Here is a 72089-nt window from a genome sequence, read left to right on the forward strand (position 1 = left end):
GAACTCACTTGGATTAAGGAACCTACCAAGAATAAGAGCTAGGAGAACTGCCAGAAGGAGTACTGCCCCTTTGCTGTGTTGTTGCTATGCTGGGTTGACCTGCACTTGCTGCTTCTGTCTTGGGCAGTGAAAGGGCTGGACTGAACTTTCTTCACTTGCTGCTGAGTATCTCCAAGGGCTTGAAATAGAGCTTGCCTCTTGTTCAAGAAGTCTCAGGGACAGCAAAGACTTCACTTACCTCTGCGTACCCCCTCAGGAACCATGGATATGAGTTGCCACAGAGGGGGAAAGCAGCAGACACCATCACCAACACTGCTGCTGGCTCCGTGTCCTGAAGGCACCACAGTAGGCAGTGCCGCACTTCGCTCTGCAACCCTGGTCTCACTGATGATGACAATTGCTGCAGCCACCGAGCTGCTGCTTGCAATATGGCCCTTGGGCACCACACAACCTCACCTCACTCCGCTGCCTTTGTCTCACCAACAATGTTGATGCACCCTTACCTTGACACCCATAACTGTACTGTGGTTTGGGGGCACAGCTCGTAAGTCACACGACGCACTGCCCCGTCCCACACCGCAGCCTGGGTTGACTGACAACAGCTCCCATCAACCGGCACTGCCGCTTGCACCGTGACCTGTTAGCACTTCAACGAGCATGGCCCCACTTTGCACAGCAGCCCTGGTCTCACCAACGCCTCTGGACGGCCATCACTAAGCCGCTGCCTGCACCGCAACTTGAGGGCACCCCATGCCGCACCATTATGCTTCAAATTGCAACTGCAACGGTTTCTGTAACCAGCCTGCACCCCGTCAGTCACCCGGAATCAAAGGTACTGTTTACAAGTCTACTGACACTAACGCCGGTCCACACAGACCCAGTCAGCCAAAACTGTTGTTGTTTTTAGCACCGCGGTAGCCCCGTACAGAGCTACAGGCTGTAAGAAACTGCATTTTAACGTCATTCTTGCAAAGTGAATATTTTTGATTACTGTATGTTGGTCTTGTATCGTTTTGGTCTTGTTTGTACAGATAAATATTGATTATTTTTCTAAAACTGATGAGTTGTCCATTTGTAGTTCTTTCACTGTATTTCTGTGTGATATGTGCAAACGCTTTACACATTGCCTCTGAGATAAGCCTGACTGCTCGTGCCAAGCTACAAATGGGGTGAGCATGGGTTATTTTAGATGTGTATCTCCCTTTTTCTGACTAAAAGGAAGGTCCTCTATTTGGACAAAGGTGGAAACCATTGCCAACCAGAGACCCCATTTCTAACATCATTGTTTTCCTGTGTGGTGTAGTCTTGAGATGAGGGTGTAAGGAAAGACAGTGTTGAAGAAAGCACAGCGATCAAGCAGGATGAGGACTGCAGTATCTCTGTGATTGGAGAAGATCCATATGACATTGATGTCTGCAATAAGGGTGGTTTCTGTGATGTGATTGCTGTTGAAGCCTTGTAAAGGTGTGGCACATGGGGGTGTTGGTGATGTGACAGCATGAGCAAGGGAGAGGTCCTATCGTGATGTGAGGTGCAGCATGAAAGCAGTGGTCATGGTGTTGAGGTTTGAGCATGTGGAAGTTATTGACGTAGCTGCGGTGGTCTGTCAGACATGGGGTCATGGAGATGTGCATGGCCCAGGGGCAGACAAACTTGCCTTTGGCATGTCTTTGGTGTGCTAGCAGTAAGCCTGCTGCGCAGCCATGCAGTGGCCACCATTAAGTAGATTCTGGGAGAGGGGAGGAGTGTAGAGGGGTGGTGGGCCAAGCTAACAGGATGCAGGAAGAAGATGAGGGAGAGCAGGTAAGTAGTGGTGAAAGCGGGGGATAAAAGCACAGAGGGGGTTAAGGCACAAGGGATAAGCAGGGAGGGGCAAAGACTGAGGCACACATTGAACAGTGGCATGAAGCAGAAAATAATAAAAAAGCGGCACAAAGCAGTAAAGAGGCACAAATCAGTAACGAAAAGTGGCAAAAAGAGTGAAAGCGGCAAAAGTGAAGGCAGAGGGTGAGAGAAAAGAGTGCAAGAGAGCAGTCAGTGGGAACAGAGGCACAGGAGAGCAGTGGCAGTGGGGAGAGGGAAGCATTGCCTTGAGGATTTAAAGTTGTCATAGACTTTTTGGAGAACCAGTCACTGGTTAAGTGGGGGAGAATGGACCTGGGAACCGGCTCAATGGGGTTGCACAGAGGCCTCCAAGAAGTAGGTCCTGGGAGGAGGGAGGAGTGCAGTATGGTGGTGGGTAGGGCTAATGGGAGAAGCAGGGGAAGGTTGGAGAGAAAGATGTGGGTGGGGTTGGGGGACTGGGGAAAAGCAGAGAGGTACAAACGCAGAGGCACAAATTTAAAAAAAATCACATAGAAGAAAAGAATGAAAATGAATAAGGAAGCGGCACAAATAATAATCTTTGGCTTACATACCCAGATACTAGGTCCAGCCAGACTCTTTCTATTTTACTCAATTCTACTGGCAAGGAGACAAATATGCAAACATTGGGTTGATTCTGCCCCCTCCCCTCACCCGGGCTGGTTGACTTCTCTCTATGAAACATCCAAAACAAACATGGCCAGAGTATGAAGCAGGAAAAATATTGCATACTGGGACTTGTTATTGCAGTGGAGATGAGTTTTTTTTGGGTTGGTCCTATTATTATGCCAACTGGATGCTCCCTGGACCAAATCAGAAATGCCTATGGCTTATGAGGCATTGAGAGGGTCCATAGGATCTTTTGATCAATCTGGAGTGGTACCTAACCTCGCCAAATCAATCGATGGGTAGTGCCCTTCTGTCTGAAAACATATCCTTTCGGACTTTGGGCTGACAGCATCGAGAGAATCTGAGAGAAGAGCCCACGTAATTCTAGCCCATTGAGAAAGGGTAATGTGCAGCTGGTCAGCACGTTATAGGTATTGACGAATGAGGACGAAAAAAAAAAAAAGAAAGCGACACAAAGCAGTTAAAGCATAGGATTAAAATAGTGCACTTCCCACTCAGACACCCAACCTCATAGCCCAAGTTTTGTGTGGCCGGATCCCATCTTGAAAATGTCATGGCAAATTGCATTTTTTGCCTGTTTGCATTTCCCCCTGTCCAAAAGCAATTCTGTTCCGCTTTCAGCAAGCAAGAGCATTTTCTATGCACTGGCTTGTTGAAAGTGGAGCAGCATTTGTTATGGCAGGGGTGGGTTGAATCCACGGATCCCACCAAATTGACTTTCAAAATGTTTTTTTTTGCCTCTGCCGGGTCCCAATGGGACCCCCCTTAGAGCCCTAGGGTTTGAAGTGTTTGTACCCTGCCCCCTTTAAATTTTTATTTACATTTTCTGTGTGACTCTGCTTCAAATGAAGTCTGAAATGGCTGCCAACACTTCCTGGTTGAAGTGTTAACAGCCAATCAATTTGCAGTTGGCCTTTGGGCTCCCAGATATCTATATTTTGGAAACTTTAATATCTCGGAAACTACTGAATGGATTTACACTTTGTGGACCAACATGTAGCTTTCTTCTAAATTTGGTGTAATTCCGTTCAGCAGTTCGGGCTGTAGTCATGTTCAAAGAATTATATACCTCCAGAGACAAAACATGGGGAAAAGGCATTTTGGAACCCTCCTTTTTTCTCAGTCCATGCTTGAGATGTTCAACACGGCAGCTGTACCCTAAATTGGAAGTTTATCTATCTATCTATCTATCTATCTATCTATCTATCTATCTATCTATCTATCTATCTATCTATCTATCTATCTATCTATCTATCTATCTCCTGGAACGTCGTTCGCCATCTTCCCCGCTCTCTTCACAGCGGGTGCAGCAGCCACGAGGGCGATATGTTTGAAACAGTTCAAGAAATTCTGCGCACTCTGGCAGTAATTTTGATGAATATTAATTTAATAAATGCAACTTTGGGCATACTGACAAATGCGTTTCAGCCTCCTGGCTTTCGTCAATGTCAGTGAGTTTGTACAAAAAGCTGCCTTATAATAACAATTTATTTAATTGGTTAGCACCTGAAAAGAAACATCAAAGAGGGGACTTCATCTTTAAACCACCCTCCAAGGATAAAAGAGTGTTGGCCATTTTAACAATGATGCATTAAAGAGGTAAACATAATTTAAACAGGATGGAATTGGAATTGTAAAAATACTATATGTAATTTATATAAAATAAATATATCGCCCACAAATATTAGGTCATTGCAATAATTAATAAGCAGTACATTATTACCTCATACAGCATCAAGAATACAATCCAGCTCCGAATGAGCCTAGTTCACCATTTAAACTTAAACCTACATTAATTCTGTTAGTATCTTACTGTCTATATACATTGCATCAGTGAGGAAGTACATTGTAAAATTGATTACATTTCCTTAGCTAAAGGGGATGGTTCGCAGACTTTATCAGCCTAGCCGATGTATGACCACAACTCTTTTTCTCTATTCAACCCCAAAGGGACACAGGTACGTAAATCAATAATGTATTTGGCCTCCAGCTGCCTCAGGAATATTGCCATGTCTCCTCCTCTTTTTTGTATTGGAATATGGTTGATGCAATAGTAGAGCAGTTTCTGAGTCCTGACCTCATGCATCACGGAGAAATGTCTCGCCACATGTAGGATTTGCCCTGGTTAGTTATTTTCGTTTTATGTTCAAGGATTAGCTTTTTTACCGGGAGTGTTCTACTGCAGTCGCATGGACATAGTAAACAATACATCACAAAACTGGAGTTGCAATTGAGCAGCTTATTGCTGGTCCTTTTCACTTTTCCCCCAGTACTGCATAGTCCTTCACCTTTATGTTGTTCTTACAGGCTTTGTATGTGGTGCACAGGAAAAACCCTTAATGGTGGACTTGTTTTGGGGTTTATCTTCAAAGTGGCTCTGTACTAGAATAGCCTTCAAGAGGCACTTCTCCTGAATGTGACATCAGGTCTAACAGGTACCATTTGGCATATTATACCATCTGTTTGAAGGATATTCCAGTTCTCCTGGACCGGATCCCTGATCCTCTTGGATTCCGCAGAGAAAATCAGAATCAGCCTGACTTTTGATTGTTCATCCTCTGGGGCTTTGTCTATGGAGGATCTGCCTACTAGCAGCTCCTGTCTGTCCTTAGTTTTGACCTAATTGACTGCCCCACGTAGAATACTATTTCCATTGCCCTTTTTAGAAAATCTTGTCAGGGACTCTAGGCCTCGTGATAGTCCTCTGGGCGGGAACAGTTATACTTTAATCTTAACAACTCCCCGTAAGGTATACTATTGATTAAATTGCACGGGTGCTGACTCCATGAGTGTAAGACTGTGTTCCCTGCCATTGGTTTATGGTAGAGCCTAGTAAAAGCTTTTTATCTTCCACAAATACTAGAAGATCTAGAAACGTGTTTTCTAATATTGTGAACTTGAGGTTTTATTCATTTTCATTGAGAATCTTAGTGTACTCCTCTGTCTCTGTACGGGTCCCCTTTCAGACAATAAATAGGTCATCTATTTAAATGGTCCACAGGGCTTTCTTGTCTACCTAGAATTTGTTGTCCTCCGCCCAGGCCACGTACTTCTCCCACCAGCCCACGAAAATATTTGCAAAACTGGGGGTGAAGCACATGCCCATGGTGGTCCCCTGTGTCTGTAAATACAATTGTCTGAAAATAGGAAGATGTTATTATGCAGGCAAAATTAAACAATTTGTGATAACATCCTGTTATGTTCTTGGAATTTTTAAAATCCGTTTTTTAGAAAAAATTCCAATGCGAATGGGCTCCTAGAATATACAATGCTCATGTAGAGGCTTGAAATGTCAAGAGTAATCAGTAGTAGGTCATGGTCTCAGGTGATATTTTGGATTAAACAGACCAAGTGGGCAGACGCTAAACGTGTGTGGTGTACAACACGCCAATTGCCACATGATGCCAAAAAGTGATGACGACATATCGCTAAAGAGCCATTATGTATACATCATGCCCCGAAGGGTTTGAATATGATGCGGATTTTGAGCAATAGGCGCTGTAACATCTTCATGCTATGCCCACTTGGGCAAACAAGAACAGTATGACAGTATTTTGTGACAAGAATAATGCCAATTAAAAATTGTAACATCCATCAGCCGTTTATATTTACAAATCTCAGCAATATGCGTAGCATTACCCGCATGCCATGCCCACTTGGGCGAAATATAACAGTATGACTGTATTTTCTGACGAAAATGATGTTAATTTCAATTGCAATGTCGAATAGCTGCATATATTTAATAATCATATTTAAACCCTTCGGGTATGATGTATACATAATGGCTCTTTAGCGATATGTCCTCATCACTTTTTGGCATCATGTGGCAATTGGCGTGTTGTACACCACACACGTTTAGCGCCTGCTCACTTGGGCGTGATTCTTGGGTTCTTGTATGCGCTGTGTTAATGGATAACTTTATTTAAAAACCAACGTTAACAAACAACAAGCGATGTTATTGGCATCGTTGTGGCTTTTGGTAGCAGAAAGTACGCAAGCTCAAAAGTGGGGTTAAATATAATTTTCCGCTGCACATATACGCTCAACCATATTTTGATAAAAATGCATATAAATTTACATGATGGAATAAACTTAAGTAGTGTAATCAAATTTCAATGAAATATAAAAAAATGGTAGCGAGCAACATATATTTAATTTCAATATATAACACGAAAGCCGACAGAGACTGTTTGTAAATAACAATGCTAAGATGGCCGCCATATTACGTTCACTTTACCACTTTGATGTTATGGTCTGTTGTTTATTTTCACTCATTTTGTGTCATTAAACGTGTGCAAATGTACGCCTATCACCAAGCGTGATCAAGGCGAAAGTTGAAACGTGTTGCTTCACTTTGCTGCATTAAACAACGTTTTGCTGCATATAAACGGTGTCCGTGAAACTTTCTGGAGGGGGAAAGTTTTTTAAACTGGATATATGTATATATATATATTCAATGAAAAAACCATTGGTTTTAGGCCATATATAGTTAGGGATTTGCATTTAGAAAACCTTATTTTACTCGCATAAAACCATTGAAATTCCATATATAGTTATAAGCGCTAACTATATATCGCGCACCCGCAATCCACTGCTGATGATGTCACATATTACATCATTCATGACATGGTTAGTGACATCACTGATGACATCACTGATGACATCTCAAATGACATCACTGATGACATCACTGATAACATCTCATTTGACATGACTGATCACATCACTGATGATATCATTCATGTGATAATACCATGAACCTCTTCAGACTCTAATATAACCTTAGATACAATCAGTGTAAACAGACAATCACTCATCCATGGAGTTACTCACACACCTAGTCAGTTATGCCAAAAATCAATCACACCTCCATTTTCTCAACTATACAGTTATACACACCTTACTTATTCAAACATATACTAACACATATTTACTTTACTCTCTTATACAATCTCTGATACATGTTCACAATGATCCATACAGCCACTCACACATTCACTAGCTCTTATGCACAGTTATTTATAGATGTCAACTCTCACATGTACTGTGTTTTACATATGTACTTAATTTGACATGTAGCACTGAGATATCCATTCACTCACTAATACACTCATGCACAGTCAACCGCCCATACAGCTGTTTCCACATGCAGTTTTGAATCTATACATATAGTGAATCAACTACTCACACATCTATGTACAGAATCACACACCTTCCAGCCACCCATACACACACACTCAGTTTCCCATACAAATACTTGGACAACCAATCAACCCATACAGTTACTCATATAGCTACTGATCAACATATGCAGCAGTTTGTAGAACAACAGATATAATGATGCACAAATTAAAACAGTTTAGTCACTAACCCATGCACTCAGTGAGACACATTTAATCACTCACTCAATCAGTCAGTCATGCACCTAGTAAATCCTTCATCCAGACACTTATATATCCACACATTCATCAATATGTAAAACATATTTTAACTTTACAGAAACATACAGTCACTGGATGTTGTAATCAGTGATGTCATCAGTGATGTCATTTGAGATGTCATCAGTGATGTCATCAGTGATGTCACTAACCATGTCATGAATGATGTAATATGTGACATCATCAGCAGTGGATTGCGGGTGCGCGATATATAGTTAGCGCTTATAACTATATATGGAATTTCAATGGTTTTATGCGAGTAAAATAAGGTTTTCTAAATGCAAATCCCTAACTATATATGGCCTAAAACCAATGGTTTTTTCATTGAATTTTCAAGGTTTTGTAAATGCAAATTCCTAACTATATATGGAGTATAACCTATGGTTTTTTCTGTGAATTTCAATGGTTTTTTAATAGCAAACATCAAAAGCTGTCAAATGTCAAGTACGTGATAGGTAAAAACGTTTTCGTGTTTATGCACGCTGATGTGCTTTGAACGCTGCCCCCCCCCCACTCCCCTCTTTTCTCTTAGTAGTACTCTCTCTTTGCAGATAGTGAACGGTAGTTAACGCAGACCTTTACCCCTGTTGTAATCCGTCGTACCTGCTTGTCTCTCCATTTGATTGATTATTATCCAAGCATTTACTGTTTTACAATTGGTTCTCTTTGGATCATTCTCTATTTACAAACAAGCACAAAGTCGCAATACTCTGTTTAGTCTTTGCAGATAGTGAAAAATCGTGTAAAAAAATAAAAGTAATCGAGCAAAATCAGTAGACCACTAATTCGATCTGTTTTTAACCTCGGTAAAATACAAACATTAGGAATAACCCTTCATGAGAAATACGAAAATAGTGAAATGAATTGAGCTCCACACCATGAGGGCTGCAAAACAGCTCGACTCCGCCACCCACACCGCCAAAAATAACGGCAAACCCTATGCAAATATTATAAATATACACAACACACCACCAAAGAAACAGAATAAAACATTTTATTAAATAACTATTTACATAACTATTTTATACTTTTTATTGCCCGATCTGGCTAGCTCAATCGATCGAGCATGAAAGTCATGCACTGATAACAAGCGTTGAGAGTTTGTAGAATGATGTCTTCTGATTTTCCACATACAGTGTAGTGGCGCGAACTGGCAGGGGGCGTTTGGATTCTACCCCTTCTCCAAATAAGATTTTCATACGTGAATGTTCGTTCATGCTTTTTGTCCCTGAGTTGCTTCCATGTCACTGCCTTACATAAATGGCATAAGTCCTGGTTATTGAGTGCCATACTTCAGAGTTCTAAGCAGTTCTTGTAACACTGTTTAAACCTTATTTGCACCTGCTGCAGCTTCACTATTCAAAGTAGTGGGGTCCATTTGTGGACCTGACTGCATTGGAAAACAATGTGATACGGTGCCTCCCTAAACCGCTTGACGGAGGCTCCCGAGGGGCGGTGAGATGGCGCGGACTGAGAGGGGGCGCTTGGCTCCTGCCCCCTCCCCAAGTCGTGTTGCCCTGGTGAGGCCTGAGATCGCCCCCGGCATAGGTGGCCGGCTCCCGGGGTCCGGCGGAATTTTTTCCCTTTTGAAGAATCTTTCATTCTGGACCTTGTCCCACAATCCGTTTCACCTGAAGACACGCTGTCGTAGGGCGCCCCTTTACCGTTTTAGTTGCCATTCCGCCCGCTTTTGGTACTCTGTGCCTCTTCCGCCATTCAGCTGTTTACCGCTCGCTCTTGCGACTACAACGTCTCGCTCACCATGTAGTTGAGTTGCTCCCGCTCTTAAGATTTGACCGAACTTTTTGGACTGCTGAAAGCGGTGGAATTCTGACCGCTGGTTGGTGGAGACATTTTGACTATATTCTGCACCTGCATTGTCGCGTAATGCGTCATATGACGCGACGCGTTAGCGCACCCGGATGTGCTCCGGTGCGCAAGGCGCAGCTTCCCGGAAACGATCCAGAGCGCGCCGCGCAGCGCGTAACGTAAGCATAACAGGTCATGTGACTTGTTAATAAAACTTTTCATTGGTTCATTTTACTTTTCTTTTCCTAATTATGTAAGACTAGGTCATGTGACCTAAAAATAACACTTTTCATTGGATTAAAACATTTTTTTTCCCCAAACGATGAAAGCCCCACCTTGTTTCTGGATGTTTCAGACTGAAGCTGGCGTCACCATGAGAGCACCACCATCTCGTAGCTCCGTCGTGGCCATTCCGCAAGCAATCATGGCAGCCGCTCCCCACCGGAAGCCTGCGGGAGTCGAGGGCCCCCAAGACTTTTGTACAATCTTCAAGGCTGAGGGGACGCTTTCGAGAATGGAACCCAAGCCCTGGCAGACAAGCGTCCGAGTTCCAAGGTGTCCCAGGGCCATTTTACTGGACCAGGCCCAAATCCGAAGAGCCGGCCGCCATTTTAAGAGTCCTGTGGAAGCCGCCTACCGCTGCACCGCAAGAGTGGGAGCAACTCAACTACATGGTGAGCGAGACGCTGTAGCCGTAAGAGCGGGCGGTAAACAGCTGAATGGCAGATGAGGCACAGTGTAGCAAAAGCGGGCGGAATGGCGACTGAAACGATAAAGGGGCGCCCCACTACAGCAGACAAGCCTCCGCCATGTGCTTCAAAACTGCATATGTATCTCGTGATATCAAGGTTGGGCAACCAGTACAAAACAAGCAGTTACGAGTCCCATTTACACCGGCGCCATTTTGGGCGCGGCCGGGCAGGTCCAGGATCTACTGAAACATAAAAAATGAGGCTGACGTCTCTGAAGCAGTTCACGAACAGCAGGACATAGCAAATAAACATGAACTCTCTAAAGCTGTTAACTCACTGCAGAACAAAACAAGTGAACCTGAAACCTCTGGAATAATTGTCGCTCAGAAGAACAACACACAAAACTCTGTAGTGTCTGTGGAAAGTAAAACAGAAGGGCACTGTAGTTTCAGACACACTTAACACTAATGACTTAACAAAGATATCGTCTGTCTATGAAGCAGCTGTCACAAGGAAATCCCTAACGCATCAGCATTCTCGGAAGAGGTTGACACAGATAACATTTTAAGGAACAAAGAAAGACCTGTTCACTCTTGACACCCCAGGTGCTGTGTATATTGCACTATAGTGCTGCATCGACAAAACGGGCAACCCTATTGATGTGGATTTTTCATTATTGATTATTGTAAAGAAATGGCGACTCCCCCCTTTAGCAGATTAGCTAAATGTTTGCGTAATTTAGGCATAAAAGTTATATTATTGTTGTTGTTGTTGTTATCGTTATAGTTCTGGTTAATTTCAAAAAATTGTTAAATATATTTACAGTTTTTGTTGCGTTCGTTATATTTAAATATTAATAAAGTTTTAAAATGTAACGGTCTTGGAGTACTATATTTTTTTAAAAAATCGGGTGAATGGGGCCTTGAATCGGGTTATTGTCATGTGTGGGCTTTGCAAGTGTACTGCTACAAGATCGGACATTTCAAACTCAAATGCACGTTCATTTTCTTACCTTTCCGAAACATGGAGCGCAATAGCAGGCAGAGAAAGGGTGATGCACGTGTTGAACACTGCCTGGCCTGCAAATTGCTGCCAGTGCCCCCCCCGCCCCGAGTACTTCACAAATCTTTAAAAGACCATGCGCTTGTTCAATGGGAAGTGGATAACATGGCTAAGAGCATTTGCTGACTAATGCATGAATATCCCTGACTTTTCAGCGATATTCATGCATTGCGGCCGTTTTTTATCGCATTTGCGATAAACCTTGCTAATAGCAAGGTTTATGTGCGATAAAATTCGCCGAAGTGCGGCGATAATTATTGTCTCTAAACAAGTTAGAGTCAAAAATTACCGCTAGTTGTTGGAAATATGCCCCCGGGTTTTTCCTTGCAGGAATCGGGAAACGAAAGACTAGCACTGAAATCAGTAGTCTCACACCTGAATCGGGAGGGTTGGCATGTCTGGATACTCTACAGCTGGAGCCATACACTACATCCGCAGGGCTAGGTGATAGCCTAGGTCCGGCCTGGACAATCGGACACAGAGGAAGAGAAGTGTCAGAGGGTGCGGTAGTGAATAGGGTGAAAGGGAGGTGTCGAACGGGCACAGGGTGTGATTCTCAGAGAAGAGCAGCGCAGATGGGGGAAGTATATGGCCCATGCATGAGAGAGAGAGCGGGGGTGACCATTGCGTGGGGGAGATGCGTGCGAGGGTGGGGAGCCATGCTGAGAATCGACGGCGTGCAGAGAGTGGCCCTGGTCAAGGCATCTAAAATGGCTGCCGTGCACGACAAAATTGTGGCATTGGACAAAAACGCAAGATGGCGCAGACAATGTTTATCAATAAGGATTCATTTATAACAAAATATTTACTCGCAGTGACAAAATGGTGTTCAACACTTCCTGATTTCCATCGAATCGAACGTTAACAAACGTCACGCAGCAAAAAAAAAAAAGCTCACGCACAGAGCGGTTTTTAGCCATGTTATCCAATGGAAGGTGGATAACATGGCTAAGAGCATTTGCTGGATAATGCATGAATATCGCTGACTTTTCAGCGATATTCATGCATTGTGGCCGATGTGCGGCGATAATTTTTGTCTCTAAACAATTAAAACGAAGCACAAAATGGCGAATTCCCGTTTCGCTACCAGTTTGCGGCCCAGTTTGCGGCCCGTGAAGCGCTTCTACCGTGAAAAATAATTTTTTTTTTATTTTCCCCACGGGACCCTTTAATAACCCCAACAACATTCCTAGGGGGTCAAGAGGGGTATACCTTGCCCCCTTTCAATAAATTCCCCCTTCGTTTTTCACCTCTTCTTCTCTCTCGATCCTACCGAGAGATAAGATGGCGGCCGCTCCGGACTATTTAGAATGTTGACAGACACCGGAGAGCCAATCAGCTTTCTGTTATCCAATGGAAGGTGGATAACATGGCTAAGAGCATTTGCTGGATAATGCATGAATATCGCTGACTTTTCAACGATATTCATGCATTGTGGCCGATGTGCGGCGATAATTTTTGTCTCTAAACAATTAAAACGAAGCACAAAATGGCGAATTCCCGTTTCGCTACCAGTTTGCGGCCCAGTTCGCGGCCCGGGAAACGCTTCTACCGTGAAAAATCATTTTTTTTTATTTTCCCCACGGGACCCTTTAATAACCTCAACAACAATCCTAGGGGGTCAAGAGGGGTATACCTTGCACCCTTTCAATAAATTCCCCCTTCGTTTTTCACCTCTTCTCTCTCGATCCTACCGAGAGATAAGATGGCGGCCGCTCCGGACTGTTTAGAATGTTGACAGACACCGGAGAGCCAATCAGCTTTCTGCGCGCAAAGTTCCGTTTCGCGAAAAGTAAGCGGACCGGATCGCTGCCCAGAGCGCTGTTACAGATATATATCTTGGTTTGAACGTTAATTTCTCAAAAACTACTGGAGCACATATATTGAGACCTAGCAAAGGCACATCGGGCTAACAGTCCCTACAATTTTGCCAAGTTTCGTGCAAATCCATTCAGCCGTTCGAGCTAAAAGTGAGTCCAACCGCCCTATGGAAAAATGAATGGAAAAAACGCGTTTTGGGACCCCCCTTTTTTCTCAGCCCCCCCTTGACGAAACTCCACCAAATTTTCAGGGGCTGCTCAGAAACAAAATGTGCCATTTTCCTGAAAATTTCAGCCGATTCCGTCCTCAAACGCCAAAGTTATTAGGCATAGAATTTTCAGAAATCCCATAGGGAATTAATCCTAACTATATATACCTACTGGCGATAGCCAGTAGGTAATATATATTCACTAAAAAAAACATAGGTTTCACAATTGTTATAGTTAGGACTTAGCATTTAAAAAACCTTTGAAATTCACTGAAAAAACGATAGGTTTCACACCAGTTATAGTTAGCTGAGCATTTTACTCATACAAAACCATTGAAATTCCTACGTTATAGTTAGTTGGACTCACTATAACTCGCGCGCCCACAATCCACTGCTGATGATGTCACATATTACATCATTCATGACATGGTCAGTAACATCACTGATGACATCACTGATGACATCTCAAATGACATCACTGATGACATCACTGATGACAACATCCATGTGATAATACGATGCACCTCCTCACACTCTAATGTAACCTTTCATACACCCAGTGTTAAATACAAACTACCATTCCTGAAATTATTGACACACCAATACCAGTTACTAAATACGCACTCACTGATTCCGAGGTGTACACACACATCCACTCATTTACCCATACAATCACTCATACATACAGTCACTCATCAATACAACACTGTCATATGCACTCATACACCTATACAGACACTCACACATTGCCACTCATCCATGGAGTTACGCACACACCTACTCTGTCATTTAAAGAATCAATCACACTCCCATTTCCTCATCTATACAGTTATACACACAAAACCTTACTTATTTAAACATAGACTAACACATACTTACTCTCTTTTACAATCACTAATACAAGAACACATTCATAGAAACTGTCACTTATGCAATCACAGGCTGTCATGTTTAGTCATTTATATATCCCAACTCTCACATGCAGTTTGTTTTACATATGTACTTACTTGGACATGTAGGTTTTTTTTAAAAATCATTTTGTCTCGAAGCGCTTAGGGTGCACACACCGGTGAGCTTACCCGAGAGCGCAGCGAGAGCGCTATTCCCGCGTCCGAGAAAAAAAAGTTTGTATTTAAAGTAAAAAATAATGCAAGACATTTAGTGGTATACTTATAAAAGTAGTATTTTTGATTTTAAATACCCATATTTTAACTTTAAACGTATTTCCGAAAAGCCAGCAAAACGTCATTTAGGCGCCTACGTTCGTGCCGCGTAAACGCCCCCAGAAGTGCCTACGTTCGTGCCGCGTAAGCGCCCCCGGAAGCGCTCCGGTGCGCGCAGCGTAAGCGTGTCAGGTCATGTGACATTAATATAACACTTTTCATTGGTTCTTTACAGCTTTTTTTACAACTAATGAAAACCCCACCCATTTCCTTCACTACCTCTTTCACTTTGGAGAGAGCAAGACCTGTTCCATTTTTCTCTTCATTATTTTAGAAAGGATGGCTGCAAGACCACCTAACAGCAGTGAGGACTCTGATGGGTTTATCCAGGAGGAAACTCCTCAGCCAAAGGTGAAGGAGCACTTTATCTGGGAATTTTATACTATTCCACCAGGAGAGAAAAAGGTTAATGCTCCAAAAGTGGAGTGCAAAATTTGCCAATCTGTTCTTTCACGGGGTGACCCTAGAAGAAAATATAGTTTTGGCAACTCAACAATGATCAGGCATGTTCAAAGGAGGAACCACCAGAACTATGCCCGGAGATTGTCAGGGACCTGGCACGTAATCCCCCGAGAGATGGTGCCTCAACTTCCACCGGAGGACAAACATCATCGGGGAGAGGAAGATCAGTGGAGCTGATTCCCAACATTCAGCCTGTTTTCAGCGACATCAACATTCTTTGTAAGCAGTGTAATGAACTGCTTTGTGTTGGAGAGCAGAGTATCCTCCTGATTGTTCGCAAAAGGGAAGAACACCGCTGCCATCCCCAGCCCTAATTTTTCCCCTTTTTTTTGCTCCTGTTGAGTAGTTTGGCATTCCCTATTTTTGTTTTTGTTCTGATAAAAATACCCCAAAAAATTAAAAACGTTCGTAGAACTACCTCCATTTCTCCAAAAAGAGCTATATTCTTTACAAATTCAAAAGGAGTGAGTGAAGTGGAGTGCAGTGAGAGAGGAAAGGAAAATGAGTGAGAGAGCAAAGAAAGGGACGAGAGGGGAAGGGAAGTAAAGTAGGGGGACTGAAAGAAGGTGAGTGTGGGAGGTGAGTGAGGGGAAGGGGAGTGAACATGGGAAATGAGGATAAGTGAGGAAAGCGGAGTAAGGGAACGGGGGTGAGGAAGGGTAAGAGAAGAGCAGTGAGGTTGAGGAAAGAGTGGTGATAGAGAGTGGATAAAGGCAACTGAGTGTGAGATAAGGAGAGTGAGGGAGTGAGGAGACAGAGGAAATGAAGGAAAGACTGAGAGAAGAGGACTGAGTGAGGAAGCAAAGAAAGATAAGTGAGGGAGTGTAGGTGAGTTATACGGAGTAAGTGTGACGGAAGAGGAGTGAGAGAGTGAGGGGACGGAGGCAGTGAAGTTTAGACAGAGGGAGTGAGTAAAAGAGAATGAGGATATGACAGGACAGAGGTAGTGAGAGAAAGAGTGAGTGAAGTGGAGTAAGGTGAGTAAGGTAAGGGGAATGAGTGAGTGAGCGAAGGAAGGAAAGAGGGGGAAGAGGACTGAAGCATAGCTACTGAGAGAAAGTGAGTGGGGGATGACCTTAAACTTTGTAATTTCACTGGCTGACCAACAATATGGTGATAACTCCCTGGGGTAAGCAACAGTTGGCAGAATAATTAGTTATGGCTAGGGGGGTGGAGTAGATTGGAAGTAGTCCAAAAAGATTTAGGGGTGATTGTGTTGTTTTGAATTTTTCAGATCCAGATGTATTAACCAACATACTGCCCAACCTTCTACCGCCACAGCGAAGATCCACCGACATTATTCCACTCACTTTAGACTTTTTCTACTACTGGAGTGGGAGGGGTCCTAACCGGTGTACACTGAGGACAAAATGGAATGTGGTGTCAAACAAGGGGAGGAGGGTTGCTCAATCTACTGAGTGGGGATTAAATCTTGAGAATAGGTTCTCAGCTCTCTCTAATCTGAATGAATGCAATTGACTTTCTGGGGGTAAACGTTTCGCACTATTAGCTTCATCTGATCAGAGTATAGGCAGCTTGCCTGCCCAGAAGGGCAATTGTTGTAGAAATAAGATGGTGCCTAGGACTGGGGCCGGGTTCGGCCCGACGGATCCTCAAACGGTCACGGCCTTATCCTCTGTATGCTGTGATTTTGTAGTTGGCTTGCAGGGGGTGGGTAATAGTGATGTCATAAGCAATGTAGCCCAGGCAAGTCCTGCAGTGACAGTAGCGGGCGAGCCTAGTAACCCGAACCCTACTCCTAAATTGTTAGCTGGTTCTTCGATTGGGACGGGGAACCTAATCTCTTGGAATTTGGCCGGGCTGTGTTCTAAATTAGATTGTGGGGACTAATTTATTCGATGTATGTATTTTTCAGGAGACTTGGGCATGCAAACCTGTTTTTGTGTTGGGATATTTAAATTTTTCTGTGCCAGCAATAAAGGGCCCAAAAGGGAGACCAATGGGGGTCTCACAATTTGGGTTCGACAGTCCCTTAAATCAACAATCAAAAGTATAGTGACTAGCCATAACGATATCCAGTTAATCAGGATAACTAATGATACTTCAGGGTCACTCGATATCTATAATATATATGCCAGAAGTGCTAAGGTTGGTCGATCTGAAGTTTTAATTGCCTTGGGTAACTTTCTTGACACATATTCGCACGACAATAATATTGTTATAGCAGGTGACCTTAATCGGACTTTTGAGCCTTTGGTCACTGGTGAGGCCTTCTTTGAAGCAGAAGAGGACTCCCATTGGGGTATCCCTGTGTTAGAATTGAAGCCAGTCACACGTTAGACTGAGGACATAATAGATCTGAATGCTATGTGTCTCGAAAAAGGTCTGAGAGCTTTGAATGGAAAAACAGTATTGGATAAAAAAGGCTCTATGACATTTGATAACGGGAGACATAAAAGCAGAATAGATTATGTAATTTGTAGCATATTGTTATGGCCATCTGTCTGCGACATGGAGGTTGTTGTGAGACCCGAGAGTGACGACAATCCCCTATGTGTGGAGCACACATGGTGGCCCGCTGGGAATGATTCAACTTGCCCGAACGCTCTTGTTCCACCTTTGATCATTCCAGGAAATGACATGCGCAGGCTCCGATGGGCTAGCGTAGTGACCAACAAACAAGCCATCGACAACATTAACCTTGAAACTGATAAAGCTATACTGGCTATGGAATCGATTAGCGTTTCTCCCTCTGGCTTGGGGGATGTGGCAATATCCATGATACCCTCTTTGGCAAGATCAAAAATCACTTTTTGAAACCTGCTAAGTGTAACGGGGCCAGAGCTTGCAAAAGTGCAAAATTATACTGCCGAATGCAGGGCGGCACGACTTGCTCTGGGTCATGCCATTAAGATGAGGGAGCCCGAGACCATCCACCTAGCCAGAAAGGGTTATAAAGCCTGTATAGCAAAAGCAAAGAGAGCCTGGGACGAGCAATATTGGTGTAAATTGAAAAGAGCTAGTGACAGAAAGGATTGCAGAGTGTTCTGGAACATTGTCAAATGGGGCAGTGAGAGAGTTGAGAAACCCCCTAATAACAATGTCCCACAAGAGGACTGGGTACAATTTATGTCTGCCCTAAATACAGTGAACAGAGGGCGTGCTCCAGGTTTAGATGGCGTCCCTGCCGATATTTTCTTAAACGACAAAGAGCGATGGTGTAAATATATTTACTTACTAATCAACTTCATTGTTAAAGGTGCTGAGGTCCCGGCATCGTGGCGGGGTGCTGTGATTATCCCAGTGTTTAAAAAGGGAGATCGTGCGCAGCCAGGCAATTATAGGCCAATAAGCCTTATCGACACTGTGCAAAAAATAGTTGGCCGTGTGGTCGTAAATAGGCTCCTTGACTGGGCAGAGGACAACAACATCTTATCACCCTTTCAAGCGGGATTCCGAAGGGCAACAAGCACGGTGGACCAAGTATTCCGCTTTCAACTGCTGCAATGGAAGACTGTGGTGCTTGGAGGAGGTAGCCTATATGCGGCTTTTGTCGATTTACGGGCTGCCTTCGACCTGGTGCCACGGGTTAAATTGTGGCAAGTCTTACAGAGTTTGGGGGTCCCTGTGGAGCTATCGACTTTGATAATGCGCCTCCACGAGCTTACCTTTGCTAAAATTCAGTGGGGCGGTCATGGGATGGTCACAGCCGACTTTCCCGTTGAGCGTGGAGTTCGACAAGGGTGTTCAATGGCCCCAACCTTGTTTACTTTATACATTAATGGCGTTGTCTCCTGTATGGTATCAGCGTCAGTAGATGCTCCCTCTCTTTCAGGTCTAAAAATCCCTATTTTAATGTTTGCGGATGGCACGCTTATTCTATCTAAAACTCCCAGTGGCTTGCAGCGTGCTCTGTCCATTTTTGAAAATTTTTGTGGGGAACACGGTCTAGAGGTGAATGCGACCAAAATGAAACTCATTATTTTTAAGCCGCACCGTAGTTTTAAGTCTAAAATTGTCATGAGTGGTCGGCCTCTTGAGGTGGTAAATTCATTTACGTATTTGGGTATTCATATTGCAGATAACAACAGGTGGTGTCAGCACATAAATATTGCTACTCTGCGACACAAGCAATTGGCTGGTGCTATCAATTCGGAACACAGAAAGTCTTTGACCAAACCCGTCAAGCCAGCATTGCTGGTTTACGAAGCGAAGGCAATTGGGTCCTCACTTTATGGTACGGAGATGTGGGGATTTGAAAAGTTGAGTACCCTACAAGCCTCAGAAAACAAATTTTTACGGTTACTCACTGGTACCCTGAAAAGCACTCCATTGTTGCCTTTAAGATATGATCTTGGTAGGAAACAAATCATGGATCTAGCTAGACTACGACCAATCCTGTATTGGCGAAGGCTCTGGACTACTCCCGAACTTTCTCACTATGCTGAAGGTTTTATTGATGTCATTAAGGCAGACTGTTTTCATAAAATTAGCTGGTTCAAATCACTGAAAGCAATATTGTTTGAGCTTGGGCTAAGCTTGATATGGTTAGATCCAGCAGGTGCCTCATTTCCAACTAAGTCTGTCCTAAAAAATATATTTTGGGAAAACGTTGCTAGTAGGAGTCTGAGTAGATCTAGCAATGGGTCCATGACTGCGGGTTTTCTTGAGGTTAAACTGTATCCCGCTTTGGAGTCGTACTGGGATATTATATCTAAGCCGGGAGACAGAAAGCTCCTATTCCAACTGAGAGCTGGAGCCCTCCCCATAAGATCTCTGTCAGCAAAATGGGGAGCATGGGGGTGTGACACCCGCCCAGCCTGTGGAATGGGGAAGGAAACACTTGGACATTTTTTGTTTTCTTGTAAAGCCTACTGTGCTCCAAGACGTGTCTGGTTAGCACCTATGTGCAGGAACCTTGGGACCACCTGTAGCTCTGTTGCCCTGCGTATTATATGTTCGAGCCCACTTACATGGATATTAAAAGCCACAGCAAAATATGTTGGATGGGCATGGGCGATCAGACAGAGACTGCTAGTTAATTAACTATTCTCTGTCTGTAAAATCTGTCTCCATGAAATTGTTATTATTGTTTTTAGACCATTAATGTTTTTACAACTTTGCTATTTTTATCAATGTAATAATCTCTTCTTACCTGCTAAACAAGTACTGTGGGAAACTTTTTCAGTGAGCGTATTTTATGGATTTAATAGTGCACTGTCTCTGTGATTGACTGTAAATTTAATTATATTTTAACATTTTGTGTATGTCTTGCTTTTATGAGTAATTACTCGAATAAAGCACTATTTGACTTGACTTGTAATTTCATGGTCAAATTTTTCTGTACTTGAAATCTCTACATTCTCTTCCACATTACATTTTATTACTCTATCATTTTCTGCACTGTCCTCTTTATCACCAAAGTAACAAAACTCAATTTCTTCACAAATCTTCTTTACATCTAATTCAGTTCCATACAAAAGAGCTCTGTTTAACTGTTTTAGCTTAAGTGCTGGACTTTTTGCATAATACAACCTTCTCACTAATTTCCTCACTTTATTATGATGCACTGCTAACATCCTAAAATGGTGAAAAACACTCTGACATACTTTTCTTGAAAGACAAACCAGTGAATGCCCATGCAAAACTGTTTTTTCTCTCACTCTACAAGGATCTAACTCTTGCAAAATTTTCATTTTTTGTTTGAGACTTTTCTTAGTATATGTCCGTAAGAAACTGCGAAACAAATCAATTGAATACTGTCGCACACTATAAAAACTACTACAATTCCAAGTATACACCGGAGCCTTAGGACGTCTCCCTAAAACCTAAAACCACTTCTGTATTTGTAGGCACAATCTTTTCTTTTTCAACCGGACAACCTTCCTTCACCTCATATGCTCGACCACTGGTGTCAACTGCATGCACCAAATCATTATCCTGAAAGTAACTTTCTTCATTAAAAAATGGCTCACAACTTGAACTATGCTTCCATTCCCCAGAAAAAACATCACAAAAATTAGTCCGATTAATTACTCTTTTCCACTTACATTTTGATTTGAACACATTGATTACCTTATCTAGTGTACGAATTCTGTTGATTCCTAAACAAAATAATGTATTTTTCACTTTAAATGCTTCATCCACAATCTTCACTATGCTTTTTTTTTCTCGTAAAAAGCAGTCTTTTTTTGATACAGTTTTACGTTTTTTAATACATTTTTGACTATTCTGTTATAAAACATTTGTCTACGAATTTCTATAAATTGATTTCTCCTTCTATTGCTAAAAACAATATCAACTCCTACTACGGGTCTAACATTTTTGGAGTAGCACAGTTTTTTCTTACTACTTAGAGATGCCTTATTCTTCTTTGAAACAACATCTTTTTTTTTGACATTTCAATAACTTCTTTAAAAACTCCTTAGTTTGCTTACCAGGAGCATTGTTTTTTTCACTGAAGATTGTGTTTTGGATGAGTCTTGTTTTTCTGTTTCCTTGGACCGTAAATCTTGTTTATATTTCTTTTGACGTCTTTCCTTTGACTGCATATTTTTTTATCTTTCTATAGATGATTATAATCTAAAGTAAAGAAAAAATAACATATTATAGACCAATACAAACATACTACATAGTAATTACAATAAGTAAACGATATAAACACTAGTTTACAACATAAGTTATGTTATACCACAGTAACTGTGTCACAGTAACAGTGCAGTACAGTTTCAATATTATTCTTACTCTCTGCCAGCACCATCTCAATCTGTGCCTGTGTCTTATGTCACTCTATGCCTGTGTATCATCTCAGTCTGTGCTTGTATCTCATCTCATTCTTTGCCTGCCCCATCTCTCTCTCTTTCTGTGTGTCATTTGTCTGCGTGCGTGTGTCCCGTCTCATTCTGGTATATGTTTTATGGTAAAAAGTATGGCTTTAACATTTTTGACAAGGATCACACTGAGTCTCTATATGAAATAAGGAATTATATTTTCACATTTTTCAATAATGCCACCTGTGTCTGCTCATAGTTTGCATCTCTAAACTAAAAGGGTACTCTTTGCCTGTGTCTCACCTCACTGTGTTCCTGTGTCTCATCTCACTCTGTGCCTCCTCATCTCTCTCTCTTTCTGTGTGTCATTTGTCTGATTGCGTGTCTCTCATCTCACTCTGATAAATGTTACTTGGTAAAAAGTATGTCTATAACATTTTTGACAAGTATCACACTAAGTGTCTGTATGAAATAAGGATTTATATTTTAACATTTTTCATTAATGTCACCTATGTCTCCTCTCAGTTTCCATCTCTCTAAATCTCATCAAATTATTCACCCAGATCCATTTAAAATGAAGCATAACTCACAGTGTGATCTTAGGCACATGACCAGGATGTTACATGTAATCTACCATGTCTGTTTCTACATGCACTATGTGTGTCTCTGCTCATACTATTTCACTGTCTCTACTGGCAAAACACAGACTACATATATATAAGCAAAAAATAACATTCTGTTTTCATTTAAACAGCAAACCCTGGAACTTGATTGCACAGCTAACAGCCTATTTCTGAAGTAAGAGGCCTAACAGACATGCTGCCTAAGATTCCCTACAAGTACATATGCTAAAGCCTAACTGACTTTATCAAAATATGTATTTCCATATTTTTAAGCACATCAACTAAGCAAATTATTCACCCAGATCCATTTAAAATCGAGCTTGACTCACAGTGAGATCTTAGACACATGATTATAGATGGTGGCCGTGCACTGCACTTGTTATAAAATAGTTTAGGGCGTGTGTCGTGCTCCTTTGGATTACTCCCCGCTAGGGAGTATCAATTATGAAAAAGGATTGCGCTGGCACAACTAGTGCAAGTGTCTCCTAGGGCACTGACAGGTGTGTGCTGGACTAACCAGCAAAGCTGTAGTCAATAATTTTTTTTTTAACAAAGTCTGATTTTTTTTCAATTTTCTTAAGTATTTTATTCATACTCATAAAGATTGTCTTTTGCAAATGTTGACGATTTATTCAACCATAAATCATATATATCCAATGAACATGTTTTACATCCGACTTATTTTTCAAATGTATTCCAAATACGTTCCAAATACATTCCAATGCATTTCGGCCAAGAGGCCTTCATCGGGGAAATCTGTGAAACAAAGGGTGTATCTATCACTGTATTGCAGGTATCAATGTAGTTCAATAAAACAGAATGGTAAAAACAATGAAGGTATGTTAATGTGAAGAAAAACATGCTAGTTTCTAAAAATGACATAAACGGAAACATGAATGTGGTAACAACTAAATATTCTCATAGGTGTAAACTGCCTTTCCTTCGATCTTCTATCATGGCCCCTTATGGAGATATTACAATAAATATAACTCGTGGCTGATACATTTTGTGCGCTGAATTGTTACATTATGCCTACGGGTTATCCATCTGGTTCTGCGGACTGTATCTAATGTTACGTATGCCTAGCTGAACGTTTGCCGGAATCAGCATGTAATTAATGTTAACTTTTACCGCGCTTATACGCGAAGAACGCCCCAGTTGCTTGTCTGATATGCTCGCGCTTACAACAACATCTACCATATTCTACCATCTACCATATTCACAACTCCTTCGTGTGAAAAGAATTGTCTCAGACCCTGAAGAATCAAAGGCACAATCACAAACCATGTTAAACAAATTCAAAAAAAGAGGATATCCAAATGAGGTGCTACAAGTAGCTCTGGAAAGAGCTCAATCTAAAGATAGAAAAACACTACTTTCCTCGCCAAAAACCAAAAAAGCAAATAAAACAACATGTGTAAGTACATTTTCCACAGTTAGCCCACAGTTCAAGAAAATCATTAAAAAACATTGGCGAATACTACAGACTGAACCAGATTTTAACAACATTTTCATTGATGAACCAGTATTTGCATTCTCCAGAGCAAAAAATGTAGGAGAAATCATCAAGAAAGCCACAGCTACAAAACTCCACATAAAGTTCAAAGGCACTATCCCATGTAAAAACTGCAGCAATTGTAATAACATCATGGAAGGTAACACCATCACCCACCCCATGAGAGGGAATAATATTAAGTTACAAGTTAATGGCACGTGTGACACCAAAAACATTGTGTACATGATGAAATGCCCATGCGGTAAAGCCAATGTTGGACAGACAGAACGCAAATTCAAAACAAGGTTAACCGAACACAAAAGTAACATAAGAACCAGAGTGTTAAAATCAGCAGTTGCCACCCACTTCATTGAACACAACCACCAAATTAATCAAATCAAAGCTTGCATATTGGAAATAGTGGAAAAAAATGAAAAAACTGATAACAGAAAAACACTGTTAAAACGTGAGAACCACTGGATATACCACTTACAGACTCTACGCCCACATGGAAATAACGAACGGACAGAATTCAGTTGCTATTTATGATCCATTCTTATACCATGCATTATTCATTGTCTTGTGCTGTGCATTATACCGACATGTTATTTAAGTTAATCAAAAGTCATGATTATTAGTTACATGTATTGAGTATCAGATATCCACAATTTATTAGGTAAACTAGAGAGGCGCCCCTCACATTGGTAATATACAGCTCCTTGCATACCTCCTTTTAACTACACTAGCTGGGCCCTTTAAATCTCAGCAGCCTGGCCCTTTAATAAAGGCGCGTGTAATTTCAGTGTAAGCACATCCCATACGCGTCACACGCCGACATTGCTGCAGTGAGAGCAGCAGTTCAGACAGCGGATTTGAACTTTCAGAAAACCGTATCTCCGGTAAGCACCCGCTTAGAGTGAAAAGTCTTCAGCGTTAATGCCAATTCAAAGCGCGAGTATATCTTCACAAGTAACTTGGGCGTTTTCGCTAGTAAACGCGGAAAAAGTTAAAATAGTATATATGCCGATTCCGGCAAACGAAGCGATTGCTTCGAGTGTTAAGCCTTCAGCGTTAATGCCAATCCAAAGCGCGAGCATATCAGACAAGCAACTGGGGCGTTCTTCGCGTATAAACGCTGTAAAAGTTAACATTAATTACATGCTGATTCCGGCAAACGTTCAGCTGGGCATACGTAACATTAGAACCAGTCCACAGAACCAGATGGATAACACGTAGGCATAATGTAACAATTCAGCGCACAAAATGTATCAGCCACGAGTTACATTTATTGTAATATCTTCATAAGGGGCCATGATAGGAGATCGAAGGAAAGGCAGTTTACACCTATGAGATTATTTAGTTGTTACCACATTCATGTTTCCGTTTGTGTCATAGTTAGAAACTAGCATGTTTTTCTTCACATTAACATACCTTCATTGTTTTTACCATTCTGTTTTATTGAACTACATTGATACCTGCAAGACAGTGATAGATACACCCTTTGTTTCACAGATTTCCCCGATGAAGGTTTCTTGGCCTAAATGCATTGGAATGTATTTGGAACGTATTTGGAATACATTTGAAAAATAAGTCGGATGTAAAACATGTTCGTTGGATATATATGATTTATGGTTGAATAAATCGTCAACATTTACAAAAGACAATCTTTATGAGTATGAATAAAATACTTAAGAAAATTGAAAAAGAAATCAGACTTTGTTGAAATTTTTTTTATTGACTACAGATTTGCTGGTTAGTCCAGCACACACCTGTCAGTGCCCTAGGAGACACTTGCGCTAGTTGTGCCAGCGCAATCCTTTTTCATCTTAGACACATGACCAGGATGTTACATGTAATCTACCATGTCTGTCTTTGGATGCAGTATGTGTTTCTCTGCTCATACTATTTCACTGTCTCTACTGGCAATAAACAGACTACATATATATAAGAAAAACATAACCTTCCCTTTTCATTTAAACAGCACATTCTGGAACTTAATTGCACAGCTAACAGCCTATTTCTGAAGTAAGAGGCCAAATAGACATGCTGCCTAAGATTCCCTACTAGTACATATGCTAAAGCCTAACTGACTTTATGAAGACATGTATTTCCATGTTTTAAACACATCAACTAAGCAAAATATTCACCCAGATCCATTTAAAATCGAGCTTGACTCACAGTGTGATCTTAGGCACATGACCAATATGTTACATGTAATCTACCATGTCTGTCTCTGCATGCAGTATATGTGTTTTTGCTCATACTATTTCACTGTCTCTACTGGCAAAAAACAGACTACATATATATAAGCAAAACATAACATTCCTTTTTCATTTCAACAACACACCCTGGATCTTGATTGCACAGCTTAAAGCCTATTTGTGAAGTAAGAGGCCTAACAGACATGCTGCCTAAGATTCCCTACAAGTACATATGCTAAAGCCTAACTGACTTTATGAAAATATGTATTTCCATATTTTTAAACAAATCAACTAAGCAAATTATTCACCCAGATCCATTTAAAATCGAGCTTGACTCACAGTGTGATCTTAGGCACATGACCAATATGTTACATGTAATCTACCATGTCTGTCTCTACATGCAGTATGTGTGTTTTTGCTCATACTATTTTACTGTATCTACTGACAAAAAACAGACTACATATATATAAGCAAAATATAACCTTCCTTTTTCATTTCAACTGCACAGCCTGGAACTTGATTGCACAGCTAACAGCCTATTTGTGAAGTAAGAGGCCTAACAGACATGCTGACTAAGATTCCCTACTAGAACATATGCTAAAGCCTAACTGAATTTACGAAAATATGTATTTCCATGTTTTTACACACATCAACTAAGAAAATGATTCACCCAGATCCTTTTAGAATCGAGCTTGACTCACAGTGTGATCTTAGGCACATGACCAGGATGTTACATGTAATCTACCATTTCTGTCTCTGCATGCAGTATGTGTGTCTCTGCTCATACTATTTCACTGTCTCTACTGGCAAAAAACAGACTACATATATATAAGCAAGACATAACATTCCTTTTTCATTTCAACAGCACACCCTAGAACTTGATTGCACAGCTTAGAGCCTATTTGTGAAGTAAGAGGCCTAACAGACATGCTGCCTAAGATTCCCTACTAGTACATATGCTAAAGCCTAACTGAATTTATGAAAACATGTATTTCCATGTTTTTAAACACATCAACTAAGCAAATTATTCACCCAGATCCATTTAAAATCGAGCTTGACTCACAGTGTGATCTTAGGCACATGACCAATATGTTACATGTAATCTACCATGTCTGTCTCTGTATGCAGTATGTGTGTTTTGCTCATACTATTACACTGTCTCTACTGGTAAAAGACAGACTACATATATATAAGCAACACATAACATCCTTTTTCATTTCAACAGCACACCCTGGATCTTGATTGCACAGCTTATAGCCTATTTGTGAAGTAGGAGGCCTAACAGACATATTGCCTAAGATTCCCAACAAGTACATATGCTAAAGCCTAACTGACTTTATGAAAATATGTATTTCCATTTTTTTAAACACATCTACTAAGCAAATTATTCACCCAGATCCATTTAAAATCGAGCTTAACTCTCAGTGTGATCTTAGGCACATGACCAGTATGTTACATGTAATCTACCATTTCTGACTCTGCATGCGGTATGTGTGTCTCTGCTTATACTATTTCACTGTCTCTACTGGCAAAAAACAGACCATATATATATAAGCAAAACATAACATTCCATTTATATTTCAACAGCAAACCCTGGAACTTGATTGCACAGCTAACAGCCTATTTCTGAAGTAAGTGGCCTAACAGACATGCTGCCTAAGATTCCCTACTAGTACATATGCAAAAGGCTAACTGACTTTAAGAAAACATGTATTTCCATATTTTTAAAACACATCAACTAAGCAAATTATTCACCCAGATCCATTTAAAATCGAGCTTGACTCACAGTGTGATCTTAGGCACGTAACCAGGATGTTACATGTAATCTACCATTTCTGTCTCTGCATGCAGTATGTGTCTCTCTGCTCATACTATTAAACTGTCTCTACTGGCAAAAAACAGACAACATATATATAAGCAAAACATAACATTCCATTTTAATTTCAACAGCACACTCTGGATCTTGATTGCTTAGCTAACAGCCTATTTCTGAACTAAGAGGCCTAACAGACATGCTGCCTAAGATTCCCTACTAGTAGATATGCTAAAGCCTAACTGACTTTAAGAAAACATGTATGTACATGTTTTTCAACACATCAACTAAGCAAAATATTCACCCAGATCCATTTAAAATCGAGCTTGATTCACAGTGTGATCTTAGGCACATGACCAGGATGTTACATGCAATCTACCATATCTGTCTCTGCATGCAGTATGTGTGTCTCTGCTCATACTATTTCACTGTCTCCACTGGCAAACATTTTTCAAGAAAACATTTTCCATAGTAAATCATTTTTTACACAGAGCACAGCCCATTTAAATAACCACTACAAAACAAGGCAGAAACCTAACTCATTTCCAAAATACATTTCAAATATGCCCCATAAATTTATTAACAGCATTACAAAAAAACATGTCACACAATGCAGGAATAAAGAAGCACAATATGCTTCTTAATCTTCCCCATAGTACATACAGCAGTCTATCGTTATTAAAAGAATCATTACTTACCTTTAAAATGCTTTGGAAGATGTAGAACAGTGTCAGTCACACACACCCGATTTTCTTAAGCAGAATCTCTGAATAATGCTTCTGTCACTGCAGCCTCAGAATAATGGCACAGATTACCTCTCATTTCAGACCCATATTCTTGTACATAACCAATCTAAATTCTTCCCAAACAAATTCAAAACCAAACGGCACATTGTAATTGGTTGTACATTTCAAAACATTGAAACTCACATAATATTCACCCATCCCCCCATAGCTCATTCACCCTGTTACCACGGGAACACCCACCTAACCCAGCACACAGTTCAAAAGTTCATCATACTATGTTGCAAAAGAATCCAGCAAGGGTGTTTGACTACTCAGTGTACTAGCTATTCTTATACAATGTTTCTTTAAATGACTTTTTCTCAACCATTAAAATGACTTCTTTAAAAAAAAGCATGCACTCTAATTTTCAGTGGTGAAATTTAAGAAAGCACCAATCATTTCTTGATTCTCAACCACTTATTTTTCATAACTCCTACTTTCAAACTGCCATTTCATTTCCACAACTCATCTGAATACAAGCACATCTACCTTCAAGATGCAAAAAGTCTGGTTTGTGGGTCATAGCTTTGTTCACTGGAGTGAAAAATATGCAAGTAATAGAGGAATTTGCAACCTTGATTTACCAAATGTGGACATTGTATGGACTGGACAAAGAGGATTGAGAAGTCACCAATTGATACCATTGGTAAAATCTTTTATGCATCTACCACACCCTGACCTCATAATTGTGCACTGTTTTGGCAATGACCTGGGCACTTTGACTGGGGTAGGTCTGGAAATACTTTTAAAGGACATCTTTGGGCAATTGATGTCACTTTTTCCAAAAACTGCCTTGGTATTTTCAAATATATGCCAAAGGCAAAAATGGAACTGGTCCAACCAATTTTGTCCACAGATTGAGAAAACAAGGAAACGTGAATAAATCTGTTTCTGCTTTCCTCAGAGACTATGGTATGGGTTCCATTTACCACAACAACTTGCGTTACAACATGCAAGGCATCTATAGGAGAGATAGTGTTCATCTTACAGATGAGGGGAATAGAGTCTTCCTCAGGAATTTGAGACTCTGCATCGGTACCTACTTGTAGGTACAAAAAACATCCACATAACACAACAGCTCTTTTTAGAGCTACCCTACCTCTAAGTACTCTAAATTATTTTTTTACTCTAATTTTTTACACTATTTTTCCCCGTGGTGCGCTCAGGGTGCGCGTACCGGTGAGCGAACATGAGAACGCACCCAGCGCTTACCCCGTGGACATTTTTTAAAAAAAGAAACGTTTTTTTGCCCTTCAGGGTCCTTATAGGTTCCCCTCAGAAAACCTAGGGGGTCAAGGGTTGTGTACCCTGCCCCCTTTTAATCATTTCCACCTTATAATTTTTACTTCATGTGTCTCGATTCTACCGAGACACAAGATGGCAGACTCTCCGGACTGTTTTTAATGTTGACAGACATCCGACAGCCAATCAGCTTTCCGCTTGCGCACTCCCGTAGCGCGCCAGGTGCGCTCCCCGGTACGCGTACCGGAGAGCGCTTGAAGCGCGCCTATAGATATATATGTGTTTTTGAAGTTGCTTTTCATAAAAAGCACTGGGGCAATTTTAAACAAATATGGAAAAGGCCCTTTTACGTACCGGTCCCTACCATTTTGCCAAGTTTGGTGTAATTCCATTCAGCAGTACGAGCTGTAGCCGTGTCTAAATGTCCTATGGAAAACTGCATGGGGAAAACGCATTTGAAAATATTGAAAATTAGAACCAATCAAAATGTTACTTACATTTTGAATTTCAATGTGATGAACTATGATTGGTTATGTATATATCTTAAATGAGAGGAAAACACGGCCATTTTGAGATACTCCTGTATGAGGTACTTTTGAGAAGAATTTTGGGTGCTCAATTTCTGGAGTTTGAATTACACAGAACTAACTCTTCTCCTACTTACAAAAAGGTGAGTTGTTAATTTGTAAGAAGAACTATCTTTTACACTTTGAGATAATCTGGAAAATGTTTTCTGTTAGTTATTTACAGTCATTCTGTTATAATTATGGATTAAGATAGACTTCATCACATGCAGTGCTTTATATTTCTAGTTCCTGCCTGATACTATTCAGTACCAATTAATTTTAAAGAACTAAATACTTGAAGAAGCAACTTTTATATTATGTATTTATAAAAAAGAAAAATGAAAGTGATTACTTTTTTCTGCAATTTACAGCAAAAAATTTGAAATTAAAATGAATCAGGAGACCAAGGAAATTTCTTTTGAAATTACAACTACATTACTTGAAATTCAAAATGTCACGGATATTGGCAGCACCATTTCATCACAAGGAGGAGATGACATTAATGATTTTCTTGATGAATCTCTAGACGAAGAATTAATTGAATGTTTGGATACAATAAAATACCAACAATCATTGAACACTTTTCATGAGGAGATTGATCATATGATTGAAGAGGAAATTCCAGATGAGGACATGCTACAAGCTCTATTAAATTATGACAATTCCGAACAATAAATTATTATATACAAATTCAAAATTAGTTGACAGATTATTCATTTTTATTTCTAATTTATGAGGTAGTAGCGAAGTGATTGTAGTATATTTTGATACTTATAGTATAGAGTACAACATTTTTATGCAACATAGTAAGTTTACTCATATTTACTTCCCTTCTCCCACTATATTTTTTTCAATTGTATATTTGACATCTCTTCTTCATCTCCTGTCTCCTTTCTCTCACTATCTGTCTCTGATGCACCCTATCGCCGCCATTTTGTGTAGTTAGAGAAGAGAGTGAAATATAATACTTCAAAACGTGAAAAGGGAGCAGGATAGAGTGCCCCTCATCCCCTAGACCTTCTCAGGGGGTCCCAAAAGTATCTGTTTCTGCTTTCCTGAGAGACTATGGTATGAGTTCAATATACCACAATAACTTGCATTACAACATGCAAGATATCTACAGATGAGACGATGTACATTTCTCAGATGAGGAGAACAGAGTTTTTCTCTTGAATTTTAGACTCTGCATCGGTACCTACTTGTAGGTACTTAAATCACCCACATAACACAACAGCTCTTTTTAGTGCTACCCTACCTCTAAGCAATCCAAATTCTTATTTAAAACTATTTTCTTTCACTGTTTTACCCTGAGGTGCGCTCAGGGTGCGCGCACCGGTGAGCGTACATGGGAACGCACCCAGCGCTTACCCCGTGAAAATTACAAAAAAAAAAGTTTTTTTGTCCTTCAGGGTCCTTCTAGGCCCCCCTCAGAAAACCTAGGGGGTCAGGGGTGTGTACCCTGCCCCCTTTTAAACATTTCCCCCTTTTTATTTTCACCTCTTGTATCTCGATTCTATCGAGAAAACAAGATGGCGGACTCTCCGGACTGTTTAGAATGTTGACAGACATCCGACAGCCAATCAGCTTTCCGCTCGCGCGCTCCCGTAGCGCGCAGGGTGCGCTCCCCAGTACGCGTACCGGTGAGAGCTTGGAGCGCGCCTATAGATATATATGTGTTTTTGAAGTTAATTTTCAAAAAAAGACACTGGAGCAAATTTCACCAAATATAGCAAAGGCACATCTGCGTACCAGTCCCTACAATTTTGCAAAGTTTGGCATAATTCCGTTCAGCTGTTCGGGCTGTAGCCATGTCAGAACGTCCTATGGAAAATTGCATGGGGAAAACACGTTTTGGGGCCCCCCATTTTTCTCAGCCCCCACTTCACGAATACCCCCGAAAATTTCATGGAAGGAGCGGAGCGGAGCTGGGCAAAATTTTGGAAAATTACACTCAAATTCCTCAACCGGCGCCGAAGTTATTCCCAATAGAATGTTGAGGATTTCCTATGGTAGCTAGGTCCTAACTATAACTACCTACTGGCGAACACCAGTAGGTTATATATATATATATATATATATATTACCTACTGGCGGTCGCCAGTAGGTATATATAGTTAGGATTTTTTCTCTATGGGATTTTTGAAAATTCTATGTCTAATAACTTTGGCGTTTGTGGACGGAATTGGCTGAAATTTTCAGGAAAATGGCGCATTTTGTTTCTGAGCAGCCCCTGGAAATTTGGGGGGTGTTCGTCAAGGGGGGGCCGAGAAAAAAGGGGGGTCCCAAAACACGTTTTTCCCATGTTAATTTCCATAGGGCGGTTGGCCTCACTTTTAGCTCGAACGGCTGAATGGATTTGCATGAAACTTGGCAAAATTGTAGGGACTGTTAGCCCGATGTGCCTTTGCTAGGTCTCAATATATGTGCTCCAGTGGATTTTGATAAATTAACGTTCAAAAAAATATATATATCTGTGACAGCGCTCCGGATAGCGCTCCGGTTCGCGTACTTTTCGCGTAACGGAACTTTGCGAAGCGAAGCTGATTGGCTCTCCGGTGTCTGTCAACATTCTAAACAGTCCGGAGCGGCCGCCATCTTGTCTCTCGGTAGGATCGAGAGACAAGAGGAGGCCAAAACAAAGTGGTAAATGACCATAAGGGGGCATAGTAGATCCTCCCTGACCCCCTAGGTTTGATGTGGAGGCTTTAAAAGGGCCCAGCCCAGTTTTTTGTGCGTGGGGAGCGCCCGGTACGCTTTTGTGCAATGGGCGGTGGTAATCTAAATGATGAGGAGGGGGGGGCAGCGTTCAAAGCACATCAGCGTGCATAAACACGAAAATGTTTTTATCTACCACGTACTTGACTTATCTCTCTGAGATGCATTCCCTTGTGTTTCGGCAATGGTAGTCTGTTCATTACAAAGATCGCCCGAGGGCGGTAGTACAGACCGCGCGTAGGAAAGGGTCAAAAGCCAGGGGTATAGGAGTATGTAACAAGCGAGCCATTTAATTGAAAAAACTAAACGTGACAAATGGTTGCAGGATCAGTGAAGGTTGATTTTTTAATTGAAAGTATAACAGGATCAGTTACAATAAAATCGTCCATACGCACACCATGGGCGAGTATCATGGGTAACATTACTTTGAAGCTTTATTAATACAATAATCAATAATGAAAAATTGACATCAATAGGGTTGTCCGTATTCCCAGTCAGTACCCTTCCCCGCCCGCCATGTGCACAAAGACCGCATACATCCCCCATAACGTCAAGGCTAAGTAACTAGAACGTCATAAGGAGTTACAAGTCGCTCCCATACTGGCGCCATTTTGGTCGAGGCCAGGCAGGTTCAGAGTATAGTTCAATGTCTCCAGTAAGTAGCGGCAGGACCAGAATCCTTTTCGGCAGTTCTGGCTTCGTCATTACGAGCACTAGAAAACAAGATATTCTGGGCAATACCACCCTTGACGCAGCCCTTTATTCTACAAGATGGTGTCTTTCAAAAGCCAGGGGTATAGGAGTATGTACAGTACAAAAATTATGGTGGTAGTGTTTCTCAAAAATGAGAAAGCATCAGCACATATAAGTAATACAGTTCTCTTAGCACGTATACGTGTATTGTCACTTCTATATAGTTCCCAATATGAGGTGCACTGTCAACCTGCCAAACACCCACCACCTGGAGTGTTACACTTAGCAAAAAGAGGAATTTTTTTGCTAATGTTAAATATCAAAAGGAGAACAGGTATCAATCAAGCACCCTCACAGAATATGTAACAATTCAAGTAATAATCATTAATTAATCAAAAAAAAAAAAAAAAAACAGTTCATTCGTGATAAAGGGACTTCCAAAACACGGATCCAGAGCCAGGTGTTAGACTTCAAATCTTTTTATTTCGTAATCATTTAAAAATAGTTTCCAGCTTGTCCTGCCGACACGTGTTTCGTCTCTTTGGAGACTTTTTCAAGGCAAAGAAGACGGAAGTAAAGCACTGGTGTCAAATACAACGAATCTTATTGTCAAGAGTGGACGAAGCCAAGTTATCAGGATATATCAGTAATATCGATCCTTAGGGAGATATAACTCAAGAACACAATCTTTATCACGAATGAACTGTTTTTTTTTTTTTTTTTTTTGATTAATTAATGATTATTACTTGAATTGTTACATATTCTGTGAGGGTGCTTGATTGATACCTGTTCTCCTTTTGGTATAGGAGTATGTAACAAGCGAGCTATTTAATTGAAAAAACTAAACGTGACAAACGGTTGCAGGATCAGTGAAGGTTGATTTTTTAATTGAAAGTATAACAGGATCAGTTACAATAAAATCATCCATACGCACACCATGGGCGAGTATCATGGGTAACATTACTTCGAAGCTTTATTAATACAATAAACAGTAATGAAAAATCGACATCAATAGGGTTGTCCGTATTCCCAGTCAGTACCCTTCCCCGCCCGCCATGTGCACAAAGACCGCATACATCCCCCATAACGTCAAGGCTAAGTAACTAGAACGTCATAAGGAGTTGCAAGTCGCTCCCATACTGGCGCCATTTTGGTCGAGGCCAGGCAGGTTCAGAGTATAGTTCAATGTCTCCAATAAGTAGCGGCAGGACCAGAATCCCTTTCGGCAGTTCTGGCTTCGTCATTACGAGCAGTAGAAAACAAGACATTCTGGGCAATATTACCCTTGACGCAGCCCTTTATGCTACAAGATGGTGTCTTCCATTCAGAAAATATTGTTGGCAGCATTTTGAAAGGAAAGATAACTGGCCGTTCTCCTAGTGAGTCTCACATTGTTACATTTATGAAGAATGTTGAAGAGTAGTATGTTGAAAATCTGAAGCCATCGTTCTACAAACTCTCAACAAGCCTTGGATGGAAAAATCCTGAAGAATGTACAAACTGAAAACCAGTTTTGTCTGCATAGCATCAGCAGCAACACTTGAGTCAGCTTTGTGTGAAGCCGCCATCTTGATCCAATCAATACCGTCCCCCTGCACACATTCAGGGATCAGGCCGCATTGCGAGGGCACCGCAGGACGTGTCTTCAGGTCAAACGGATTGTGGGACAAGGTGCAGAATGGAAGAGTCACCAAAAGGCAAAAAGTTCCGCCGGACCCTGGGAGCCGGCCGCCTATGTCGGGGGCGATCTCAGGCCACACCAGGGCAACAAGACTTGGGGAGGGGGCAGGAGCCAAGCGCCCCCTCCCAGTCCGCGCCACCACACCGCCCCTCGGGGGCCACCGCCAAGCGGTTCAGGGAGGCACCGCAGGCAGCGGTTCTTCAGATCAGTGGCTCTCACCGGCAAGGCTCCCCTCCATTAGCAGCGATCGTTGGCGCTGTGGTTGCGGCCGGAGGCCCCGCCTAGTCAACGCCCTGGCTTCTCCATGTCGTAGGTCGCAAGAGTGGGCACAACTCTGCTGGATGAGCGAGGAATACCGTCCCCCTGCACACATTCAGGGACCAGGCCACATTGCCAGGGCACCGCAGGACGTGTCTTCAGGTCAAACGGATTGTGGGACAAGGTGCAGAATAGAAGAGCCACCAAAAGGCAAAAAGTTCCGCTGGACCCCGGGAGCCGGCCGCCTATGTCGGGGGCGATCTTAGGCCACAGCAGGGCAACAAGACTTGGGGAGGGGGCAGGAGCCAAGCGCCCCCTCCCAGTCCGCGCAACCACACCGCCCCTCGGGGGTCTCCGTCAAGCGGTTCAGGGAGGCACCGCAGGCAGCGGTTCTTCAGGTCAGTGGCTGTCACCGGCAAGGCTCCCCTCCGTCAGCAGCGATTGTTGTCGCTGTGGTTGCGGCCGGAAGCCCCGCCTAGTCAACGCCCTGGCCTCTCCATGTCGTAGGTCGCAAGAGTGGGCGAAACTCAGCTAGCCGAGCGAGACTTGGGGAGGGGGCAGGAGCCAAGCGCCCCCTCCCAGTCCGCGCCACCACACCGCCCCTCGGGGGTCTCGGTCAAGCGGTTCAGGGAGGCACCGCAGGCAGCGGTTCTTCAGATCAGTGGCTGTCACCGGCAAGGCTCCCCTCCGTCAGCAGCGATCGTTGGCGCTGTGGTTGCGGCCGGAGGCCCCGCCTAGTCAACGCCCCGGCCTCTCCATGTCGTAGGCCGCAAGAGTGGGCGAAACTCAGCTGGCCGAGCGAGACGTGGGGAGGGGGCAGGAGCCAAGCGCCCCCTCCCAGTCCGCGCCACCACACCGCCCCTCGGGGGCCTCCATCAAGCTGTTCAGGGAGGCACTCCAGGCAGCGGTTCTTCAGACAAGTGGCTCTCACCGGCAAGGCTCCCCTCTGTCAGTTGCGATCGTTGGCGCTGTGGTTGCGGCCGGAGGCCCCGCCTAGTCAACGCCCCGGCCTCTCCATGTCGTAGGCCGCAAGAGTGGGCGAAACTCAGCTGGCCGAGCGAGACTTGGGGAGGGGGCAGGAGCCAAGCGCCCCTTCCCATTCCGCGCCACCACACCGCCCCTCGGGGGCCTCCATCAAGCGGCTCAGGGAGGCACAGCAGGCAGCGGTTCTTCAGATCACAACAGAGTCTCATGCTCAATCGATTGAGTTGGCCGAATCAGGCAACAAGAAGGTGTGGGAGGGGGGCACCTCTTGCTCAACCACCACCTGAGGAGGTGGTACTCTCTTCCTAGGAGGTGGTGGTGGTGGGGGGGATGCACCAGCTGAAGCTACAACACTTGCTATTGCTAAGTGATGTAAAAAGGTCTTCCTCTCACAAAGATGAAAGTCAGAGTGAGAAAACAAGGAGGGGTTTTCATTAGTTTGGACAAAAAATAGTTCTAAACCAATGAAAAGTGTTATTTTTAGGTCACATGACCTAGCATTACATCATTAAGAACCCAAAAGTGAAATGAACCAATGAAAAGTTTTATTAACAAGTCACATGACCTGTTATGCTTACGTTATGCGCTCTGCGCCGCGCCTCGGATCGCTTCCGGGAAGCTGCGCTTCGCGCCTTGCGCACCGGAGCACTTCCGGGTGCGCTAACGCGACGCGTCATATGATGCATTACGCAACAACGCGATACGTCGTTGGGGTTCCACCGGAACTGATCGAATTGGTAGTCTACAGTGTTTCTGGATGTGTCAGACTGAAACTGGCGTCAGCATGAGAGCACCCTGTGGCTACGTCGTGGCTACTCCGCGAGCAATCATGGCAGTCGCTCCCCACCGGAAGTCTGCGGGAGTCGGGGGCCCCGGTGACTCTTGTAGAATCTTCAAGGCTGAGGGGACGCTTTTGGGAATGGGGCCCATGCCCTAGCAGTCAAGCGTCCGAGTTCCAGGGTTGCCCAGAGCCATCCTTGCAGGCCAGGCCCAAGTCTGTGGAGCCGACCGCCATTTCCTGAGCTCCGTGGCAGCCGCCTGTCGCTGTACCGCAAGAGTGGGTGCAATTCAGCCGGATGGCGGGTGAGACGCTGTAATAGCAAGAGCAGGCGTAATTCAGCTGGCCGAGCGAGGCACTGTGCCGCAGGAGCGGGCGCAGCCCAGCTTGTCGAGTGAAGCGCTGGGGTGTAGCTGAGAAACCTCCACCTGGGAAGGTGGGGGAGGCTCGTTCGCACCGCCTCTCCCTTCCAGTGCACCCCACGCCGTCTCCTGGCACAGGTATATGTGATGGTTGGACCAGGGCACCGCAGGACGTGTCTTCAGGTCAAACGGATTGTAGACAAGGTCCAGAATGGAATAGGCATCAAAAGGCAACAAGTTCCGCCTGACCCCGGGAGCCGGCCACCTATGTCGGGGGCGATCTCAGGCCACACCAGGGCAACAAGACTTGGGGAGGGGGCAGGAGCCAAGCGCCCCCTCCGAGTCCGCGCCACCACACCGCCCATCGGGGGGCCTCCGTCAAGCGGCTCAGGGAGGCACCGCAGGCAGCTGTTCTTCAGATCAGTTGCTCTCACCGGCAAGGCTCCCCTCCGTCAGCAGCGATCGTTGGCGCTGTGGTTGCGGCTGGAGGCCCCGCCTAGTCAACGCCCCGGCCTCTCCATCTCGTAGGCTGCAGAGTAGTCGGAGAGAAATCCCGGGAACGGCGGCATGCATTTGGATCGATGTTGCAGCAGGCTGCCATGTAAATAGTTATTTAATAAAAGTTTTACCCTGTTACTTTGCTGGTGTGTTGTATATATTTATAATATTTGCATAGGGTTTGTCGTTATTTTGGGCGGGGTGGGCGGCGGAGCCGAGCTGTCTTACAGCCATCATGGCGTCGAGCTCAGTTCCTCTCACTAGTTTCATATTTATCATGAGGGGTTGTTCCTAATGTTTCTATTTTAGCGAGGTCTAAAAGAGATCCCATTAGTGGCCTACTGATTTTGCTTGATTCCTTTTGTTTTTTCTAACGATTTTTCACTATCTGCAAAGACTAAACAGAGTATTGTGACTCTGTGCTTGTTTGTAAATAGAGAATGAACCAAAGAGAACCAATTCCAAAACAGTAAATGCTTGGATAACAATCGATCAAATGGAGAGGGAAGCAGGCACGACGGATTACAACGGGGGCAAAGGCCTGCGTTACCTACCCTTCACTATCTGCAAACAGAAAATACTCCTAAAAGAAAAGAGGGGGAGGGGGGGGGCAGCGTTCAAAGCACATCAGCGTGCATAAACACGAAAATGTTTTTACCTACCACGTACTTGACATTTTAAAGCTTTTGATATTTGCTATTAAAAAACCATTGAAATTCACTGAAAAAAAACATAGGTTATAGACCATATATAGTTAGGAATTAGCATTTACAAAACCTTGAAAATTCACTGAAAAAACCATGGGTTATAGACCATATATAGTTAGGAATTAGCATTTACAAAACCTTATTTTACTCACACAAAACCATTGAAATTCCATATATAGTTAGTTGCTCTAACTATATATCGCGCACCCGCAATCCACTGCTGATGATGTCACATATTACATCATTCATGACATGGTCAGTGACATCACTGATGACATCACTGATGACATCTCAAATGACATCACTGATGACATCACTGATGACATCTCAAATGACATCACTGATGACATCTCAAATGACATCACTGATGACATCTCAAATGACATCACTGATAACATCTCAAATGACATCACTGATGACATCTCAAATGACATCACTGATGACATCATTGATGATATCATTCATGTGACAATACAATGCATCTCCTCACACTTTAATATAACCTCTGTTACATCCAGTGTAAAATACAGAATATAATTTTTTAAACCATTGACACACCAATACTAGTTACTATATACGCACTCACTGATTCCTATGTCTACACACAGATTCACTCATTCATACAATCATTCATACATACAATCACTCATCTTTACAACACTATCATATGAACTCATATACCAATATAGACACTCACACTCTGCCACTCATCCATGGAGTTACTCACACACCTAGTCAGTCCTGTAAAGAATCAATCACACTTCCATTTTCTAATCAATACAGTTAAACATAGAGTACCTTACATTTTCAAACATATACTAACACATACTTACTCTCTTATACAATCATTGATACAAGAACACATTGATCTGCACAGAGTCACACATCTCCCAGCCAGCCACACACACACTCAGTCTCCCATACAAATACTTTGTCAATCAATCAATAACCCATATAGTTACTCATATAGCTACTGATTAACACATGCAGCAGTTTACAGAACAACAGACATAATGATGCACAAATTAAGACAGTTTAGTCACTTACCCATGCACTCAGTGAGACACATTTAATCACTCACTCATACAGTCAGTCATGCACCTACTAAATCCTTCATCCAGACACTTATTCATCCACTCATTCTTCAATATGTAAGACATATTTTAACCTTACAGAAACATGCAGTCAATGGATGTTGTCATCAGTGATGTCATCAGTGATGTCACTGACCATGTCATGAATGATGTAATATGTGACATCATCAGCAGTGGATTGCGGGTGCGCGATATATAGTTAGTGCAACTAACTATATATGGAATTTCAATGGTTTTGTGTGAGTAAAATAAGGTTTTGTAAATGCTAATTCCTAACTATATATGGATATATGGTCTATAACCCATGGTTTTTTCAGTGAATATATATATATATATATATATATATATATATATATCTCCACTCCACAAGAAGCTGCAGTCCCCTTCCTGTAACATTGATGCCGTCGGTAGCAGCAGCAGCCACCCTGTAATGCACACCTTTCTTCTACTCCAAACCAATTATCCTGGGATGGAAGGAGATCACACAAGGAAACCGGCATAAAAACATTATTGTGCACTAATCAGCAAGGACGACGCGTTTCGGAATTTGCCTTTATCAAGTAACTTCCTGTGTTTACATTTCCGTAGAAATACGCTTTCAAGTTCATAAACATAGAAGAGATACTATATTCCATGTACCTCGTAACCAGTTTGCATTATTGGTAAAACGTACATATTAGGTACAACATTTATGCCACAAAATGTTTATGCCACTAATCAAAACAATATTTAATCAATTTTAGGCATGTAGTTTAAGCAATTTACACAGTGAACCCATATTTTAAAGAAAGCGTATTGTTGAAAGAGTATTCAGATTAGCCTATTAAAGCCCCATAATTGCGTACACAACAAAATAAAATACATTTGTAAATATAAAGTTTCCAATTCATTTAAATAAGAAAGCAGCAATAATCATAATAATGCTTTAAAATAATAGAGTATGCATAATCTAATTGCAGCCCAACGGCTTTCTGGATAATGTAGGAATTGGCACCATAGACGGCACACCAATACCAACATGATCATTTTATCGCAACCCTTTTGGCAGGCAGTATTTCATGAATTACAAATGTACTATTCTTAACGCATTCATTGCAGCACAATTGCGCAAATTACAGGCATCAGCCTAACTCCTATCATAATGCTTTGAATTCATTTTTACATGCGAGCATAGGATAGCTTTTCATAAATTAAAACGTACATATCTATTTGACACCAATTTAGCCTCATTGTATTGTGCTTTTCAATTGCATATCTACATTATGACTTCAACAATAGTGGTCTTATCTCTGTATGTTTGTGTGTTCTCTCATAAGTTTATGTTGTTATAATAAACCATGGCCAGCAATGGGTTAATCCTCCGGAAATACAGGATAAAATCCTTTATCCAATTGCTTGGTGGTGGGAATGTGAGGGGAAACCGTGAGTGTGTGAGTGGAGAAGTGTGGCTCAATGATTAGAGCGGCAGACCCTGATGCAGAGGTCTAGCCCGGGACCAGGGTTCAATTCCCCGCCTCGGCGGGTCTTGGGCTCAAAATTCTATGGACCTGGTAATTCTCGCCTCGGTGCCTATTCTAATCATGGAGTCCCACTCTGCAACTCTGGGCAATAGCTTGCTTAATCTCCACAACGGCCCCCACAACGCTAAGGATGCCTGGCCTCCACCTTGGGGGTGCCCAGGAGTGGACGCCTCACAGGGAAAGCCAGGATGGGTTCCACAGCGGTATTCGTACAAGCACCTTGAGACCCTTGCGGGTGAGTAGTGCGCTATACAAGTATCAATTTAGAATGTATTTATTTTAATAATTAATGTTCTTATAGTGTCTAAAAATTGTGCATAAATCTGGGACATACGGGCGATACCTACAGTGCTACTGAAAGACAAACTTTGCTTCACCATGAGACTCCACAATTGTGGAATACATTCATATATTGCCTAAATTGGCCTAAGCATGTATATTCTCACCCAGTACAACAAATGTCTTACACGATTTATTTAAAAGTGCAAATTATAAAATTTTAAAATACCATCATTTTTCAAATCCTAACATACTTCTGTTCAGGAAACAACTACTCTCACCCGAGAGATTACTGGGCTACTTATATACCTTATGAGCATATATGTGTGGCCAACTCCTCCCCACTGTTAAGTCCTTTAGGCATTTTGCAGACCAGGTTTACAATAAACCTGGATTTAAGGACCCTTACTTGTCTTTCTGGGTCCCTGCCCCTTATTTGTTTTGGTATTCTTTCTACACCAAAAAAACTTAGGCTGCTGTTGTTGCTCTTATGAACTCCGTATAGTGGCGTGCAAGCGGATAATTATGATCTTAGTTCGTTATGGCACGTAGATGTTGTACTATTTTCCGCTTGAGTGGGAGTTTAGTGCTGCCCACATACTGGAGGCCACATGGGCACTCCAGCACGCAGATGGTAAAATCACTATTACAATTAATGATGTGTTTAATTGGTCGTTTCTGTTTGGTGCCTATAGTATATTCTTTACAATTCTTACCATTGCGATCTGCTTTCCAACTACCGCAGGTTGAGAAGCCATTAGGCATTCGTAACCACTGTGTTTGAGTATCTTCAGTAAGGTAGCTATGGACCAACCTATCTCTTAATGATCTTGCTTGTCGATATGTTATCTGTGGTCTGACTCCTACCCGGTCTCCTATTACTGGATCGACCACTAGAAGATTCCAATGGGCTTTCATTATTTTCTCGAGTGCCCATGCACCCCTGCTGAAGTTGGTTATTCTAGGTAGTCAATAAGACCACTATTGTTGAAGTCATAATGTAGACATGCAATTGAAAAGTACAATACAATGAGGCTGAATTGGTGTCAAATAGATACGTACGTTTTAATTCATGAAAAGCTATCCTATGCTCGCATGTAAAAATGAATTCAAAGTATTATGCTATGAGTTAGGCCGATGCCAGTAATTTGCACAATTGTGCTGCAATGAATGCGTTAAGAATAGTAAATTTGTAATTCATGAAATACTGCCTGCTAAAAGGGTTGCGATAAAAGGATCATGTTGGTATCCATGTGCTGTCTTTGGCGCCAATTCCTACATTATCCAGAATGCCGTTGGGCTGCAATTAGATTATGCAGACTCTATTATTGTATTTATTTATTTATTTGCAGTTTTTGTAAAGCGCGACACTCATCCCGTGGGATATCACGACGCTATATACCAGGAGGACTGCTGAGGCGTGTGCTGAGAAGTTAAGGATTGGGGAAGAGATGCGTTTTTAGTTTTCTTCGGAACTGGAGATAATTTGTGGTATGTCTCAGGTCAAAAGGGAGCTCATTCCACCTTTTTGCTGCAAGGTAGGAAAAGGAGCGGCCGCCTGTTCTGACTTTGTAGATGCGTTTGGTTTTAGCCAAGGCTGATTGGCATGAGCGTAGGTTCCAATTGGGCACGTAGAATTCGATCTTCCCTTGGAGAATCGTAGGGCCAGTTCTATGTAAGGTCCTGTGGGCATGGCTAAGCAGTTTGAAGGCAGCCCTCTGGCGCATCGGGAGCCAATGAAGTTTCCTTAAGCACTCCGATGCCGAGTCTCGTTTACCTGTGTTGAGGATGAGTTTGGCCACCTGGTTTTGTAGAACCTGTAAGCGGGAGAATAACTGCTCGTTCATCCCTTCAAATAGTGCATTGCCATAGTCTAGGCGACTGGCCAATAGGGCCTGTGTGACGGATCGTCTGCAGTCCAGGAGTATCCAGGGGAATATTTTGGCGAGAAGTTTTAGTATGGCAAAGCCCTTGCCACAAAGAGATCGGACGTGGTCCTTTTGGACAGGGCGTCATCCATGATGATTCCCAAGTTCCTGGCATGTTGCTTAGGGGTGGGGGGTGCTCCCAGTGAAGGTGGCCACCATGTGGCGTCCCACACACGTTTGGCTCCACCGAACAGAAGAATCTCCGATTTGCCTGCATTCAGTTTCTGGCAATGCTTCTGCATCCAGTGTGCCATTTCGGACAGGCAGTTGTGTAGCTTGGTTTTAGTTACATCAGGTCCTTCGTCCATGGCCACCATCAGCTGCGTATCGTCCGCGTAGGAGCAGATGCCAATGCCCCACTTCCTTCCAATGTCGGCCAGAGATGAAATATAGACATTGAAAAGGGTGGGGCTCAGAGAGGCGCCCTGTGGCACCCCGCAGCCGATGGGGTTAGGTCTTGAGTGGAACTGGCCCATGTGTACTGCCTGGGTACGATTACTCAGGAAAGAGTGTATCCAGTTCAATGCTATGGATTGAACTCCCTTGCTCCGGAGTATGTTTAGCAGGCAGTCGTGGGGTACCGTGTCAAATGCCTCTGACATGTCGAGCAATATCAGTGCCACCGCTCCACCTTGATCGGTGGAGGATCTGATACTGTCCGACACTGCCAGCAACGTTGCCTCTGTGCTGTTATTGGCTCTAAAACCAGTCTGGGAGGGATCCAGAAGGGAATTGCTTTCGAGATACCTGGTCAGCTGTATATTGATCAGTTTCTCCAGGGCTTTAGAGAGGTAGGGAAGCTGGGAGATGGGTCTGTAATTCTCTGGGTTGAGAATATCATGTCCCGCTTTCTTCAGAAGGGGGGGTCACAGAGGCATGCTTCCAGGCATCAGGGAAGGTGGCAGTGACTAACGATTTATTGAAAAGTTGGGTGATTAGGGGACAGAGCGTGGGTGAAATTTTTGAGAACACGAAGTGGGGACAAGGGTCTGAGGGGGATCCAGATTTAACTGTGTTCAAAGCTGCTAGGACCTCATCTGTAGAGAGTGGTTCGAAGCTGGTTAGGCGGGGTCCAGTTCCTAAGTCTAGTGGATCTGTAGGCACTTCTGGTGACGTGGCAGTTTTAGATGGGTTGTCTGAGTAACTGATGTTTTGGGGGGTGAAGGTAGAATATATTTTCTTGATTTTTTCAGAGAAGAACGTGCTGATACGCTCACAGGCCTCGGTCGAGGGGGTGAGTGTTTGTGAGGTGCTAGATAGTTTGCTGAGCTCCTTCACTATTTTAAATAGTTCTTTCGCTGAATTACAGTTTTCTTGAATGCACTGGGTAAAGTAGTCCTTTTTTGCGTGTTTGAAGGCGAGAATATACTGCTTCCGTTTGTGGACGTAGTTTTGTCTCGCTTCACTGTCTTTGGACTGCCTCCATAGGTGTTCATTTTTTGGCATTCCTTTTTGAGGTTTTTAAGGCTGGAAGTATACCATTTCTCTGTTATGGTTTATTTTCTGGATTCCCGCATCGGGGCTAGTTTGTTTAATGTTTGCAGTATACCCGCGTCTAATAGGGAGACGTCGTTACGGATAGGGGAGTCCTCCGATAGTTTGACATTGTCTTTTAGAAAATTTATCTCAAAGTTGGATTCGTTAATTAGCCTCCAATCTCGTTTAGAGATGTGAGGGGCTGTCTTGGGTTTCAGAGATTTACCGGGAAGGATGAGTGAGAAGGATATAAGTGAGTGGTCCGACCAGGGTAGTGGGTGGACCTCTCTTATATTGGTGGATTCGATGTTGGTGAATAGTAGGTCTAGTGTGTGGCTGGTGGTGTGCATGGGGCCCACTGCCTGAGTTGGAGAATTCCCATGTCGGATTCCAGTTGGGAGGTTCCCGAGGCATCCATTTTTTCATAGTGGATGTTAAAATCGGCAACAATCATATCGTTTTTGTGTTTTAGACAAAGTGGCAAGAGTTGATTCAATAGTTTGGCGCCAAGGCTGGCTTGTTGTCCAGGGGGATTGTAAATAACTGCATCGGCTAGGATGGTAAGGCCATCAAAGAGTACTTTGAAAGGTAAGATCTCATGTTCGATGTGGGCAGATTTAAAGCATTATTATGATTATTGTTGCTTTCTTATTTAAATCAACTGGAAACGAACTAGTTTGATTACCTACAGCATTTACTCTGTAAAAGGCGACGTGTGCACCGATACCTGTTGTAACAGTATAACATTTTGGCATGTATCTTTCCGCCGTCTTTGTAAGCCTGTGACATTACTGGGAGTTTCAGGAATTCCACTAGCAGCACTATGGGTGGACTCACTACTACATACATAGTCAGAGAGTACTAAAAAAAGGCCTTTTTTTACTTTTTTCTCTTGTGTTGCAAAAGAAATTACTGGTACGTGAACTGGTGGTAGCCGCCATGATGGCAGCTCACTCAGCTTTCATCCAAGAAACACAGACACAGGCGATGCAGACTTGCAGTACTTTAAGCAGTACATGCAGGTGGGGATAGGAATGTCTTACTTTTCTATAGGGGCGGCACTGCCACTGGCCATACTTCATCCACTCAGCGTCTGCTCTACTACATCATACACCTATGCTATCAATGAGGATAAAGAAGATAACATCCAGGCTTTCAAAGTACGTCTATGATTCTTCTTAATGTCTCAAATGTACCAAAATTTCTTTTTGTCAACAACCAACTAACACCCGTTTCATTATATTTTGGAAACCGCCGTCTTCTTATCTTGAATTGCTTTCAACAAAACCATTCTTTACAGTCATAAATATTAAGACTCGCTCGTCCTTCGTTTCACCCTTCTTTAACTTTTCGTTCTTCACATCCCTAAACTACATCTGATATGACTTGGCTTCACAATAAAAATTTGCCAGCTGAGTTGAAGTGAAATAGAGGGGGCCATTAGTTACCCGAGAAGTACCGCAGCTAATGCTATTACAAGTCAAGGTTGACTGTCTTCTCCGTGATAGTAGCCCAAAAAGTAGTTCTAAATTAGTAAGTGTTCTTAACATTACAGTCTACTTATACTAGTGTACTGTGTACTACTGTACAGTACATCATACACTCCTTTGCGAGCCTATTCAAAAACATTTCAATTAGTAAGGAGTATAATAACTTACCAACGTCCGCCGCCGCTGAGTCTTCCCCCCCAGCTCCTCCTGTTGGTGTCGCCCGCATCCAGAGTGGACCCCTCAACACTGCTGGCCCCGGCACTGGTGGTCATCTGTGCCGCATCAGATGTTGTGACGCCTAGGAAAAACATGTCATATTTTCAGATGCCATACACAACCCCCTATTTTGTCTCGTAATGGAAGAAAATGTTACATAACACATTTTTTATTACTGGGATTGAAAAAAAGTAACGGTTTTGGGGAGGAAGTGTTAACCTTTTATATGCTTATTCCATTAAATGCTACACTTCTTCTTATGACAACTGATGAATGCTTGCTTAACGTACACCATTTTTCTCATTAGAGAAAGAAGATTCCATTGCCCTTCTGCCAGATGATTCACCGACTACTAGTAAGTCATCACCAGCAGTACTTTAAGTACTTTAAAGAAGGTGGGGGCTCCCGCACAGTTATTCTAATAATTTCATGTGTCTGTTAACTATTATTAAGTTTGAGTCATAGTAATTTAATTCATGGGAATGTTGATTAAACTTTAACGTCGTCTTCATCCATCACCATTGCTAGCTCCGAATACTACGCTTTTAAAAATAAAGAAATATTGTTTTCATTTCTTAATTGAAAATAAAACTTTAAAACTAACAAACACTGTGTGGTTTTTGTTCACGAGTGAGTGAGTGGAAGGGTTTGAACTACTGCACTTTGCAGTCATGTTTCAGTGACTCAGATAGGCCAGGACTCGGCGGTAGTCTTCTTCTGTTCTTCGGAGTCATAAAATCATTGGTCAGACACACTAGATAGTCGGTCAGGGGATTGGGGGTTCAACTTCTGTTCGGACTGAGCTATGTCGAAAGTCGAACTGCACCTATCATCAACAATGTCCTATTTCTCTTGTCCATACTTCTTTGTGTGCAGAATAGTACCTGAAACACTAGCAGTATGGGATGTGCTCTTCTCAAATCAAAAAGGCAACTGCTACCTTTTACTTGGTGTAAACAATGACATTTTGTTGTTGGAAATTGTCAAAGCACTTACATTAAGAAGACTGGAATAGACAGCAAGGGCAACCCAGAGAACTGCACTCAGTGCCTACAGCTATTGCTGGATCAGAGTTTTGTTTCACACGGTTTGCCGACTGGGCAAGCTTAGCTTCCTACACAGACCGACTCATAATCGTAAATAGTATTAGCACAGAGAGTGATGGTAGAGGTAGGATAAGAATGTAGAAAGTAGTCTACATTAGAAGAAGATCAAAGACTATTTTGTAAAACATAGAATTATTAGGAAACAGTTTGTAATGAATAGGAGCTGTAAAAGTTAGGGAAGTATAAGTATTAATATAACAATAGAACAACTTACTGGGGCCAGCAGAAGAGCCTGCAAGGGACTGATCCTGTCCAACTTCTTCCACCGGAGCCTCAGTCGCCGTCGCCATCTTGCCCCTGGGAGCTTCTGGTGAACATGAAATAAAGAAACACAACATGGATGATTGTTTTTTGGGAAATATTTGATTTCTTTGAACACAATCTAAAATTATGTTGGGGAAACAAATTAACAACAATTGCATCTGATCTGGTCAACTAGGAGGATAGTAGTACAGTATTGCAGGATTCGCAGTCCGTCTAATAGGAATGTTATGTAATTCACTAACTACACCAACAACAAAAAGGTTCTAGTACGACTGCCATCACTCAGCAGCACGAGACGTCTCTTGACAGACACAAACCGTCATCATGATTGCAGACCACTAACAAATGTCCTATAACAAGTAATAAATATTATACTCAACGTATCAATCCACCACTAACTCTTCAAAGTGGCAGCAGCAGGAGTACAAAGAAGGACTAGACTTGAGTGTACTGTCTCTACCATTACTCAGTAATGCTCTCAAATGAGTAAAAAGTTGCAAACAAGTAAGCATAATAGCAACGCCAATAACCAGGCGAGCACCTGCAATGACAGAAGCTTTTTAAAGATTAATTTACCTGCAATGTAATCGAATCAACAGCATTCATACTCTTCAGGAAAGAAATAGATTAGCAATATAATAGAGCAAAAGAAAAAAAGTAGTTATTAAATAGCTACTTACCAAGGCCAGGGATCTCCAATCCTAGCAGGTCGAGCATATCATGCTCCCGGTCCAGGATGTCAGTCCACCGGTGCGTCGCTTGCTGGTAGGTGAGCCGGACCCCAGACTCCTTCCACATGCGCCGGCACACCTTCTCCCACAGCTGGCGACGCTCCCGGAGGCCGTAACCGGAAGCAATCCGCCCACCTGCTGCCAAGGTCTTAGGGAGGTGAACTTGCACAAACACCATCAAGGCGGCCACCTCAACCGCAGAGAAGATCTCCCGGGCCTGGACTAGCTCCCCCCTCAAACGCCCTCAAGGGAGCTGGGTACGGTGTGCTGGGCCCTTCCCCTTGCCCTTGTCGGCTCCTTTTGCCATGGTCTTGGGCACAAGAAAAAGGAAAGAAGAATAGGTGTGAAAAAAAGTAAGAGAGAGAGCGAAAGAAATAAAGTAGGTAATAATGTAACAAAAAGTTTTAAAAAACACAAAATATAGATGTAGGAAGTTGTAGAGATAGATAATAAGCAAAAAAAAGCAAAAAAAGTTCAGAAAAACATAGGATTACAAATATGTAAGATGGATAGAAAGGTAGAATGCCCAAAAACCGTAGCAATGAATGAAAAACAAGATGGCCACGCCCATAGAGGACCGAGTGGGTAAGTTTGCGCGATATTTTCCCCGCGAGCACGCAAAAACACAGGCGAACTCGTAATAGCGCGCCGCACACAACGCAAGATTGCCAATAGTGCCCCGAACCAGAAATACGCAATGCGCACAAGATGGCCGCACCCATGTGCGACCGCATGGGTAACTTTGCGGTCCGTGTGCTGCAAGCGGCTTGCAAAGACGCAAAAAACCCAGCCAACACGCAAAAAAACCAATCTGCTAATTTGCACAAATTCACGGATTCTGAGTTCGATCTCGCGAAATTGCACAAAAACGAATTTTACAAAACGGAAAGCACTTAGCAGGTGCAAAAGTTCAAGCTAATTTGTAATCTTTCCCTGTAGTGCTTCCTGAGGGGCCCCTCCAAAGTTCAGTTACCTACTTATTTATTTATTTATTTTATTTTTTATTTTATATTCTTCTATAGCGCCTGAATAGACCCCCGGAGGGGTATCTCCGCGCTTTGCCAGTAAGAATATCCTCAGATGATTATGGATAGATGAATGGTACATATTAACAGAGGGGGATCAGTTACTGGGGAATAGATGTGTTTTTAAGACCTTACGGAAGGTCAGATGATTAGTGAGTGTTCTCATCTCGAGAGGTAGGGAATTCCAAAGCTTTGGTCCTAGATGGGCCAGAGCTCGCCCTCCTTGTCTGGACTTTTTGTGTTTTAGGCACCTGCAGAAGCTGCTGGTTGCCAGAGCGCAGGGTTCGTCCAGGGGCATATGGCTGGAAGATTTTGGCTAGATATTTTGGGCCTTTGCCTATCACACTTTTGTGGATAGTGCATAGGGTCTTAAACTGCACTCGCTTCCTCACTGGTAACCAGTGGAGCCTAATCAGCAGTGGGAGGGAGGGAGTCCTGGGGGGAGCATTGAGGACTACCCTTGCTGCCGTGTTTTGGATCACCTGTAACTTTTTAAACTGCCCTTCATTTGCTCCTAATAGAAGGCCGTTACAGTAATCCACTCTGCTGATGACTAATGCCTGCACAAGTGTTTTCCTGTGGCAGTCTGGCAGATAGGGAAACACTCTTCTTAGCATTCCGATGGCTCGAAAACAGGTACTAGCCACCTGATTTACGTGGTCCTTGTAAGTGAGTGTCTGATCTAATAGCACTCCAAGGTTTTTCACCGTGTTTTTAGGGCTAGGGACAGGACCTAATTCCAGGGGCCACCAATCAGGTGTCCAGTGTGTTGCTGCTTGTCCAAACAACATGACCTCCGTTTTTCCTATGTTGCATTGGAGACAGTTTGATGACATCCATGCAGATATTGCTCTCATTCCCTCTGCAAAAGATCTTTTTATTGCAGGTGTCAGGTCTTTAAAGGGAAAGAGGAGTTGGGTGTCGTCGGCGTACGACACCGGTGTAAACCCAAATGATCTTGCTAGGTTGGCCAGGGGAGCCACATACACGTTAAAAAGTGTAGGGCTTAAGCAAGAACCCTGTGGCACTCCCTTATTGAGCTCCCTATGGATGGATTTGTGGGAGCCCAGCCTGACCTCTTGAGAACGGCCTGACAGAAAGCTTTCCATCCATGCCAGAGCCACACCTTCCAGTCCTACGTCCTTTAGTCGCTCAAGAAGCACTTTGTGAGACACCGTATCGAAAGCGGCGGAGAGATCCAACAGCACCAGAATCATAGAGCTGCCTTCATCCAGTGCCATTCTGATGTTATTGGTCACTGTTTGGAGGGCTGATTCGGTGCTGTGGTTCGGCCTGAAACCAGATTGAGAATAGTCCAGGCCCTCCGTCGCTTCGAGATGTTGTGACAGATAGGTGTTCACATGCTTCTCAGCTATCTTGCTGATGTATGGCAGGAGTGAGATGGGACGCAGGTTGGAAAGGTCGGTCCATGGGGATGCAGCTTTCTTACGCATTGGGTTTACCACCGCCCTTTTCCAATCTGCTGGGACTTGTCCTTTAGTAAGGGAGATGTTAATGACATTCTGTATGAAAGGGCCCAGGAGAGGGATCAGAGGAGGAACCATCTTAGCAGGGAGGAGGTCATTTGGAGATCCTGATTTGATATGAGTAAAGAGATGAGGGAGCTCTGTACTTTCAATTAGGGGGAAGGATGATAGTGGATGTGCATTATCTTTAGGCGGGGTTGGAGGTGTGATCTTATTGATGTCATTCGTGCTGTTATTGGCAGCCACTATTTTTTCATATATAGTATTTATTTTACTCTCGAAGAAAGATGATATCTCGTCGCATAAGGTCTGTGAGAACTCATCAGAGCTCTCACATGCGGCGGGTTTAACAAAGTTTTGAAGGATTTTAAAAAGCTCCTTGGGACAGTTAGCAGCTTCTTCTAGCTGTTGCAAAAGGCGATTTTTTTCTAGCCTGCCTGATGTTTTTATAGTATTTAGATTGAGCATGAAGGAAGACCGCTCTAGTCTCCTCGGTCTTATGTTTCCTCCATTTTTTCTCGGCTTGCCTACATTTCTGTTTTTCCTCCCTTAACTCCTGAGTATACCAACTTTCTTGTTTAGAGGAGGGATACTCTTTGTATAGTTTTAGAGGGGCCAGGGTATCAATGGCTCGCTTGATTGAGCCAGTGAATTTTGCCAATGCTGTATCTACTGTGTCTTCTGCTAGTATGATGGGTTGTACCCAAATTTCCTGTAGGTTACTTAAGGAAATTTTATGCCATTGGCGGCGCCAAGTCGGAAGGGAGGGTGCTTTATTAGTAGGTCTTTTGGGAGTTGAGAGTAAGATTTCTAAAAGAAAGTGGTCTGTCCATAGAATCTCTCTTGCTGGGAGGCAGGTGAGCTTGGAGCAGTTGGAGAGGACAAGGTCTAGCGTGTGACCACCCCTGTGCGTGGGTCCAGTGTTTTTTAACTCTAGACCTAGGTTTGACAGGTCGGTGATAAGGGAGTAGGATTCAGGTAATGTAGGCTGGTCTACATGGATGTTAAAATCCCCTAGAAGAATAAAGTCTTCATTGGATTTAAGTTGGGGAGCTAGCAATTCTTGGAGAATGAGCGGAAAATCTGGGTTTGGTCCTGGGGGCGATAAACCAGAGCTCCTTTCCAGAATATGTGGCTAGTGAGGTCAATTTTAAAAAACATAATTGCTAGTTGTAAACTTTGATGTTGTGAAAATATAGTGACCTTTAAATCGTCCTTGTGTATGATTGCTAGGCCACCGCCTGTCTTCCCTTCTCTATCTATATGTTTAAGCTTATATCCGATTGGGATCCCCATTGTTACAGCTGTAATGGTGTGGGGCTTCATCCAGGTTTCAGTGATAAAACATATGTCCGGCTGGATAGAATTTACCAGATCCCATACTTCATGCTGATGTTTAGGCAGGGATCGCACGTTTAGAAGGAAAGACTTCAGCCCTACTACAGGAGCTTCTGCTTCAGACGGAATGTTATTGCTGAGCGTTCGGTGGTGGCATTCTAAACATGAGAAGGCTCCCTCAACAGTATGCCATGGTATTTTAGTACAGCATGCGGACAGAGGTTTTAAGTCTAGTAGGGAATGAGCAGTATAGGTGATTAGATGAGGACTCATACCTAATCGAGATGGAAGAGAGGGAGCAAAGTCCATGGCCCCCTGTGCCCCGTCCTGTCGCGGACGGGCGCAGACGGGCAGCTCTTTGGCGGGTCTTCGGCGGGACTGCGCGCGATCGCTGTGCGCTCGAGAAGGCGCGAGGGCTATATAGCGCTGTGTGGATCCACTAGAACGCTAACCGCTCCCAGTGGAACAGGAAGTGAGTCAAAAGCCTGCCACCCCCTTGTTACCGTGGGAGGCGGCAGCCTAGCGCTTTGACCAACCGTGGGACACACGAGGATGGCTGGAAGCAGTGCTGCTTCTTAGTGAGTGCGTGTGGTGCAAGTAATGCGCTCCAATTTCAAAAATTACACATTTTACAATGCAGTGTTAATTCTTATTAAAATAATGCCACAGTTTGATTTAAAAATTGTACCATTACTTAGACGCTCTCCTTGTTCGAGGCAATCGGCAAGCGGGTTGGAGACGCTGCCACCGTCTCCTTCCCGCAGCGAGCTCCCCCGGCGCTCCGCCTATATAGCGCTGTGTGGATCCACTAGAGCGCTAACCGCTCCCAGTGGAACAGGAAGTGAGTCAAAAGCCTGCCACCCCCTTGTTACCGTGGGAGGCGGCAGCCTAGCGCTTTGACCAACCGTGGGACACACGAGGATGGCTGGAAGCAGTGCTGCTTCTTAGTGAGTGCGTGTGGTGCAAGTAATGCGCTCCAATTTTAAAAATTACACATTTTACAATGCAGTGTTGCAACTATTCTCTGACCCTGCTCTGGCCCTCAAAGCAGGGTCAGAGAATAGTATGGCACAATGCTCCTCTAAAAAAAATTAAACTGCAACAGGAAGCACTTACAGCTAAGGAAGCAGGTGCCAGACTTGAAGCTCAAATTCAGTGACACATTAACCAGCCCCAAATTAATTAATCCCAGTTGAGGCTGGGCAGGTGTGCTTGCCCCCCATATTCTGCAGTGGTGAACCAGAGGTTTCTTTTATGAACCAGAGGGTGGCAGTGTTGAACCAGAGGTCGGCAGGGATGAACCAGAGGGTGGCAGTGATGAACCAGAGGGTGGCAGGGATGAACCAGAGGGTGGCAGTGATGATCCAGAGGGTGGCAGTGGTGAACCAGAGGGTGCTGTGATGAACCAGAGGATGGCAGTGATCAACCAGAGGGTGGCAGTCTTGAACCAGAGGGTGGCAGTGATCAACCAGAGGGTGGCAGGGATGAACCAGAGGATGGCAGTGATGATCCAGAGGGTGGCAGTGGCAAACCAGAGGGAGGCAGTAATGAACCAGAGGGTGGAAGTAATGAACCAGAGGGTGGCAGTGATGATCCAGAGGGTGGCAGTGGCAAACCAGAGGGTGGCAGTGATGAACCATAGGGTGGCATTGATGAACCAGAGGGTGGCAGTGATGAACCAGAGGGTGGCAGTGGTGAACCACAAGATGATAAACCAGAGGATAGCAGTGATGAACCAGAGGGTGGCAGTGATGAACCAGAGGGTGCTGTGATGAACCAGAGGGTGGCAGTGGTGAGTGCTGAACCAGATGGTGGCAGGGGTGAACCAGAGGGTGGCAGTGATGATCCAGAGGGTGGCAGTGGTGAACCAGAGGGTGCTGTGATGAACCAGAGGGTGGCAGTAATGAACCAGAGGGTGGTAGTGGTGAGTGCTGAACCAGAGGGTGGCAGAGGTGAACCAGTGGGTGGCAGTGATGAACCAGAGGGTGGCAGTGATAAACCAGAGGGTGCTGTGATAAACCAGAGGGGGACAGTGATGATCCAGAGGGTGGCAGTGGCAAATCAGAGGGTGGCAGTGATGAACCTGAGGGTGGCAGTGATGATCCAGAGGGTGGCAGTGGCGAACCAGAGGGTGGCAGTGATGAACCCGAGGGTGGCAGTGATGAACCAGAGGGTGATGTGATGAACCAGAGGGTGGCAGTGGTGAGTGCTGAACCAGAGGGTGGCAGGGGTAAACCAGAGGGTGGCAGTGATGAACCAGAGGGTGGCAATAATGAACCAGAGGGTGGCAGTGGTGAACCACAAGGTGATGAACCAGAGAATAGCAGTGATGGACCAGAGGATGGCAGTGATGAACCAGAGGGTTCTGTGATGAACCAGAGGGTGGCAGTGGTGAGTGCTGAACCAGATGGTGGCAGGGGTGAACCAGATGGTGGCAGTAATGAACCAGAGGGTGGCAGTAATGAACCAGAGGGTGGCAGAGGTGAACCACAAGGTGATGAACCAGAGAATAGCAGTGATGAACCAGAGGGTGGCAGTGGTGAACCAGAGGGTGGCAGTGATGACCCAGCGGGTGGCAGTGGCAAACCAGAGGGTGGCAGTGATAAACCAGAGGTTGGCAGTGATGATCCAGAGGGTGGCAGTGGTGAACCAGAGGGTGCTGTGATGAACCAGAGGGTGGCAGTGATGAACCAGAGGGTGGCAGTGGTGAACCACAAGGTGATAAACCAGAGGATAGCAGTGATGAACCAGAGGGTGGCAGTGATGAACCAGAGGGTGCTGTGATGAACCAGAGGGTGGCAGTGGTGAGTGCTGAACCAGAGGGTGCTGTGATAAACCAGAGGGGGACAGTGATGATCCAGAGGGTGGCAGTGGCAAATCAGAGGGTGGCAGTGATGAACCAGAGGGTGGCAGTGATAAACCAGAGGGTGCTGTGATAAACCAGAGGTGGACAGTGATAATCCAGAGGGTGGCAGTGGCAAATCAGAGGGTGGCAGTGGTGAACCAGAGGGGGGCAGTGATGATCCAGAGGGTGGCAGTGGCAAACCAGAGGGTGGCAGTGATGAACCAGAGGGTGGCAGCGATGATCCAGAGGGTGGCAGTGGTGAACCAGAGGGTGCTGTAATGAACCAGAGGGTGGCAGTGGCAAACCAGAGGGTGGCAGTAATGATCCAGAGGGTGGAAGTAATGAACCAGAGGGTGGCAGTGATGATCCAGAGGGTGGCAGTGGCAAACCAGAGGGTGGCAGTGATGAACCATAGGGTGGCATTGATGAACCAGAGGGTGGCAGTGATGAACCAGAGGGTGGCAGTGGTGTACCACAAGATGATAAACCAGAGGATAGCAGTGATGAACCAGAGGGTGGCAGTGATGAACCAGAGGGTGCTGTGATGAACCAGAGGGTGGCAGTGGTGAGTGCTGAACCAGATGGTGGCAGGGGTGAACCAGAGGGTGGCAGTGATGATCCAGAGGGTGGCAGTGGTGAACCAGAGGGTGCTGTGATGAACTAGAGGGTGGCAGTAATGAACCAGAGGGTGGTAGTGGTGAGTGCTGAACCAGAGGGTGGCAGGGGTGAACCAGTGGGTGGCAGTGATGAACCAGAGGGTGGCAGTGATAAACCAGAGGGTGCTGTGATAAACCAGAGGGGGAGAGGGGGACAATGATGATCCAGAGGGTGGCAGTGGCAAATCAGAGGGTGGCAGTGATGAACCTGAGGGTGGCAGTGATGATCCAGAAGGTGGCAGTGGCGAACCAGAGGGTGGCAGTGATGAACCCGAGGGTGGCAGTGATGAACCAGAGGGTGATGTGATGAACCAGAGGGTGGCAGTGGTGAGTGCTGAACCAGAGGGTGGCAGGGGTAAACCAGAGGGTGGCAGTGATGAACCAGAGGGTGGCAATAATGAACCAGAGGGTGGCAGTGGTGAACCACAAGGTGATGAACCAGAGAATAGCAGTGATGGACCAGAGGATGGCAGTGATGAACCAGAGGGTTCTGTGATGAACCAGAGGGTGGCAGTGGTGAGTGCTGAACCAGATGGTGGCAGGGGTGAACCAGATGGTGGCAGTAATGAACCAGAGGGTGGCAGTAATGAACCAGAGGGTGGCAGAGGTGAACCACAAGGTGATGAACCAGAGAATAGCAGTGATGAACCAGAGGGTGGCAGTGGTGAACCAGAGGGTGGCAGTGATGACCCAGAGGGTGGCAGTGGCAAACCAGAGGGTGGCAGTGATAAACCAGAGGTTGGCAGTGATGATCCAGAGGGTGGCAGTGGTGAACCAGAGGGTGCTGTGATGAACCAGAGGGTGGCAGTGATGAACCAGAGGGTGGCAGTGGTGAACCACAAGGTGATAAACCAGAGGATAGCAGTGATGAACCAGAGGGTGGCAGTGATGAACCAGAGGGTGCTGTGATGAACCAGAGGGTGGCAGTGGTAAGTGCTGAACCAGAGGGTGCTGTGATAAACCAGAGGGGGACAGTGATGATCCAGAGGGTGGCAGTGGCAAATCAGAGGGTGGCAGTGATGAACCAGAGGGTGGCAGTGATAAACCAGAGGGTGCTGTGATAAACCAGAGGTGGACAGTGATAATCCAGAGGGTGGCAGTGGCAAATCAGAGGGTGGCAGTGGTGAACCAGAGGGTGGCAGTGATGATCCAGAGGGTGGCAGTGGCAAACCAGAGGGTGGCAGTGATGAACCAGAGGGTGGCAGCGATGATCCAGAGGGTGGCAGTGGTGAACCAGAGGGTGCTGTAATGAACCAGAGGATGGCAGTGATCAACCAGAGGGTGGCAGTGGCAAACCAGAGGGTGGCAGTGGTGAACCAGAGGGTGGCAGTGATGATCCAGAGGGTGGCAGTGGCAAACCAGAGGGTGGCAGTGATGAACCAGAGGGTGGCAGCGATGATCCAGAGGGTGGCAGTGGTGAACCAGAGGGTGCTGTAATGAACCAGAGGATGGCAGTGATCAACCAGAGGGTGGACACGCCGGTGTGCGTAACGCAGCGCTCTACAAATGTCCCAATAATAATAATAATAATAACCAGAGGGTGGCAGTGGCAAACCAGAGGGTGGCAGTAATGAACCAGAGGGTGGAAGTAATGAACCAGAGGGTGGCAGTGATGATCCAGAGGGTGGCAGTGGCAAACCAGAGGGTGGCAGTGATGAACCATAGGGTGGCATTGATGAACCAGAGGGTGGCAGTGATGAACCAGAGGGTGGCAGGGGTGTACCACAAGATGATAAACCAGAGGATAGCAGTGATGAACCAGAGGGTGGCAGTGATGAACCAGAGGGTGCTGTGATGAACCAGAGGGTGGCAGTGGTGAGTGCTGAACCAGATGGTGGCAGGGGTGAGCCAGAGGGTGGCAGTGATGATCCAGAGGGTGGCAGTGGTGAACCAGAGGGTGCTGTGATGAACTAGAGGGTGGCAGTAATGAACCAGAGGGTGGTAGTGGTGAGTGCTGAACCAGAGGGTGGCAGGGGTGAACCAGTGGGTGGCAGTGATGAACCAGAGGGTGGCAGTGATAAACCAGAGGGTGCTGTGATAAACCAGAGGGGGAGAGGGGGACAGTGATGATCCAGAGGGTGGCAGTGGCAAATCAGAGGGTGGCAGTGATGAACCTGAGGGTGGCAGTGATGATCCAGAGGGTGGCAGTGGCGAACCAGAGGGTGGCAGTGATGAACCCGAGGGTGGCAGTGATGAACCAGAGGGTGATGTGATGAACCAGAGGGTGGCAGTGGTGAGTGCTGAACCAGAGGGTGGCAGGGGTAAACCAGAGGGTGGCAGTGATGAACCAGAGGGTGGCAATAATGAACCAGAGGGTGGCAGTGGTGAACCACAAGGTGATGAACCAGAGAATAGCAGTGATGGACCAGAGGATGGCAGTGATGAACCAGAGGGTTCTGTGATGAACCAGAGGGTGGCAGTGGTGAGTGCTGAACCAGATGGTGGCAGGGGTGAACCAGATGGTGGCAGTAATGAACCAGAGGGTGGCAGTAATGAACCAGAGGGTGGCAGAGGTGAACCACAAGGTGATGAACCATGGAATAGCAGTGATGAACCAGAGGGTGGCAGTGGGGAACCAGAGGGTGGCAGTGATGACCCAGAGGGTGGCAGTGGCAAACCAGAGGGTGGCAGTGATAAACCAGAGGTTGGCAGTGATGATCCAGAGGGTGGCAGTGGTGAACCAGAGGGTGCTGTGATGAACCAGAGGGTGGCAGTGATGAACCAGAGGGTGGCAGTGGTGAACCACAAGGTGATAAACCAGAGGATAGCAGTGATGAACCAGAGGGTGGCAGTGATGAACCAGAGGGTGCTGTGATGAACCAGAGGGTGGCAGTGGTGAGTGCTGAACCAGAGGGTGCTGTGATAAACCAGAGGGGGACAGTGATGATCCAGAGGGTGGCAGTGGCAAATCAGAGGGTGGCAGTGATGAACCAGAGGGTGGCAGTGATAAACCAGAGGGTGCTGTGATAAACCAGAGGTGGACAGTGATAATCCAGAGGGTGGCAGTGGCAAATCAGAGGGTGGCAGTGGTGAACCAGAGGGTGGCAGTGATGATCCAGAGGGTGGCAGTGGCAAACCAGAGGGTGGCAGTGATGAACCAGAGGGTGGCAGCGATGATCCAGAGGGTGGCAGTGGTGAACCAGAGGGTGCTGTAATGAACCAGAGGATGGCAGTGATCAACCAGAGGGTGGCAGTGGCAAACCAGAGGGTGGCAGTAATGAACCAGAGGGTGGAAGTAATGAACCAGAGGGTGGCAGTGATGATCCAGAGGGTGGCAGTGGCAAACCAGAGGGTGGCAGTGATGAACCATAGGGTGGCATTGATGAACCAGAGGGTGGCAGTGATGAACCAGAGGGTGGCAGTGGTGTACCACAAGATGATAAACCAGAGGATAGCAGTGATGAACCAGAGGGTGGCAGTGATGAACCAGAGGGTGCTGTGATGAACCAGAGGGTGGCAGTGGTGAGTGCTGAACTAGATGGTGGCAGGGGTGAACCAAAGGGTGGCAGTGATGATCCAGAGGGTGGCAGTGGTGAACCAGAGGGTGCTGTGATGAACCAGAGGGTGGCAGTAATGAACCAGAGGGTGGTAGTGGTGAGTGCTGAACCAGAGGGTGGCAGGGGTGAACCAGTGGGTGGCAGTGATGAACCAGAGGGTGGCAGTGATAAACCAGAGGGTGCTGTGATAAACCAGAGGGGGAGAGGGGGACAGTGATGATCCAGAGGGTGGCAGTGGCAAATCAGAGGGTGGCAGTGATGAACCTGAGGGTGGCAGTGATGATCCAGAGGGTGGCAGTGGCGAACCAGAGGGTGGCAGTGATGAACCCGAGGGTGGCAGTGATGAACCAGAGGGTGATGTGATGAACCAGAGGGTGGCAGTGGTGAGTGCTGAACCAGAGGGTGGCAGGGGTAAACCAGAGGGTGGCAGTGATGAACCAGAGGGTGGCAATAATGAACCAGAGGGTGGCAGTGGTGAACCACAAGGTGATGAACCAGAGAATAGCAGTGATGGACCAGAGGATGGCAGTGATGAACCAGAGGGTTCTGTGATGAACCAGAGGGTGGCAGTGGTGAGTGCTGAACCAGATGGTGGCAGGGGTGAACAAGATGGTGGCAGTAATGAACCAGAGGGTGGCAGTAATGAACCAGAGGGTGGCAGAGGTGAACCACAAGGTGATGAACCAGAGAATAGCAGTGATGAACCAGAGGGTGGCAGTGGTGAACCAGAGGGTGGCAGTGATGACCCAGAGGGTGGCAGTGGCAAACCAGAGGGTGGCAGTGATAAACCAGAGGTTGGCAGTGATGATCCAGAGGGTGGCAGTGGTGAACCAGAGGGTGCTGTGATGAACCAGAGGGTGGCAGTGATGAACCAGAGGGTGGCAGTGGTGAACCACAAGGTGATAAACCAGAGGATAGCAGTGATGAACCAGAGGGTGGCAGTGATGAACCAGAGGGTGCTGTGATGAACCAAAGGGTGGCAGTGGTGAGTGCTGAACCAGAGGGTGCTGTGATAAACCAGAGGGGGACAGTGATGATCCAGAGGGTGGCAGTGGCAAATCAGAGGGTGGCAGTGATGAACCAGAGGGTGGCAGTGATAAACCAGAGGGTGCTATGATAAACCAGAGGTGGACAGTGATAATCCAGAGGGTGGCAGTGGCAAATCAGAGGGTGGCAGTGGTGAACCAGAGGGTGGCAGTGATGATCCAGAGGGTGGCAGTGGCAAACCAGAGGGTGGCAGTGATGAACCAGAGCGTGGCAGCGATGATCCAGAGGGTGGCAGTGGTGAACCAGAGGGTGCTGTAATGAACCAGAGGATGGCAGTGATCAACCAGAGGGTGGCAGTGGCAAACCAGAGGGTGGCAGTAATGATTCAGAGGGTGGAAGTAATGAACCAGAGGGTGGCAGTGATGATCCAGAGTGTGGCAGTGGCAAACCAGAGGGTGGCAGTGATGAACCATAGGGTGGCATTGATGAACCAGAGGGTGGCAGTGATGAACCAGAGGGTGGCTGTGGTGTACCACAAGATGATAAACCAGAGGATAGCAGTGATGAACCAGAGGGTGCTGTGATGAACCAGAGGGTGGCAGTGGTGAGTGCTGAACCAGATGGTGGCAGGGGTGAACCAGAGGGTGGCAGTGATGATCCAGAGGGTGGCAGTGGTGAACCAGAGGGTGCTGTGATGAACCAGAGGGTGGCAGTAATGAACCAGAGGGTGGTAGTGGTGAGTGCTGAACCAGAGGGTGGCAGGGGTGAACCAGTGGGTGGCAGTGATAAACCAGAGGGTGCTGTGATAAACCAGAAGGGGAGAGGGGGACAGTGATGATCCAGAGGGTGGCAGTGGCAAATCAGAGGGTGGCAGTGATGAACCTGAGGGTGGCAGTGATGATCCAGAGGGTGGCAGTGGCGAACCAGAGGGTGGCAGTGATGAACCCGAGGGTGGCAGTGATGAACCAGAGGGTGATGTGATGAACCAGAGGGTGGCAGTGGTGAGTGCTGAACCAGAGGGTGGCAGGGGTAAACCAGAGGGTGGCAGTGATGAACCAGAGGGTGGCAATAATGAACCAGAGGGTGGTAGTGGTGAACCACAAGGTGATGAACCAGAGAATAGCAGTGATGAACCAGAGGGTGGCAGTGATGAACCAGAGGGTTCTGTGATGAACCAGAGGGTGGCAGTGGTGAGTGCTGAACCAGATGGTGGCAGGGGTGAACCAGATGGTGGCAGTAATGAACCAGAGGGTGGCAGTGGCAAACCAGAGGGTGGCAGTGATGAACCAGAGGGTGGCAGCGATGATCCAGAGGGTGGCAGTGGTGAACCAGAGGGTGCTGTAATGAACCAGAGGATGGCAGTGATCAACCAGAGGGTGGCAGTGGCAAACCAGAGGGTGGCAGTAATGATCCAGAGGGTGGAAGTAATGAATCAGAGGGTGGCAGTGATGATCCAGAGGGTGGCAGTGGCAAACCAGAGGGTGGCAGTGATGAACCATAGGGTGGCATTGATGAACCAGAGGGTGGCAGTGATGAACCAGAGGGTGGCAGTGGTGTACCACAAGATGATAAACCAGAGGATAGCAGTGATGAACCAGAGGGTGGCAGTGATGAACCAGAGGGTGCTGTGATGAACCAGAGGGTGGCAGTGGTGAGTGCTGAACCAGATGGTGGCAGGGGTGAACCAGAGGGTGGCAGTGATGATCCAGAGGGTGGCAGTGGTGAACCAGAGGGTGCTGTGATGAACTAGAGGGTGGCAGTAATGAACCAGAGGGTGGTAGTGGTGAGTGCTGAACCAGAGGGTGGCAGGGGTGAACCAGTGGGTGGCAGTGATGAACCAGAGGGTGGCAGTGATAAACCAGAGGGTGCTGTGATAAACCAGAGGGGGAGAGGGGGACAGTGATGATCCAGAGGGTGGCAGTGGCAAATCAGAGGGTGGCAGTGATGAACCTGAGGGTGGCAGTGATGATCCAGAGGGTGGCAGTGGCGAACCAGAGGGTGGCAGTGATGAACCCGAGGGTGGCAGTGATGAACCAGAGGGTGATGTGATGAACCAGAGGGTGGCAGTGGTGAGTGCTGAACCAGAGGGTGGCAGGGGTAAACCAGAGGGTGGCAGTGATGAACCAGAGGGTGGCAATAATGAACCAGAGGGTGGCAGTGGTGAACCACAAGGTGATGAACCAGAGAATAGCAGTGATGGACCAGAGGATGGCAGTGATGAACCAGAGGGTTCTGTGATGAACCAGAGGGTGGCAGTGGTGAGTGCTGAACCAGATGGTGGCAGGGGTGAACCAGATGGTGGCAGTAATGAACCAGAGGGTGGCAGTAATGAACCAGAGGGTGGCAGAGGTGAACCACAAGGTGATGAACCAGAGAATAGCAGTGATGAACCAGAGGGTGGCAGTGGTGAACCAGAGGGTGGCAGTGATGACCCAGAGGGTGGCATTGATGACCCAGAGGGTGGCAGTGGCAAACCAGAGGGTGGCAGTGATAAACCAGAGGTTGGCAGTGATGATCCAGAGGGTGGCAGTGGTGAACCAGAGGGTGCTGTGATGAACCAGAGGGTGGCAGTGATGAACCAGAGGGTGGCAGTGGTGTACCACAAGATGATAAACCAGAGGATAGCAGTGATGAACCAGAGGGTGGCAGTGATGAACCAGAGGGTGCTGTGATGAACCAGAGGGTGGCAGTGGTGAGTGCTGAACCAGATGGTGGCAGGGGTGAACCAGAGGGTGGCAGTGATGATCCAGAGGGTGGCAGTGGTGAACCAGAGGGTGCTGTGATGAACTAGAGGGTGGCAGTAATGAACCAGAGGGTGGTAGTGGTGAGTGCTGAACCAGAGGGTGGCAGGGGTGAACCAGTGGGTGGCAGTGATGAACCAGAGGGTGGCAGTGATAAACCAGAGGGTGCTGTGATAAACCAGAGGGGGAGAGGGGGACAATGATGATCCAGAGGGTGGCAGTGGCAAATCAGAGGGTGGCAGTGATGAACCTGAGGGTGGCAGTGATGATCCAGAGGGTGGCAGTGGCGAACCAGAGGGTGGCAGTGATGAACCCGAGGGTGGCAGTGATGAACCAGAGGGTGATGTGATGAACCAGAGGGTGGCAGTGGTGAGTGCTGAACCAGAGGGTGGCAGGGGTAAACCAGAGGGTGGCAGTGATGAACCAGAGGGTGGCAATAATGAACCAGAGGGTGGCAGTGGTGAACCACAAGGTGATGAACCAGAGAATAGCAGTGATGGACCAGAGGATGGCAGTGATGAACCAGAGGGTTCTGTGATGAACCAGAGGGTGGCAGTGGTGAGTGCTGAACCAGATGGTGGCAGGGGTGAACCAGATGGTGGCAGTAATGAACCAGAGGGTGGCAGTAATGAACCAGAGGGTGGCAGAGGTGAACCACAAGGTGATGAACCAGAGAATAGCAGTGATGAACCAGAGGGTGGCAGTGGTGAACCAGAGGGTGGCAGTGATGACCCAGAGGGTGGCAGTGGCAAACCAGAGGGTGGCAGTGATAAACCAGAGGTTGGCAGTGATGATCCAGAGGGTGGCAGTGGTGAACCAGAGGGTGCTGTGATGAACCAGAGGGTGGCAGTGATGAACCAGAGGGTGGCAGTGGTGAACCACAAGGTGATAAACCAGAGGATAGCAGTGATGAACCAGAGGGTGGCAGTGATGAACCAGAGGGTGCTGTGATGAACCAGAGGGTGGCAGTGGTAAGTGCTGAACCAGAGGGTGCTGTGATAAACCAGAGGGGGACAGTGATGATCCAGAGGGTGGCAGTGGCAAATCAGAGGGTGGCAGTGATGAACCAGAGGGTGGCAGTGATAAACCAGAGGGTGCTGTGATAAACCAGAGGTGGACAGTGATAATCCAGAGGGTGGCAGTGGCAAATCAGAGGGTGGCAGTGGTGAACCAGAGGGTGGCAGTGATGATCCAGAGGGTGGCAGTGGCAAACCAGAGGGTGGCAGTGATGAACCAGAGGGTGGCAGCGATGATCCAGAGGGTGGCAGTGGTGAACCAGAGGGTGCTGTAATGAACCAGAGGATGGCAGTGATCAACCAGAGGGTGGCAGTGGCAAACCAGAGGGTGGCAGTGGTGAACCAGAGGGTGGCAGTGATGATCCAGAGGGTGGCAGTGGCAAACCAGAGGGTGGCAGTGATGAACCAGAGGGTGGCAGCGATGATCCAGAGGGTGGCAGTGGTGAACCAGAGGGTGCTGTAATGAACCAGAGGATGGCAGTGATCAACCAGAGGGTGGACACGCCGGTGTGCGTAACGCAGCGCTCTACAAATGTCCCAATAATAATAATAATAATAACCAGAGGGTGGCAGTGGCAAACCAGAGGGTGGCAGTAATGAACCAGAGGGTGGAAGTAATGAACCAGAGGGTGGCAGTGATGATCCAGAGGGTGGCAGTGGCAAACCAGAGGGTGGCAGTGATGAACCATAGGGTGGCATTGATGAACCAGAGGGTGGCAGTGATGAACCAGAGGGTGGCAGGGGTGTACCACAAGATGATAAACCAGAGGATAGCAGTGATGAACCAGAGGGTGGCAGTGATGAACCAGAGGGTGCTGTGATGAACCAGAGGGTGGCAGTGGTGAGTGCTGAACCAGATGGTGGCAGGGGTGAGCCAGAGGGTGGCAGTGATGATCCAGAGGGTGGCAGTGGTGAACCAGAGGGTGCTGTGATGAACTAGAGGGTGGCAGTAATGAACCAGAGGGTGGTAGTGGTGAGTGCTGAACCAGAGGGTGGCAGGGGTGAACCAGTGGGTGGCAGTGATGAACCAGAGGGTGGCAGTGATAAACCAGAGGGTGCTGTGATAAACCAGAGGGGGAGAGGGGGACAGTGATGATCCAGAGGGTGGCAGTGGCAAATCAGAGGGTGGCAGTGATGAACCTGAGGGTGGCAGTGATGATCCAGAGGGTGGCAGTGGCGAACCAGAGGGTGGCAGTGATGAACCCGAGGGTGGCAGTGATGAACCAGAGGGTGATGTGATGAACCAGAGGGTGGCAGTGGTGAGTGCTGAACCAGAGGGTGGCAGGGGTAAACCAGAGGGTGGCAGTGATGAACCAGAGGGTGGCAATAATGAACCAGAGGGTGGCAGTGGTGAACCACAAGGTGATGAACCAGAGAATAGCAGTGATGGACCAGAGGATGGCAGTGATGAACCAGAGGGTTCTGTGATGAACCAGAGGGTGGCAGTGGTGAGTGCTGAACCAGATGGTGGCAGGGGTGAACCAGATGGTGGCAGTAATGAACCAGAGGGTGGCAGTAATGAACCAGAGGGTGGCAGAGGTGAACCACAAGGTGATGAACCATGGAATAGCAGTGATGAACCAGAGGGTGGCAGTGGGGAACCAGAGGGTGGCAGTGATGACCCAGAGGGTGGCAGTGGCAAACCAGAGGGTGGCAGTGATAAACCAGAGGTTGGCAGTGATGATCCAGAGGGTGGCAGTGGTGAACCAGAGGGTGCTGTGATGAACCAGAGGGTGGCAGTGATGAACCAGAGGGTGGCAGTGGTGAACCACAAGGTGATAAACCAGAGGATAGCAGTGATGAACCAGAGGGTGGCAGTGATGAACCAGAGGGTGCTGTGATGAACCAGAGGGTGGCAGTGGTGAGTGCTGAACCAGAGGGTGCTGTGATAAACCAGAGGGGGACAGTGATGATCCAGAGGGTGGCAGTGGCAAATCAGAGGGTGGCAGTGATGAACCAGAGGGTGGCAGTGATAAACCAGAGGGTGCTGTGATAAACCAGAGGTGGACAGTGATAATCCAGAGGGTGGCAGTGGCAAATCAGAGGGTGGCAGTGGTGAACCAGAGGGTGGCAGTGATGATCCAGAGGGTGGCAGTGGCAAACCAGAGGGTGGCAGTGATGAACCAGAGGGTGGCAGCGATGATCCAGAGGGTGGCAGTGGTGAACCAGAGGGTGCTGTAATGAACCAGAGGATGGCAGTGATCAACCAGAGGGTGGCAGTGGCAAACCAGAGGGTGGCAGTAATGAACCAGAGGGTGGAAGTAATGAACCAGAGGGTGGCAGTGATGATCCAGAGGGTGGCAGTGGCAAACCAGAGGGTGGCAGTGATGAACCATAGGGTGGCATTGATGAACCAGAGGGTGGCAGTGATGAACCAGAGGGTGGCAGTGGTGTACCACAAGATGATAAACCAGAGGATAGCAGTGATGAACCAGAGGGTGGCAGTGATGAACCAGAGGGTGCTGTGATGAACCAGAGGGTGGCAGTGGTGAGTGCTGAACTAGATGGTGGCAGGGGTGAACCAAAGGGTGGCAGTGATGATCCAGAGGGTGGCAGTGGTGAACCAGAGGGTGCTGTGATGAACCAGAGGGTGGCAGTAATGAACCAGAGGGTGGTAGTGGTGAGTGCTGAACCAGAGGGTGGCAGGGGTGAACCAGTGGGTGGCAGTGATGAACCAGAGGGTGGCAGTGATAAACCAGAGGGTGCTGTGATAAACCAGAGGGGGAGAGGGGGACAGTGATGATCCAGAGGGTGGCAGTGGCAAATCAGAGGGTGGCAGTGATGAACCTGAGGATGGCAGTGATGATCCAGAGGGTGGCAGTGGCGAACCAGAGGGTGGCAGTGATGAACCCGAGGGTGGCAGTGATGAACCAGAGGGTGATGTGATGAACCAGAGGGTGGCAGTGGTGAGTGCTGAACCAGAGGGTGGCAGGGGTAAACCAGAGGGTGGCAGTGATGAACCAGAGGGTGGCAATAATGAACCAGAGGGTGGCAGTGGTGAACCACAAGGTGATGAACCAGAGAATAGCAGTGATGGACCAGAGGATGGCAGTGATGAACCAGAGGGTTCTGTGATGAACCAGAGGGTGGCAGTGGTGAGTGCTGAACCAGATGGTGGCAGGGGTGAACAAGATGGTGGCAGTAATGAACCAGAGGGTGGCAGTAATGAACCAGAGGGTGGCAGAGGTGAACCACAAGGTGATGAACCAGAGAATAGCAGTGATGAACCAGAGGGTGGCAGTGGTGAACCAGAGGGTGGCAGTGATGACCCAGAGGGTGGCAGTGGCAAACCAGAGGGTGGCAGTGATAAACCAGAGGTTGGCAGTGATGATCCAGAGGGTGGCAGTGGTGAACCAGAGGGTGCTGTGATGAACCAGAGGGTGGCAGTGATGAACCAGAGGGTGGCAGTGGTGAACCACAAGGTGATAAACCAGAGGATAGCAGTGATGAACCAGAGGGTGGCAGTGATGAACCAGAGGGTGCTGTGATGAACCAAAGGGTGGCAGTGGTGAGTGCTGAACCAGAGGGTGCTGTGATAAACCAGAGGGGGACAGTGATGATCCAGAGGGTGGCAGTGGCAAATCAGAGGGTGGCAGTGATGAACCAGAGGGTGGCAGTGATAAACCAGAGGGTGCTATGATAAACCAGAGGTGGACAGTGATAATCCAGAGGGTGGCAGTGGCAAATCAGAGGGTGGCAGTGGTGAACCAGAGGGTGGCAGTGATGATCCAGAGGGTGGCAGTGGCAAACCAGAGGGTGGCAGTGATGAACCAGAGCGTGGCAGCGATGATCCAGAGGGTGGCAGTGGTGAACCAGAGGGTGCTGTAATGAACCAGAGGATGGCAGTGATCAACCAGAGGGTGGCAGTGGCAAACCAGAGGGTGGCAGTAATGATTCAGAGGGTGGAAGTAATGAACCAGAGGGTGGCAGTGATGATCCAGAGTGTGGCAGTGGCAAACCAGAGGGTGGCAGTGATGAACCATAGGGTGGCATTGATGAACCAGAGGGTGGCAGTGATGAACCAGAGGGTGGCTGTGGTGTACCACAAGATGATAAACCAGAGGATAGCAGTGATGAACCAGAGGGTGCTGTGATGAACCAGAGGGTGGCAGTGGTGAGTGCTGAACCAGATGGTGGCAGGGGTGAACCAGAGGGTGGCAGTGATGATCCAGAGGGTGGCAGTGGTGAACCAGAGGGTGCTGTGATGAACCAGAGGGTGGCAGTAATGAACCAGAGGGTGGTAGTGGTGAGTGCTGAACCAGAGGGTGGCAGGGGTGAACCAGTGGGTGGCAGTGATAAACCAGAGGGTGCTGTGATAAACCAGAAGGGGAGAGGGGGACAGTGATGATCCAGAGGGTGGCAGTGGCAAATCAGAGGGTGGCAGTGATGAACCTGAGGGTGGCAGTGATGATCCAGAGGGTGGCAGTGGCGAACCAGAGGGTGGCAGTGATGAACCCGAGGGTGGCAGTGATGAACCAGAGGGTGATGTGATGAACCAGAGGGTGGCAGTGGTGAGTGCTGAACCAGAGGGTGGCAGGGGTAAACCAGAGGGTGGCAGTGATGAACCAGAGGGTGGCAATAATGAACCAGAGGGTGGTAGTGGTGAACCACAAGGTGATGAACCAGAGAATAGCAGTGATGAACCAGAGGGTGGCAGTGATGAACCAGAGGGTTCTGTGATGAACCAGAGGGTGGCAGTGGTGAGTGCTGAACCAGATGGTGGCAGGGGTGAACCAGATGGTGGCAGTAATGAACCAGAGGGTGGCAGTGGCAAACCAGAGGGTGGCAGTGATGAACCAGAGGGTGGCAGCGATGATCCAGAGGGTGGCAGTGGTGAACCAGAGGGTGCTGTAATGAACCAGAGGATGGCAGTGATCAACCAGAGGGTGGCAGTGGCAAACCAGAGGGTGGCAGTAATGATCCAGAGGGTGGAAGTAATGAATCAGAGGGTGGCAGTGATGATCCAGAGGGTGGCAGTGGCAAACCAGAGGGTGGCAGTGATGAACCATAGGGTGGCATTGATGAACCAGAGGGTGGCAGTGATGAACCAGAGGGTGGCAGTGGTGTACCACAAGATGATAAACCAGAGGATAGCAGTGATGAACCAGAGGGTGGCAGTGATGAACCAGAGGGTGCTGTGATGAACCAGAGGGTGGCAGTGGTGAGTGCTGAACCAGATGGTGGCAGGGGTGAACCAGAGGGTGGCAGTGATGATCCAGAGGGTGGCAGTGGTGAACCAGAGGGTGCTGTGATGAACTAGAGGGTGGCAGTAATGAACCAGAGGGTGGTAGTGGTGAGTGCTGAACCAGAGGGTGGCAGGGGTGAACCAGTGGGTGGCAGTGATGAACCAGAGGGTGGCAGTGATAAACCAGAGGGTGCTGTGATAAACCAGAGGGGGAGAGGGGGACAGTGATGATCCAGAGGGTGGCAGTGGCAAATCAGAGGGTGGCAGTGATGAACCTGAGGGTGGCAGTGATGATCCAGAGGGTGGCAGTGGCGAACCAGAGGGTGGCAGTGATGAACCCGAGGGTGGCAGTGATGAACCAGAGGGTGATGTGATGAACCAGAGGGTGGCAGTGGTGAGTGCTGAACCAGAGGGTGGCAGGGGTAAACCAGAGGGTGGCAGTGATGAACCAGAGGGTGGCAATAATGAACCAGAGGGTGGCAGTGGTGAACCACAAGGTGATGAACCAGAGAATAGCAGTGATGGACCAGAGGATGGCAGTGATGAACCAGAGGGTTCTGTGATGAACCAGAGGGTGGCAGTGGTGAGTGCTGAACCAGATGGTGGCAGGGGTGAACCAGATGGTGGCAGTAATGAACCAGAGGGTGGCAGTAATGAACCAGAGGGTGGCAGAGGTGAACCACAAGGTGATGAACCAGAGAATAGCAGTGATGAACCAGAGGGTGGCAGTGGTGAACCAGAGGGTGGCAGTGATGACCCAGAGGGTGGCATTGATGACCCAGAGGGTGGCAGTGGCAAACCAGAGGGTGGCAGTGATAAACCAGAGGTTGGCAGTGATGATCCAGAGGGTGGCAGTGGTGAACCAGAGGGTGCTGTGATGAACCAGAGGGTGGCAGTGATGAACCAGAGGGTGGCAGTGGTGAACCACAAGGTGATAAACCAGAGGATAGCAGCGATGAACCAGAGGGTGGCAGTGATGAACCAGAGGGTGCTGTGATGAACCAGAGGGTGGCAGTGGTAAGTGCTGAACCAGAGGGTGCTGTGATAAACCAGAGGGGGACAGTGATGATCCAGAGGGTGGCAGTGGCAAATCAGAGGGTGGCAGTGATGAACCAGAGGGTGGCAGTGATAAACCAGAGGGTGCTGTGATAAACCAGAGGTGGACAGTGATAATCCAGAGGGTGGCAGTGGCAAATCAGAGGGTGGCAGTGGTGAACCAGAGGGTGGCAGTGATGATCCAGAGGGTGGCAGTGGCAAACCAGAGGGTGGCAGTGATGAACCAGAGGGTGGCAGCGATGATCCAGAGGGTGGCAGTGGTGAACCAGAGGGTGCTGTAATGAACCAGAGGATGGCAGTGATCAACCAGAGGGTGGCAGTGGCAAACCAGAGGGTGGCAGTGGTGAACCAGAGGGTGGCAGTGATGATCCAGAGGGTGGCAGTGGCAAACCAGAGGGTGGCAGTGATGAACCAGAGGGTGGCAGCGATGATCCAGAGGGTGGCAGTGGTGAACCAGAGGGTGCTGTAATGAACCAGAGGATGGCAGTGATCAACCAGAGGGTGGACACGCCGGTGTGCGTAACGCAGCGCTCTACAAATGTCCCAATAATAATAATAATAATAACCAGAGGGTGGCAGTGGCAAACCAGAGGGTGGCAGTAATGAACCAGAGGGTGGAAGTAATGAACCAGAGGGTGGCAGTGATGATCCAGAGGGTGGCATTGGCAAACCAGAGGGTGGCAGTGATGAACCATAGGGTGGCATTGATGAACCAGAGGGTGGCAGTGATGAACCAGAGGGTGGCAGGGGTGTACCACAAGATGATAAACCAGAGGATAGCAGTGATGAACCAGAGGGTGGCAGTGATGAAC

The sequence above is a fragment of the Lissotriton vulgaris genome, chromosome 3_1 (assembly GCF_964263255.1).
Source record: "Lissotriton vulgaris chromosome 3_1, aLisVul1.2, whole genome shotgun sequence".
NCBI lineage: Eukaryota > Metazoa > Chordata > Amphibia > Caudata > Salamandridae > Lissotriton > Lissotriton vulgaris.